Genomic DNA, 72,089 nt, shown 5'->3' on the forward strand with positions numbered 1-72,089 from the left:
GAATTACTATGAGGGATGAATTACTATATGGGGGATGTATTTTCAGTTTTAAAAATGTGGCTCTCAAAATAAATTTCAATCGTGGTTTTGGCGAGATTTGGCTCAGTTGAAAAAAAAGGTTGCCCACCACTGCCTTTGGGTATATATTTACAAAAATCCCCCTGCGCTCCACAGAACCTAGTGACAAAAAGTTAGCTGCTACCACCTATTCTTTATACCTCAAGATATGTGCAAACAAATTATATTAATGGTGAAGCGCTCAACTTGTATAAAAGTGAAAATTATCTCCTACCTAAATAATAAATTATTCCAAATATACAAATTGAATAATCAATCCAAACGAAATATCTAGTGCAACATCCCCACATATAAATTATACGCCCCCTAGTGGTATAGTGATAATCAACTAATGCCTCTTAAACTGTGCCAAGTGATACATATATCCAATTAAATAAAAAATATATATAAGAAAAATCAATTCAAAATAATTTGTGATGCCACACTGTGCAAAATAATAAAAGTGTTCAATGACTTCACTCCATGCTGCAATTGTGCTCTTTGTGATAATCTTGATGTGACTCCCCTCAATAATAGCCAAAGTGCCTCCTCACCTTCCACATTCGACCCTTGCGGGTCACAAAGCTTTATATATATTATATATCTCTGCCAGGTTTTTCTCCTCCACTGCCTCTACCGACTTAATCAAGATCCTCCTCCAGGCAATGAGTTCCACTCAAATAACTCCCATCACAATACGGACTCAGACACAGGGTGCATATGCAAGAAAAAGCAGACCTCCATAGTGCAAAACTGTTTTAATGCACTCAGAGATATATAGCAAAAATTGCACTCACATATCCTCCAACAGAGAGAAGCAGTTCCCCATGTGCTATGGGTATATTCAGGTGTACAGGTGTACCAAGATGGCGTCCGAACCCGGAACCGGAAGTACGTCACCCCTATGACCGGAAATACGTTGACGCGTTGCGCCACGATTACGTGGCTTCTTCAGCATCCTGAAGAAGCCACGTGATCGTGGCGCAATGCGTTGACGTATTTCCGGGTCATAGGGGTGACGTACTTCCGGTTCCGGGTTCGGACGCCATCTTGGTACACCTGTACACCTGAATATACCCATAGCACATGGGGAACTGCTTCTCTCTGTTGGAGGATATGTGAGTGCAATTTTTGCTATATATCTCTGAGTGCATTAAAACAGTGTTGCACTATGGAGGTCTGCTTTTTCTTGCATATGCACCCTGTGTCTGAGTCCGTATTGTGAGGGGAGTTATTTGAGTGGAACTCATTGCCTGGAGGAGGATCTTGATTAAGTCGGTGGAGGCAGTGGAGGAGAAAAACCTGGCAGAGATATATAATATATATAAAGCTTTGTGACCCGCAAGGGTCGAATGTGGAAGGTGAGGAGGCACTTTGGGTATATGTTGACTTATTTAGTTGGTGTAACATACTGTTTTATCTTGCTTTACCGGCCATTTGGCCATTTTTTGTTATTGCAAATAAAGATGACTATTGGTCTTTTAACATATTGTATGTTTTATACTTTTCTGCCCTCAAAGTCCCATGGAGTTTCTCTGACATTCCAGTCGTATCTCTCTGTATTATTGACCCTCAAAGTTCGTTCAAATTTCAAATGTTGGTATAGTAACTCTTCCGCTTTAGTAACTCTGTTTTTTCATTTTCATTGCAGCTAAATAATGGATTCCAAGCAGAAGAAATGTGCTGTCATTGAGTTCTTGGTGAAGGAGGGGCGCAGGTTATTCAACATCCGCAGTAGGGTACAGAATTGATGAAGAATAATAACAGGTATAGTTGGAAATTTCAGTCACCACATCCCTAAATTATATGTGAAAAAACAGTCAAAATCCCACTTTCTTTTCCCTTTTTTAACGGTGCTGCTACCTTCTCTCAGAACAAATTCAACAACTCTTCTTATTCATAATTAACAGCACAGCCCCCCAGAAAGCACCAACCCCTCCTTGTATAATTCATTACATGATGGCATTAGAAATATTAAGACAGATCACAAAATATAACATTCTTTGGAAGCGGGTGCAAGGTCCTGATGCATTTTGCACTTTAGTTTCTTCAGGGGTTCAAGGGTGCAGTTGACAATGGCTACTAAAGATACAAAACAATGGCACATAATATATAGTAAAAAAAACCCATACTATTACATGTATAGCACACATGAAGAATGATACATATTAATTCACTTAGAAATCCAAATGGGGGACAGAGACCAAGTCCAATAAATTAATTTCAGGCACGTCAGTGAGTGAGGAGGGCAACAGATGGTACCACAATTTAGAAGACATCCAAGAAACGACCCAAAGATCCAAGGGCCACGCACAGGGAGATAAAGCAATCCTCCTAAGTAGTTAAATAGTAAGATTCCATATAAACCTGTATAGAATAAAGAAAACCAAGGAACCATGAGAACACTATTACCACTATACTGTATATATTTGGTCTAACCTATCTAGCAACCACATGCCCAAGCAAATACCTGTAGGACTATGGGGCAGCCAAGAGGCTTAACCATATGATAGTTTCAGATTTCAAATGGGTACCTCTTCCAGTAGTAACACCTAGGTATAAAGGATTGCATTAAGACCCCCATCAAACATAGACCATAGAACAGTCCTACAAGGCAGCATAGCATATGGACAGAACAAATATATTTCCCCCCGTTTATAAGGCATTAAGGCCCATGGGCCGCAACATCTATCAGAAGTAAAAGAAAGATTATGTACACCTCTCCATGTTGCAAACGTGCTTCACTCTGACCGCCATTCAAAATGTGACCCCTCCATGCACGCTGTGCTGGCGATTATATAGAGGAGCCACGTGCCCTCCCTCTCCTGTGTAGATGCCCATGGCATCAAAGAGGGGCGACCCACATGAATGTGTCACTACACATGCGCCGCTCAGCCGTTCCGCATGGGCAGTGATAGCGAGACGGTGGAACAGCGGCTCATGGTCTGCACACCCACGGTAATGGCGGGACAGCGGTGAACCAGTTTTTCAGGTGGATCTGATCAGATAGTCCATGCATCCCTATGGACTGGCAGGAGTACACAGACTTTTGTCCATTTACACCCACCTTCCTCCAATCTGATCTGATTCATTAAAAAAAAAAAAAAAAAAAAAGAGAAGGGGATCCATCCCCCTTTGTCTAGGTGAAACAGATCGGTGAGTAGTCGGGTGTAAACAGAGCAGCGGGCTCTGTCCGTTTCTGCTCAGAGTAAACTGAGGGTACTTGGACCTGTCATCCACCCGCTCTGCAGATAGATCTCCTGCTGAGCAACCTGGATTCCACCCTGTGTAAAGGGGCCTTATTCTTATACAGAATTTATATAGTGCAGATAGTTTGTGCAGCGCTTTGCAATTTGCAGTAAGACAATACAATTCAAGGCAAGAGGGTTAGGAGGCCCAACCACAATTCCCCAATGTTCTATCCCTATAAAAATTCTGCATGTACAGAAAAATTGCTGTTGATCTATCAGGAATCCAGTGAGCTCCTAACTTCCTGTTTTAGCTGTCAACTCTGTGCCTTTGATGGAGTGAAATCCGAACTAGCATTGTCAGCCTTACTTACTGGGCTTCAGGACTCCCATCTCCCAGCACTTTCTGTATCTCTTTACATCTATACATTCAGTTCTTACTTTCTTTATGTCTTCCAAGAGCCTGCCCATATACGGTATGCAGGGGAAGGGCTCTTAGAAGATGTAGTTCTGGGAGTGTGCCTGGTGATGACAGGGAGTAATAGAAGTTGTTAAAAAAAAAATAAGTTAAAGAAAAAAAATGCTGGGACATGAGTCTGGTAGAGGGAAGGTTGGAGGTAAATTTGGGTAAAGCCTTGATGAACACTTTAGTGAGCGTCTTTTCTTTTCAGCAATATCTTCATACACCAAAGAACAACAGTTTTGCTCTTGTTGGCAGCACTTTAATACATGTTACCTACTGGATAATATCAATAGACTTTTCTACAAATTGTGCTACTCTGATGATTAGGATGAACAGAAATTGGGCGTTTTTTTTAACCCTAAATTCTGGGGAAATATAAGACAAACATTCACATTTTCGTTTTTAAAAATAATTTAGCTTATTTCTGTTCATAATAAAAATCAGACATTTATGAGGGACTGCTTGTCTCTTTGTGGGTCTCTTGTTTGTCCCATATAAGTGTAAATATTAAGTTGAAATGGTCAGAATCACCCATAAATCTTTGTCTTAGATGGGTGCCTCAAGGGTACATATGATCCAGATGAAAGTGTAAGAATGTTTGAAAGGAAAAATTATTCCTGCAGAGCACCAGTGAAGTGTGGCTGGATATTATTGGATAATGTCCTTTGATCTCTACCCTTTGATCCCTGCTGCTCAAAGTGGATTTAAACCTTAAAAATCAAAAATTACATTTTTTTAAAATAAGAATTCCAGGTATGGCAGTTTTTACACACTGTAGGTACATTGACCCAGAATGCCCCAATGTACGTATGCATGTGCCATACCTGTGTGATCCCTGTGGAAGCTGGAAATCACTGTAGTAGACACCGGTACGTCAGTGAATGCCACTAGCTTCCAAATCCCATGGTGGGCGGTTGCCCTGTATGTCGGTAGGGAAGAAGGTAGGACCTTCCTCCATGTTCCCATGTGACCAAGTGTGGGTCACATGCAAGGACTACTCCTAGGGTGGGTTCTTCTGGGCTACGCTAGGCACCTGTGACAGTATCACTCTACTTCACACATATGGGGTGCCTTTACTGCCATGCCCAGGGACAAGGCTGAGGCCGGTGTGGAGGAAAACACAACCTTAAGGCGGGTCTACTTTCAGAGATGAACGTACACCATGCACACCTGCACCATAACTGTTCTTCAGTTAACTCTCAGGTCCCCATGTAAATGTACATCTTCCCACCTGTAGACTTGGAATTAGGAGGGACACGTTGAGCCTTACCCACAACCACCTGTCCAGCTTTTTCCACTACTGTTCCCAGTAGAAGAATGGAACCCCACCGTGCACCTAGCTCAGGCTCCAAAGTGCACTGGACTGTAACTCTTGAACTTACGTACCTCTGTACAGGATGAGGACCTCTGCAGTGCAGTTCTGCTTCAGTTACTAGGGGGAGACTGAATATGGTGTAGGGATCTCCCTATCCTATGGACAGGCTGCATTAACTGACTGTAGATTTCCATTGCCAATGACAACCACTTATAGCACTGCACCATGATGACTCTTTTCCGTGCTAACTCTTCATACCCCAATATGTTAGTGACCCAGAACTGTAGCATTTTTACGGGTACTTGCACTAAACTCCTTTAAATTAATTCAGACCAGGCAGAAGGTAAAGTTTCAACACTTTACTGCAGGGGCGGACTGACCATTTGGAAACTCGGGCACTGCCCGAGGGCCTGGGGTCAGTAGGGGGTCCCATGAGATGCCCCTGGTACCTTTTTTTTCATAGGCTTTTTTGAGTTTGGGCAAGGACACAGGAGCTCCATGATCCCCTATTGCCCGGGGGCCCCATGAGTTGTCAGTCCACCCCTGCTTTACTGATGAAATGGCAAAAGAGTACATAGTCCCCCAGATAAGAACAGTCTTTTTCCTAAAACCCAAATCCTAACTCAGGCTTGAGTGCTACCCCGCCATACATGCAAAGGTAGAGCACATGCATATAATCAGGTCCATCAGTGGCATTCCCCAGTGGCTGGTTTCTTTGGAGTGGACCCCAGGTTTCAGTGGCTTCCTACATCACGTCAGGCTTCCAGCCAGCAATGTAGCGAGGAGCTGCAGTTCTTAAAAACCAAAGGACCTTGGACTCCGGACCACTGTCCCTTTTTATACACACATGACTAGTGAGTCAGAAAACCCACCAAGCCAAAGTACTGGAAAAAACATTAACCATCACTCTCCCGCCTGGGGCTGCACCTAACTAGCTAATTTACAACCCGCTAACATGTTACTTACTAAACACAGAAGGTGACCTGCTTGGCACAGGGGCAATTCAGAGAACGCTTTGCATTTTCTCATTGAATGCAAAGTGTTTTTTGATTGGATAAAGTGTAGACTGCAGTGTCACTGCCCCACCTCATCAAATCAGAAGATGCTTTGAGTTTATTGAGAAAATGCAGAGTTCCCTGAATGGTGCCCATTGCCAACCTCCTATGTTCACAATGCAACAGAGCAAACACTCAGCAAAGGACCCAGAAGGTAGCGGAGATCACTTTAGTAGTGGTGCCTACTGCAACTATTTACTGCCACAAGGAATTTACAGGTACTGCACATGTATACTTATTTGACATACCTAAACTTCACTTTTAAATTTGTACATAGTGATCCTTTAAAAAACATTAAGTGTACCCTTTAAAAAGCTTTCTAAAGTGAACCCATGCTTGCTTTCAAAGGTGCTGCCTGAGAACAGTCACCATAAGATGCCTTCTGTTACTTATTTTACCCAGAAAGGTTTAGTGCCTCTCTCATTTAGTTTGGCTTTGCTAATGGGGACTGACTACCCATGATTTCCTGGCTAAGCCCTACAAATTTCTATCCCAGACTGTCTCAGTGGCTAGGAAAGGCACTCTCACTGGAGGAAGGGTGGTAGTTGATGGAGCTTATCCATGAACTTGGTGGAGCTTATCCATGAACTTTGTGCAGTTTATCCATGAACTTGGTGGAACTTATCCATGAACTTGATGGAACTTATCCATGAACTTGGTGGAGCTTATCCATTAACTTGGTGAAGTTTATCCATGAGCACAAGGCAAATCAGGTATCAAAATGAACTAACCCAGAGAGGGGCATATTTTGGACAAATAAAGGTAATATCAGGTATCTTGTGGGGTCTGCGCTTAGGCAGCTCATTTTAAAAGTTTAAAATTGAGTCAGGGCACATATAAAATACATTTGTTCCATAAAATGAGAAGTTTTTGTTGCTAAATAAAAATGTTCCTAGCTTCTTTAAAGTTTATCTGCAGCCTCTGACGAAGAAGACAAATGCTCTCACTGGCTGATGATGCTGGTGATAAGATACACTGTTGAGTCTCGAGGACATTGTTTTCTGATATATAGAGATCTGAAAGGAGAAATATTTTTGCTTATTATCATATCTAGTGCTACTACTTTTACGTCATCAGAGTAAAGCAAGATTACAAAAAAAATGAGGAACCGCGATGACCTTGATAGCTACAGTAAACATGGTTGGTGAAATAGATATAATGCACCACATTTCTGCTAAATACATCGGTCTGTATTTAATTACATATATTATAAACTTTTACAAACTTCCATCAAATGTGCAGAAAATGTGAACAACTTATACTAAAGATGTGCTATATTGAAAAGCATGTTTTAGAAACAATTGCTTTTTGCTTTAGAAACATTTTGCCCTAAGCTTTCAATATTAATATGTACATTTTTGAGGAACTTCAGGCATGAAAGAAAAAATTGTATATTGAACAATTTATAAAATCCCCTGACAACCTTCAGAAATCTTATAATGGGTAGTCAGACCTTATTTCTGCCAATGCTCCACATGCTTTATCTTAAAGCCTATGTTTAGCTAAAGTAAAAAACATAAAAAAATTAGCACAAGGGACATAACTTACAATTAGCATGATGTGTCCCTTGTGCTCATTCTTCTTTTAGGATAAATATTGCTCTCTAATTTTCCTCTCCACCCCTTCATCCTTGCCTCCGTAATTATTTGGTGCTGCAGGAGTTGATACAACTAAAGGGCTGACAGGAGCACTTATCAAGAGAGCTTGACTATACCCACCCTTTCCTGCCACATCCCTCATTCAGAGAAGGTAGGACCTTCCTCCATATTCTCAATTAACTTGTTGGGCACCAAGTGTGGGTCACATGCAAGGACTACTCCTGGGGTGGGTTCTTCTGGGCTACGCTAGGCACCTGTAACATGATCATTCTACTTCACACATATGGGGTACCTTTACTGCCGTGCCGTTTTCACCAATGCTCAGGGACAAGGCTGAGGCCACCATGGGGGAATACACAACCTTAAGGCGGGTCTACTTTCAGAGATGAAACACCATGCACACCTGCACCATAACTGTTCTTCAGTTAATTCTCAGGCCCCTGTGTAACATCTTCCCACTGTAGATATGCAGTTAGGAGGGACACGTTGAGCGCCCACAGGCCTTGTGTTTGATCTTCTATGAATGACACAGGATCTATGAATGCAGGGGTTTGAGCTATCAATCATCCACCCCATTCATAGATCATGTGTCATTCATAGAAGCTGTAGTACAACTTCTATGAATGGTGGCTCCGGGAGGGAAGGGCTAGCATAGTCAAGCTCCCTTGATTAGAGCTCCTGACAGCCTCTTAACTGTATTAACCCGCATTGCACTGGAAGATTACAGCAGCGGGGGGCTTAGGAAAGAGGACATTTTCTTCCAAAAGAAGAATCAGCGCAAGGAACACATCATGCCAATTGTAAGTTATGTCCTTTGTGCTGATTTTTACGTTTTTGATTTTAGCTAAACTTAGGCTACGTAGTACACTGCAGGCTTTTAAAGAAAAAAAACTTGCAAGACAATGGCATAATGTGCTAGTAATCATCGCATACTAACACATTATGAAGTACTTACCTTAGAGTGAAGCACTCTAGCGGACCACTGTCACCGCTGACAGGGCTTCCATCTTCACTTGGTCTTCCTTCCTGGTTCACGTGCTCCGGCCAATTTGACTGGCTGAGCCACAGTGACGTGACTCCTGTGCATGTACATTGGAGTTTCGTCCGCGGCACAGAGCTCTGAAGGGACGGCACAGGTATGCCGTCCCTTCAGAGTGGATGTGCCCTTGACGTCACCGGCAGAACGCAGTGTGAATTTGCCGTGAAAGTTCAGGAGATATTCACTGTACCAATAGGCAAGCATTATTGTAGGCTTACCTGTAGATACAGGTTAAAAAAAGACTTTACTTCTACTTTAAGGGTTAGCTTCAGTCAGATATAAAATACACAAATTCAAATGGTATTAAACCCAAAAACCCTTTCCCTCTGTTTTCAGCTGGTGATCTGGCCAGTAACACACCTCCTGTATTAGAGTGCCCCCACTCAGGATGAATGAGCACAGGGGGCACATTTGGAAAGCAGCCATGTCAGTCTGGGGGGGGGGGGAAGTGTTAGCTGTACTAGCAGATTTAAATCTACTAACCAATTGAAGCCAAACTTCAACTAATACTTTACAATTAGTTACAGCAATTTTTTTTCCTTTTGTGATAAAGGTTTATATAAATAAAATAAAGCTAATAATTTAAAGCACCCCTGTCAGTGAGAAATGATTTGTCTCTTCCCTGTAACTTCAAGAGATCCTGTTCTTTTGAAAAGCAACAGACTTCCTGGATCATAAGGTGAAAATAGAAGAAAGAAGCCTAAAAATGAAACAAATACAGCCATCACATCTAAGAATTGGCAAGCTGCAGTATATTAATTGTTTGCTTTTGGGTTTAATCACTTGATTGCAGCTCTGTATTTGTGCACACATCTTTAAATGTATTTTTAAATGCAAGCAGTTTAAGTATCTGAAATAGTTTGGTATTTTTCTCTTGCAGTCAGAGATCATCACAAGGAGCTGTTCAACAACTGCTGTCAAGTTGTTCCTCCATGAGGAGAGTTTAATACTGGTTCTAATATAGATCTGTAAAGTCACTGTTTTCTCATCCAAGTCCACCCAAGTTTTATCCTGTGTTAAGCCTTGATGAAGGGGGGTGGTGTTGCCCTTGAAATGTATTGGCTATTTTTATATGAATTTTCACCAACAATTAAAATGATCTAGAACTCTTATTAGGCTTTGGCCTGGCATTCCTTTCTGTATTTCTGTGCTTTCAGCTACCATTGGATGCTCATTCAGGGAATCCTTGCTGTTTGGGAGATGCTTTGCTAGAGCTATTGAGTTTGCTTGATGTTTTCTTTCATCTGACTACAAATACAAGTCTAAATGTTCCCAGTGCCTCTTTGAGCATGTTGTTCTGGAGGCTATTGTATTCTGACAGCCGGCAAATGACATGCATAACCAGGCGGGCTTCAATGTTGGTACAGGCGATTGATTTTATTGTTCAAGAGGGCCTCCTAGGGATCCATCATTAGGGGACAGCCTAGCAGAGTTGACATAATGTGGTATATCCCACATGGAAGAAAAAAATATTTGAAATATATTTTAAAAATATTCTTCCAAAATATATTGCCATATATTTGAGATGCTACATTTTTGGCCATATTCAATATATTTCAAAGTATATTTCAATACATATATGTATATATACTGCATGTTAAAATGCCTTTTAATTTCAAAATAGATGAAAAATATTTTTAAAAATACATTTCAAGTATGTCTTTAAAAATACAAATCTACAATTTTGGAATGCATTTACAAATATATGTAAACATATACAGTGAAGGAAATAAGTATTTGATCCCCTGCTGATTTGGAATGTGTGCCCACTCACAAAGAAATGATCATTCTAAAAATCAAATGGTAGGTGTATTGTAACACTGAGACAGAATAGCAACACAAATTTCACAAGAAATGCAAGTTTAACAAATAATGCACTGATTTGCATGTTCATGAGGGAAATAAGTATTTGATCCCCTATCATTCAGCAGGATTTCTGGCTACCAGGTGTCTTTCATACAGGTAACAAGCTGAGATTAGAAGCAGTCTCTGAAAGGGAGTGCTGCTAATCTCATTGTGTTACCTGTATAAAAGACACCTGTCCACAGGAGCAATCAAACAATCAGATTCCAAACTCTCCACCATAGCAAAAACCAAAGAGCTGTCCAAGGATGTCAGGGGCAAGACTGGACTGGGCTACTAAACTATCGCCAAGCAGCTTGGTGAGAAGGTGACAACAGTTGGTGCAATCATTCACAAATGGAAGAAACACAAAACAACTGTCAGTCTCCCTAGGTCTGGTGCACCATGCAAGATCTCACCTCGTGGAGTGTCAATGATCATGAGAACAGTGAGGAATCATCCCAGAACTATACATGAGGATCTTGTCAATGATTTCCAGGCAGCTGGGACCACAGTCACCAAGAAAACAATTGGTAACACACTACGCCGACAAGGATTGAAATCCTGCAATGCCCGCAAGGTCCCTCTGCTTAAGAAAGCACATGTCCAGGCCCGTCTGAAGTTTGCCACTGAACATCTGAATGATGCAGAGGAGGACTGGTTGAAAGTGTTGTGGTCAGATGAAACCAAAATTGAGCTCATCAACTTGCCGTGTTTGGAGGAGGAGGAATGCTGCCTAACACCATCCCAACTATCAAACAAGGTGGTGGAAAAATTCTGCTTTGGAGGTGTTTTTCTGCTAAGGGGACAGGACAACTGCACCGCATCAAAGAGACGATGGACGGGTCAATGTACCCTCAAATCTTGGGTGAGAACCTTCTTCCCTCAGCCAGGGCATTGAAAATGGGTCATGGATGGGTGTTCCAGCATGACAATGACCCAAAACACACGGCCAAGGCAGCAAAGGAGTGGCTCAAGAAGAAGCACATTAAGGTCCTAGAGTGGCTTAACCAGGCTCCAGACCTCAATCCGATTGAAAATCTGTGGAGGGAGCTGGAAGTTCGAGTTGCCAAATGTCAGCCACCAAACCTTAATGACTTGGAAAGGATCTGCCAAGAGGAGTGGGCCAAAATTACTCCTGAGATGTGTGCAAACTACAGGAAACGTCTGACCTCTGTGATTGCCAACAAGGGATTTGCCACCAAGTACTAAGTCATTTTTTGTGAAGGGGATCAAATACTTATTTCCCTCATGAACATGCAAATCAGTGCATCATTTGTTAGAAATGCATTTCTTTTGAATTTTTTGTTGCTATTCTGTCTCTCAGTGTTACAATACACCTACCATTCGATTTTTAGACTGATCATTTCTTTGTGAGTGGGCAAACATTCAAAATCAGCAGGGGATCAAATATTTATTTCCTTCACTGTATGTTAAAATTGACTTTTTTATATGTTAAAAAAAAAATCTGAAGAATATATTTGAAATATATATATATTTTTAAAAATATATATTTTTAAAATATATTCTTCAGATTTTTTTTAACATATAAAAACTCACTTTAACATATATGTTTACATATATTTGTAAGTGCATTCCAAAAATCTAGATTTGTATTTTTAAAGACATACAGTATATTTGAAATGTATTTTTAAAAGTATTTTTCATATATTTTGTAATAAAAACGCATTTCAACATGCAGCATATATACATATATTTATTGAAATATATTTTGAAATATATTGAATATTATTATTATTATACAGTATTTATAATGCGCCAACAGTTCACTCAGCGCTGTACATTACAAAGGGAGACAGAACATGCGACAGTACAATAACAATACAATGTGATACACGAGGGGTTCGAGGGCCCTGCTCCTTCGAGCTTACAATCTAGGAGGGAGGGGATAGTGGTACAGGAGGAGATAGCTGTGGGGGATGGAGTGGTAGGAAGAGTGGAGGAGATCGGCAATTAGCAGGGGGTGGGGTAGGCTTCCCTGAAGAGGTGGGTTTTCAGGGTGTGCCTAAATGAGAGGAGAGTAGGTGATAGTCTGATGGATTGGGGTAGTGAGTTCCAGAGGATGGATGACGCCCTGGAGAAATCCTGGAGGCGGGCATGGGAGGAGGAGACCAGGGAACTAGAGAGAAGGAGGTCTTGAGAGGAGCGAAGTGTGCGTGATGGGTGGAACTTGGATATTAGGTCGGAGATATAATTTGGGGCAGTATGATGGACAGCTTTGTACGGCCAAAATTGTAGCATTTCAAATATATGGCAATATATGTGGGAAGAATATTTTTAAAATATATTTCAAATATATTCTTCTTCCATGTGGGATATGCCACCAAAATAATTTGCTTATGGGGAAATTGCACCATATATGTCTATCTTGGCTTGATTTTTGCAATTATTTCAATACATTATCAATTACATTGTTACTGAAAAAAGGTCACAAGTGGCCCACATTATAAAAAGATATCATCTTAAAAGAACAGTTTGGAAAGTTCTGTTCCCTAAACCGTTTGTGGATTTGTTGGTATCTTTTACAACACCCATTTATCTTCAATCCAGATTCATCATGTAGCCTTCTCATAATAATTAAATATTGCTACTGTTTCCCTCTGGCCTCTTGCATGTTATTTAGACGGAGTACAAATAATTGTACACATAGAACTGAAGTCACTTCTAATTTGTACTAATCTCAGGATTGTGTGCTGGGTGCTGATCGGAATTTTATCTCACTTCATCTAGAAGAGCTCCATTCTCTGTGTTCCAGCAGACCACACACACCTCTGTAACCAAAAGGATGTTTGTATCAATAACTTTCCAGTCTATTTGAATCCTCACTTTCAGATTGCCAAAACAAACCTCTTTTCTGCTCTGCAACTGACTCAGCATTAAATCTTCCTTAGAGCTATTCAGCAAGACCCACATAACTGCAAAACACTTTCTAACAGAGCCTCTTCTTCATGGGACTGGAGATTTTAGAGGAGAAATAGTTTAGAAGGACCTCATCACTTCAATGGAAGAATAAGGGTGTGATAAGCTGATGTATTAGTTCTAGTCGCTATTACTTTATGTGTAAAACTGTGAGTGTTGGTGGTGGCTACTATTGGTTTAGTGTTTTAGGGATCGTTTTGATGTTAAATTTACTTATTAAATCTTCCAATTGTGTTAGCCTGACATAAACAAGATAAAGTGCACATGCTTAACAGAAATAACTCTTATATAATGCGAATAAATAAATGGCATAAATAAATAAATGAATAAATCAATTAACTATAAAAAAGTCCCTTGTGTAAGTCCAATCAAAAAGTTTATATACAGGTGAAACTCAAAAAATTAGAATATCGTGCAAAAGTTCATTTATTTCCGTAATGCAACTTAAAAGGTGAAACTAATATATGAGATAGACTCTTTACATGCAAAGCAAGATAGTTCAAGCCGTGATTTGTCATAATTGTGATGATTATGGCTTACAGCTCATGAAAACCCCAAATCCACAATCTCAGGAAATTAGAATATTGTGAAAAGGTGCAATATTCTAGGCTCAAAGTGTCCCACTCTAATCAGCTAATTAAGCCATAACACCTGAAAAGGGTTCCTGAGCCTTTAAATGGTCCCTCAGTCTGGTTCAGTAGGAATCACAATCATGGGAAAGACTGTTGACCTGACAGTTGTGCAGAAAACCATCATTGACACCCTCCATAAGGAGAGAAAGCCTCAAAAGGTAATTGCAAAAGAAGTTGGATGTTCCCAAAGTGCTGTATCAAAGCACATTAATAGAAAGTTATGTGGAAGGGAAAAGTGTGGAAGAAAAAGGTGCACAAACAGCAGGGATGACCGCAGCCTGGAGAGGATTGTCAGGAAAAGGCCATTCAAAAGTGTTGGGGACTTTCACAAGGAGTGGACTGAGGCTGGAGTCAGTGCATCAAGAGCCACCACACACAGACGGATTCTAGACACGGGCTTCAAATGTCGTATTCCTCTTGTCAAGCCGCTCCTGAACAACAAACATCAGAAGCGTCTTACCTGGGCTAAAGAAAAACAGACCTGGTCTGTTGCTCAGTGGTCCAAAGTCCTCTTTTCTGATGAGAGCAACTTTTGCATCTCATTTGGAAACCAAGGACCCAGAGTATGGAGGAAGAATGGAGAGGCACATACTGCAAGATGCTTGAAGTCCAGTGTGAAGTTTCCACAGTCTGTGTTGCTTTGGGGAGCCATGTCATCTGCTGGTGTTGGTCCACTGTGCTTCATTAAGTCCAGGGTCAACGCAGCCGTCTACCAGGAGATTTTGGAGCACTACATGCTTCCTTCCACAGACGAGCTTTATGGGGATGCTGACTTCATTTTCCAGCAGGACTTGGCACCTGCCCACACTGCCAAAAGCACCAAAACCTGGTTCAATGACCGTGGGATTACTGTGCTTGATTGGCCAGCAAACTCGCCTGACCTGAACCCCATAGAGAATCTATGGGGCATTGCCAAGAGAAAAATGAGAGACATGAGACCGAACAATGCAGAAGAGCTGAAGGCCGCTATTGAAGCATCCTGGTCTTTCATAACACCTCAGCAGTGCCACAGGCTGATAGCTTCCATGCCACACCGCACTGAGGCAGTCATTGCTGCAAAAGGGGCCCAAACCAAGTACTGAGTACATATGCAAGCTTATACTTTTCAGAGGTCCAATATTGTTCTATGTACAATCCTTGTTTTATTGATTGCATGTAATATTCTAATTTTCTGAGATTGTGGATTTGGGGTTTTCATGAGCTGTAAGCCATAATCATCACAATTATGACAAATCACGGCTTGAACTATCTTGCTTTGCATGTAATGAGTCTATCTCATATATTAGTTTCACTTTTTAAGTTGCATTACTGAAATAAATTAACTTTTGCAAGATATTCTAATTTTTTGAGTTTCACCTGTATGTGCAGATAAAGTGATGGAGCAAAATCTGAGTGAAGAAAGTGAATACATTCATAAACTATAAAAAAGTCCCAAAATCATGTGTAAGTTCAATGAAAAAGTTCATATGCATATGCAGATAAAGTGCTGAAGCAAAATCCAAGTGAAGAAAGTGCATTCATATACCAAGGAAGTGAATCAAGTGATCCTATAAATCAGCAGACTTTTCACCATTGAAATCATTGGACCTTTCACCATTGTGAGCACCAACACATAATCTAGGGCAGCTTACCAGACCTTCAAACCTCAAAGTATAGGAGGTCTGACCGCATTTTAGGCTGAAATTCCAAAGTGGATGGATGATCGCTTTATGATCTAAGAACTAAGAACTCTATGAACTAAGTGCTCACTGAAGGAATGGCTAGATGGATAAAAAGTAACGCTTCGACTGGGTGGATGGATGAATGGAAAGTGTGCCTCCGCTATTTTCATCCCTGAATGCCACTTACACTGCCATCAACACCGATTCACCACAGATCAAGCCAGCCATTGGTCACATCAGAATAAAACATGCAAGGAAGGAGAACTCCCATGGTGTAGTAAAAAAGTAAAGATTTATTAAAAACTAGACATCTACTCACATAAAAGGAAAATATCACAGCATATCAAACATGTCACGTTCAACACCCTGGCGGTCGTGATGACCTCACTGATGTAGCTCCACCCAGCGCGTTTTGTCTGAATGGACGTCATCACTGGGGCTATGGAGAAAGTTTATTTATTGTCAGAGTTCTAGGGGAGTTATTTTAAAGCCCAACTTAAGACAAATTTTTAAAAAACAGTCCCTTTGTAGGGCTTTAAAAGAAACTGGCTGCATTGCTCACCTCCTCTCCAACGTTGTCCTCTGCACAAACCTGTTTCTGCCACTAGATGTCCCTAGTTAAATGATGCCCTAGCTCCCATCCCACAAACCTCCTGTAGGGCCATGCATTGTCCTCTGATGGCTGTGGTCTACTGCACGGTCTGCAACCTGGAGGGTGAAAACCTTGTGGTCTGCCTACGCCTGTGCACTAATGTCTCATAGGCTTGAATGGGCCGTACCCATACTGCAGGAGCAATGTCCTGTTGCATGAAAATCTCCCAAGTGGGACATGAGTGGCAAAAAATAACTTGAGCCACATTGGGCCCAGCAAATAGACTCGAATATATTTTTCTCCAAGATGAACGCTTGTCTGTTATTGTGCTGCCAGTCCTGATATTCTGTTATTTCAACTAAGATGTATCTGATTCTGAGCTGTTTTATCATGTATACCATTTGTACCTTGGTACATTGAAAATAAAAATAAAGAACTGGAAACAATAACTAGATAGATGTTTAACCCCTCTAAACTCTTTCTAAAACAAACTAATAACAGTTTGGGCTTTGTCTATATTTTACCTAAGGTGTTGCAGGCTTTACATCCAGAACTGCTTATAGCACAGATACCAACTAAAATGCAGAACCATTTTCCAATTTGGATGCAGCTGGTTTTTAAATCTTCTTGCTTTCATTAGTGGAGGCATCATTTTGTCTATGGGACACCTTGTGAAACAGACACATATTGAAGAACCTTAGGTATAGGTCTTGCCATATGTAATGTAGGTCCTACTAAGCAACTTTACATACCTACATGATAGTATATTTTCCAAATGGTCCAAAATTTCATATATCTACTGAGGTAAAGTTTCAGGTGATTTGGAAGTGGTTTGACCCAAATATTGGCATATCGGGTAGATTGGTGTGGGGTTTTCCTCACTCTTGAATGAATCTTAGCAGATATTGGGGACAGGTTGGACACTCACTGAGCATGACTGATTAGTCCTTGATGATTGGTTGGACAACGCTGAGTGGAACTCATTTGTCTTCAATAATTAGTTGGACAGGAGTATAAACTGTCCTACATGGGGCTCAGTTGTCCTTGAGTATGGGTTGGGTGGCCCTGAGTGGGCTTGGTTAGTCCTGGGGCGGTAAATGGTCAGCCATGAGAGGGGCTGAGTAGTCCTTGAGGATTAATAGGACAGCTCTGAGTAATGCTGGGTGCACACTATAATTTGTTTTTCGTTCAACCCAAAAAAACTCAGGAAGAGCTTGCTGTACCAACTGTCCATATTAGTACAGCAATCTCCCCACTGAGCTATTCTGTTCTGACATGGGGACAGCACCGCCCCCTACCAGAACACATCAGTTAGCGCTCGCAGCCATTGACTGCCAACACTGATTGAATGCCGATTAGATGCTGGTTTTCCAGTATGCCTGTTTGTCAAAAGCCAGCCATTCATCCGGCTTCTGTTGGACAGGCTGGTGTACACATGGGCCGAATGTCGTCTGGTTTCTATCAAACCAGGCAATACCAGCCCATATTCATCCCATGTGTACAGAGCTTAATGCAGGCCATAGCCGGGTCGTTTATCGACCAAATTTTCATCCGACCGAAATATCGGCCAATATTCACACTGTTAGTGGGGCAATGCGGATCTTCTTGTTTCTTTTTATCGGTAATGCTGGAAAATCCATGAAAAATGGACGTTTTTCGTAAGCATTGCTGGCAGCATCCATGGCAGCAACGACCGATTTTTAGTTTATCGGCTGACAATTCAGCCGATAAACGGCCCGTCTATGGCCAGCCTAAGGCTGATTAGTCCTTCAGACTTGGTTGGACAGCCTTAAGTATGGCTGATTAGTCCTTGAGGATTGGTTAGACATCCCTGAGTGGAGCTGATTGGTCCTTGGGGACTGGTTGAACAGCCCTGTGTAAGGCTGATTAGTCTTTGAGGATTGGTTGGACAGCCTTGAGTGGAGCTGATACGGCTTTGCAGACTGGCTGGACTGGCCTGAATGGGTAAACCTTGAGGACTGATTGGACAGTCCTGACATGGCAGATTATAAACTTGCTTTAACACTTGAACAACAATATAAATGTGCCTATACTAATAAACTGATCTATATAACTAAGCGTTCAGATTTAGATGAACGTTTTAGTGAATTTCATGCTATAAACATTTGTTATAGGTTAATTTAAAAAATACTTTTACATTACTAAGCATAGTTACTATTTTTTCACGATTCTCTGTTAGCAAACATAATATATGCAATGTAATGTTTGGCATTGACTATATTTATGATTACATTACTGGAAAGGAGGGTAATTTTATTGTATTTTTGGTATAATATATAAAATGTTTTATTAGGTTCTTGTGTGATGAACTCTGGTGCACAGTCACACAAAGGTCTTTCATGGTCCGTTGAAGACCCTGGTGGGATGTAGATTGTAAGAAGAGTTTAACTTGTTTCACATTCCAAACCGTGGTTTCCCTTAATTTTGAGAATTCTAAAGTGGCGACATTTCTCCTGCTGTGCTAACTGGACGTCTGGTGCCGCAGACATTTCAGATAACTGATGCCACTCAAGAATGTTCAAAGGCATTTATATTATTAGAAGTATAGCTTTATAGAATGTGTACCTCCTGAGGCTATTGTGAATACTTGCACTCGAAATTAACTAAGGTGTCGCAGGGAAACTCCTACCCCACTGAACAAAAGTCTCTACAGGTTTGGAAGTATCCACATTGAATGTACATTAAATGAAATCCAATGATCGAATATATACTGCATATATACATATATATATATATATATATATATATATATATATATATATATCTGATACACATTTCAAAATCAATAGATTTAATTTGAAACAGTTAACCAGTGTTTTTTTTAAAAGATTACAAGATTTGTTTTAAATAATACAGGAGTTAGACCAAAAACATGGAAACACTAACATCATTTGTAGGTGTGAAAGTGATGACATGTTTTGCATTGAAAACGGAAGTGATGTAAGATTAGCAGCTATTGCCTTGTGGTTTACAATGAACTACCACAGTGTTGTGGAGCCCTGTGGTAGTTCATTGAATCTTCCTGTCAGTATATCTGCTTGTCCGCACACCCAGGGGAGGACTGACAACTCATGGGGCCCCTGGGCAATAGGGGATCGTGGGGCTCCTGTATCCTTGCCCAAACTCAAAAAAGCCTATGAAAAAGGTACCAGGGGCATCTCATGGGGCCCCCTAATGACCACGGGCCCTCGGACAGTGCCCGAGTTTCCAAATGGTCAGTCCGCCCCTGCGCACACCCTATATAGGCAAGTAGATATACTTTCAGGTCTGCCAGACCTGGTGCAATGCTTTACAGGCTCCTGCAACCAAAAACAATAAATGCACATTTTTTTACCTGCAAAAAATGTGCATTTATTATTTTTGGTCAAAATGTGAACTTATCCTATAAGTCAAAATCTGAATTAATAGGGAATGACATTCTACAGGTGTGTCTGAAATTCAACATTAAATGGTTGATTTTGTCTAGGGGAGTGGATCAAATCTTTAATCACTTATTCAACAACAATTACATGTATAGGCTGCATGACTCAAAAGCTCTACTTTCCACTACAAGTCTCCATCCCTTTCATCCAATAATTGTTATCCCAACAATGAAAGGGAGCAATATTATAAACACCTGGGAGCCCATGCACAGCTTAATGAAAATGATCCCCACTGAGAGTCAATGCTCAGAAAGGAAGGTGGGGGAGGGGGGCTTGCAGATTTCATTTAAAAGTGGAAGGCCCCTTTAAATATCAATATATCAATAGACAGCAAGCCATGACCTGACTAAACAAGAGTCACTAATGAGGTTGGGATGTATGAGGACACTATAGTGGTGACAGGCTGCACTTAATGACCAGGAATGTCAAACATTTGTTAAGTGCTCTTCTGGTCTATGTACACTTATCATTGTCTCCTTCTCTCTTCTAGTATCCTGAGCACAACAGAACATGCAGTAATAAGGGAACCCGATGACCTAACAGTTGTTACTGCAGATGTCTCAAGTCTTTAAAACTCTGTTCATAATATAGAGAAACCCAATCCTGCATCATCAGACGCTCTGAACTTATAAAGGATTTAAAGACCTCTACAACTGATGGGTGGACAACCAAGTTGTAATAATGATGATATTAATCATCATCAACATAGCATGTACAAAATGTGCATCTTCAGTTGGGGTTCAATTTTTACTGTGTTAGGCACAAAGACATTATTAGTATTATCATTATTATTATTATTATTATTATTTTAGTAACAGCAGAATTAATATTATTAATGTCTATAATAAACAATAGTGCTATATTTTTTACTTGTTATGCTTAACTAGTAAAAAATGTGCATCTTTAATTGGGGAATGATTTTTACTGTGTTATGCACAAAGACCTAAGAGTAATAATAACAGCAATAATACTAATAATAATAATAATAACAATAATATTATTAATATTAAAGTGATTCTAAAGGTTCCATTTTTTTAAAAACTAACAAACATGTTATACTTACCTGCTCTGTGTAATGGTTTTGCACAGAGAAACCCCAATCCTTCTTTTCTCTGGGCCCCCACCAGTGCTTCTGGCTCCTTTTGCTTGCCAAGTGCCCCCAGAGCAAGCTGCTTGCTCTGGGGACACTCGTGCGTGCTTGCTCCTGAGCTGCCTCTGTGTGTCTATGGGGTGCACAGAGCGTGGCTCAGTCCTGTTTCCCACTCCCTCCTCACTGGCTGTGGTTGATAGCAGTGGGAGGCAATGGCTCCTGCTGGTGTGTCTCAGCCTATGAGGAGGAAGAGACCTGGGAGAGCCATGGATCCCATGCACAGTGTTTTTATTTGTTATGCAACATAAGAATTAAAAAATGTGCATCTTTAATTTGAGTTTAATTTTTACTGTGTTATGCCCAATGGCATAATATTAATAAAAAAATAAACGTTTGGCTGTCACTCAGTGTGCCAGTATCCAATTTTCTTCAAAATATTTTGGACTTAAAAAATACAGTGTCAATGTTTTCATACATTTTTTTTTAAATCAGGTGAGTATGCAATATGTAGAATGTAAAGGGGTGAATACCACAATAAAATGATTTTTATGTAAACCTCAAAATAAGCTGAAGTATGTGCAGACTGAACATATAATGTAGTTTCCTTTGAAGGCACAGATAACTATTGCCTTGAAGTTTTAATTGTCCTCTAAAGGTGACATCATTGCACTATACAGTACATGTATGTACATTGATGATAGGATTTGATGAATTATGCTATGTGTCTTCCTTCCACTAGGAGGCAGAATACTCACAAAAACCTTTCCCATACAGTAAATGGTAGAATTCCTTCACTCCATTGACTCGCATGGACTTGTATACACTGCAGCTGTTAATGAGGATAATTGGTAGGTTTAGTTATTAAAGAGTCCCCAGCCAAAAGTTTACTGGTGCCTAGATTCTCCTTCAACAAAGGCATGTTCAATTAATGGTACATGGGATAAGAAAGCTGATGGAGGTTGGGGGTTTCTCTGCATGGCTGCTGCTATATCCTAAGAAAAAAGATCAATCTGGGGCTTATTCACACCAGGAGAAGAGGTGTGAATTGGAGCCATGAGACATAGGGCCAGCTGCTTTGTTCTTGCATTAGGACTGCACACATTCCTGTGAATAAGTCCCAAATCCAGCTTTTTATGATAAATCAGAGTACAAATTTGGAATAAAAAAGCAAGCACTACTACGCTTTATAACAATGCATTACAGTACATATTCACAACATACACCGCGACAGGTGTGCAGCTGGGTATACACGTAGAGGTTTTTTTTTTTTCTGATCAACCAAAAGGTTGAATGTAGAAGAAAAACCTTGCAGATCCCCGCATCCACACAAATGATGTAGATGCAGGGATCTCTCCTGATATGCTACTGGATTCTGATAGAGGGGGCTGCCCAACAGAAAAAAGAGATCAGCGCTGCAGCCATTGGCTGGATGCACTGACTGAATGCTGGTTTTCCAGCAGGACTGTTTGATCGAAGCCATTCTAACGACTGAACCGGCCGAATTTCAATGCATGTATACCCAGCACACATTAGCTGCTGGAAGATTCTACTTTAAACAATACATTTAGCCACATAAAGCATGCTGTGTCTACACCCCCATCATGCAGTGTCTACACCCCCAACATGCAGTGTCTACACCCTCATCATGCAGTGTGTACACCCCCGACATGCAGTGTCTACACCCCCGACATGCAGTGTCTACACCCTCATCATGCAGTGTGTACACCCCCGACATGCAGAGTCTACACCCCCATCATGCAGTGTTTACACCCCCGACATGCAGTGTCTACAGGACAGTCATGCAGTGTCTACACCCTCATCATGCAGTACCTACAGCATGGTCATGCAGTGTCTACACCCCCATCATGCAGTGTCTACAGTACGGTCATGCAGTGTCTACGCTCTCAACATGCAGTGTCTACACCCCCATCATGCAGTGTCTATACCCCCAATATGCAGTGTCTACACCCTCATCTGCAGTGTCTACACCCCTGACATACAGTGTTTACACCCCCGACATGCAGTGTCTACACCCCCATCATGCAGCATCTACAGCACGGTCATGCAGTGTCTACACCCCCGACATGCAGTGTCTACACCCCCATCATGCAGTGTCTACAGCACGGTCTTGCAGTGTCTACACTCTCAACATGCAGTGTCTACACCCCCAACATGCAGTGTCTACACCTTCATCATGCAGTGTCTACACCCCCATCAAGCAGTGTCTACATCCTCTTCATGCAGTGTCTACAGCATGGTCATGCAGTGTCTACACCCCCATCATGCAGTGTCTACACCCTCATCATGCAGTGTCTACAGCACGGTCATGCAGTGTCTACACCCTGACATGCTGTGTCTACACTACCATCATGCAGTGTTTACACACCCCATCATGCACTGCCTACACTCCCATCATTCAGTGTCTACACCCCTACCATGCAGTGTCTACACCCCTCGACATGCAATGTCCACACCTCCTGAAATGCACTATATACACTCCCTGACAGGCACTGTCACACCTCCCAACATGCACTGTCTTCACCTCCAAACATGCATTGTCTACACCCCCATCATGCAGTGTCTACACCCCCTCTCCATTTTTCAACATGCAGTATTTACACTCCCCCCTGAAATACAGTTTTTTTCACCCCACACATGCACACATGTGGCATCCACATTCCACATTCTACACAGCCCCACATGCAGTGTCTACACCTCCAGACATGCAGTGTTTCTACCTCCCCCCACATGCAGTGTCTGCACTCCCCGATATGCAATAATTCTACCATATGCAGTATCTACACCCCCCCAACATGCAATGTCTACACTCCCCGATATGCAGTATTTCTACCTCCCCCCACATGTAGTGTCTACACCCCAGGGGCGGACTGACAATTCATGGGGCCCCCGGGCAATAGGGGATTATGGGGCCCCTGTGTCCTTGCCCAAACTAAAAAAAGCCTATGAAAAAGGTACCAGGGGCATCTCATGGGGCCCCCTACTGACCCCAGGCCCTCGGGCAGTGCCCGAGTTTCCAAATGGTCAGTCCGCCCCTGCTATACCCTCCACATGTAGTGTCTCCACCTCCCCCCATATGCAGTGTCTACCCCTCCCACATGTAGTGTCTCCACCTCCTCCCATATGCAGTGTCTACCCCTCCCACATGTAGTGTCTCCACCTCCCCCCATATGCAGTGTCTACCCCTCCCACATGTAGTGTCTCCACCTCCTCCCATATGCAGTGTCTCTCCCTCCACATGAAGTTTCTATCAGCCCTCAGCCCCCCCCCCCCAGTATGCAGTGCTTCCACCTCCTCCCATATGCAGTGTTTCCACCTCCCCCCCATGTGCAGTGTTTATCCCCCATATGCAGTGTCCATATCCCCTCTGCATGCAGTATCCGTGTTCCTTCCAGAGAATTCCTCATTGCACAATCTGCTGGGCACTAATGACCCCGCCCCCTCCTGGGCACTATTGCCTCCACTTTGCACTATTGTCCTGTCCCACCCCCTCTCAACACTGTTGTCCTCCCCTGCTGGGCACTAGTGTTCCCGCCACCTTCAACTGTGGACTATTGCTCTCCCCACTGACATAAGGGCATTCTTATTCACACCAGACACTACACCAGGCATTTTTTCCCATGGCCACCAACGCTGGCCATTTTGTTCTTCCACTGATATATATTTTCTTTCCAGCAACCACTGGCTCCAGGGGATTCCCCCCTCTCTATTTTTCCCCACATATGACATGGGTATTTTTTGCTTCCGCTGACCAACAATGTAAGGTCTTCTAATTTATCGGCTTCAGTGGATGGAGGGCCCAGAAATTTCCATGTACACAGAAGCACACTTTTTTCTTGCTACTTATGTTCAACCAATGAGAACACTTCTGCTAGTCTAATGCCCTCTGTTTCCAATGTGTAGTAAAAGGATTCATTAGATTGCAACATTCTGTTTGACGGCTGAAGGATCCTCCTGCGTTTCCACTTTGGTCCTATTGCCATAAGCTAACTGGTGTTCAGGTTTCATTTTTTGCAGTTTTTTTTAAATAGTTCTCATTCACTGAATGGGCACACTATTCCTATATCTCTATGAACTGTATACTCTGTATCAGGGGCGGACTGACCATTTGGAAACTCGGGCACTGCCCGAGGGCCCGGGGTCAGTAGGGGGCCCCATGAGATGCCCCTGGTAGCTTTTTCATAGGCTTTTTTGAGTTTCGGCAAGGATACAGGGGCCCCATGATCTCCTATTGCCCGGGGGCCCCATGAGTTGTCAGTCCCCTGCTCTGTACAGTATTTAGCTCAGTGTACCCACAGAAGACAGTCCTGATGAAGAACTTGTGGAACGTGTGTGTTGAAACACGTTGGATGCATGGAGGAAGTTTAGTTTTTATAAGTGATTGTGTCACCAGAGAAAAAGAAAACACATAGTGAATGTTTGCTTTAAAGTAGAAGTAAAGGAAAAAACTTTTTTTCATTTTGGATTGAGAATAAGGTAGGGTTAATACCGTCATTTTTTGCCATCTGTTTCCTATTGGGGATATTTCCCTTCACTTCCTGTCCCATAGACTAATAAAAAGTAAACGTAAATCCCTCCAAAGTGCTTTAATTCCTGGTTGTCACCAGAGCTAATGTCCCCATGGGGGAAAATTACCTTCACCTCCTGTTTTAGTGACAACTAAATTTTGGATTTTCCTTTATCTTCATTCTTGGCGATAATAGTCACTGGGACAAATAGAGAAGGTCAATCTCCCTAACAGGGACAGGTGTTCCAATCCCTCCGTACTCAATCTAAAACTAAAAACTAAGTTTTGCCTTTAGTTATACTTCAAAGAAAATAAAATGTGACTGCAACAAAGATCATATGTACAGTGTCTGAACGGTGTGGACCATGTGATCTGTGATACGTGCCAAACCAGAAGTAGTATGGAGCAGAATGGGAAGGGGTACAGTGAGGGAAGAACAGATAAGGACTGTGTGTAAACCCCATGAGGAAATACATAGAGAAAATGCCCAGACATAGGATTAAAATGATTTGGAAATTGTCCTGGCGGGACATCATGACATGTGAGTGCTACTGTCATATAGATGTTTAGAGCACAGTTGTGACTTGAAGTTTTGTGGATTATATTGTAATAACAATATTGTTTAGAAATTGCTGAATGTACAGAATATAACTGACTATTAAGATTTCCAAGTAATAACACCAGAGATTGTTGATCCAGGGGCCATGTTGATTGCCATGGGGCCTTGGGATAATTTTTTCCCTTGGTGGAGCAAATTGGTTCATTCTTTAATTTTTTTTTTTGCCTTCTTCTGGATCAACTGTTGGTATAGGGTTCTGTATATGGAGGTTTTCAATGTACGTATTCATTTTTTTTATTGTTTGAACTAGATGAACTTGTGACTAACTATGAACTATCAGCCGCTGTTCAGGTATTTTGACAGCTGCGGGTGCCGTGTGTATACTCTTTGAAATTTATATTCATAAATTTTTACTTGAATATTTATTTTTATACTTATGACTTTTACTGTTTTTGTATATTTAAAACCTTTATAATTGCACTTGTTTTGTACCCCTGATGATGTGGGGGTCTATGTGGCCCCGAAAATGCATTAGATTGTTTCTGCTATGAACCAATTTTATCATTAAACACTTTGGACTCTTGAACATTTGTTTTAGTGCTCTCAGTGGTCTGTATGTTAGTTTATTCTCAACTCTGTTTTCTTCACCTCTTTCTAAGGGGAGTTCTCTGTTTTGTGCAGTGCTGCTAAACTAGTGCCCAGTGATAGTGCCCCGTTTTTACCTATGTTTAGAATACAATAGCTGGAAGGGGAGATTCATGGACCCAGTGATCTCCATAGTCAGTTCTCAGTAACAGAGCTGGCTTGACAGGAAGCAGCATTTTCAATAACAGAAGAAGGTATTTTCAAAGCTCAATTCTGTGCTAAATCTCTATTTAATAGTCGCTGGGCAGTTAAAATAGAGCAACTCTGGCTTCAATCCAGCACTGTCCCACACAAAACCTCTTCTTGGTTTGGCTTCTGGGTTGAATGATGGCTAACATCACCCAGTCTGGAAGACTGATGACTCTACTGTGAATGCAGGGTATCATGGACCTGCCTCCTGAAGAGTTGTCACCAGGGTGCCCTTCATTCACAGTGTACTGGTGCAGAGAGTGGTGCTGATCTCATCATGTCAGCTATGTTCTGCATCAACAAGGACCCACCAGCCTGGAGGGGAAGGAAGCCATGTGGCATCACATGACTGGCCTAAAGACTTTGTAAATAGTAACTATAAAAAAAACAGCCTTTAAGGTGGAGAGCGAGAAGTCTGGAGGGGACTTAATGCAAATTAAGCATTTCCAAGAAAAAATTAGACACAAATAATGATATCCAAGCTACAGGTCCATGAAGTTATAATAAGGAGCGAAACTTCAATTTTGCTATAAATACATCAAATTTACATGACAAAAAAGCAGACACCAAATTATTCCTGTTGATACCTTTCTTCATGAACAGGGGAAAACCCTGATTTCAGGAATACTTTACTCATATAGTTTGTCATATATGCTATTGTTAAGCTCTGCCTTCTGCAATTCAACACTCTAGTGTCAGAGAATCTCCTGATTGCAGAATCTGTGGCACTAAACTACCAATTGGTCGGCAATAGGACTTAGCTCTGTTGGTGGGGCAGGGATTTGCTTTGAGACAGAGCACAAGTTAATGTCCATGTGGAGAGAGCTTAGGGCATAATCACATCAAACACAAGGCTCGAGGGTAAAATCCAGCCCACCAGGCCATTTTATGTGGCCCTCTCACTTCCCCTGCAGCTGCGGTACCCTCTTGTCTCTTCCCCCACCTTGTCTCAGAAGTTTGCAGCAGAGAAAAGGACAGAACTCCTCCTACATATCCTGTACCCCTTTGTGCAGCCGCACCACCCCCTCATCTCTGCCTCCCCTGGCCTCAGCATTCGGCAAACTCCGGCAGCTGACTCCAGCCCTCATCTGGTGCTCCACCAAGCCCTGCACTTTCTGCTTCCCAGTTCTGCCCCAGCTTCTTCCCGGAAGCAACACAAGGTAAGGGGGGGTGCATTGTGATGTAGGGGAGGGCGGGGGAACCTTGACTTCTGATGGTGGAGGGGCTCTTGACATCTTATAATTAATATGTTATACTATTAGTTCCATGCCAGTTTAAAAGGAGGCTCACAGACTGCTGGTATCATCCATAAGAAACTTTAATGGAGACTGCTTAGTGCAGGTTCATATATATGAGGATTGGATGCAGTTTGAACCGCATCCAATCCGCATGACATGTGAAAAAACATTGCTTCCTATGGTGCCTGTTCACATATGTCCAGTGCACTAGCGGTGCAGATTCAGTGCGGTTTGAAAAAGAGTCATGTATGATTTCTGAGCAGTGCCTTCAGGTTCAGGAGCGGATTACAGGTTATTGACTTCTATGTGAACCGTTTCTAAACTGCATATGTGTGAACAGGATATTCCTGAGAGCTAATTCCATCCTGAACCTGACATGAACTGGTGAACAAATACTGTATCAATTAGCTGTGAAACCCGAGTTTCAATCCATACCGCACATGTGTGAATCAGAACACTGTGGAAGAACCATGTTCTGTTTGAACAGTCTCCAATAAAGTTTTCTGTGGTTGACACCAACAGTATGCAACCCTCCTTTTCAGCCTTGCATCATCTGCTACAGAAGTATCAATGGTCTCCTAGCCGATCTGTACCTGCCCTGCGCAGCGTAAGTCTTTGGTTATTACTTAAACTAGTACTATTTGAATGCAGAAGCAACTATTTAATATAATAAAGTAGATACATTTATTTAGTCCAGTGTTTCTCAAACTTTTTTCAGTCAAGGCACCCTTTAAAATTATGGATACTCTCAAGGCACCCTTTAAAATTTCGCACAAGCTCAAGGCACCCCAATCTAAAAAACTATTCTACACACATCCAGTACACCAAACAGTAGAGGTGATTTATCCTTCCAAAGCAAATACACCTTTGCACACTGGTACCGACTAGTATTCCTGTGTCTCTCTCAGTTTCTCTCCCTCACTCTGCTAATGTTACCCCAGTGCTGACAGAGAGGGGCAGGGGAGGGGCAAACAAGGATGATGTGCATTCACCCGATGTCCTCCTGATCAATTGATGATGTCATTGGTTGTTAGGATTCTGGCAGCTGGCAGGTCCTAAAATGAAAACCCAGGACTTTGTTTACTAAAAGGCAGGATTGATGCTGGCTTGTATACATTTTTGGCCGTTTTGCCAGGGCACCCCTGAAGAAACCTGATGGCACCCCAGGGTGCCTTGGCAGCCTGGTTGAAAAAGGCTGATTTAGTCTTACAGATACAGCCAGCCCTTTGAGGGCAACCATGATGTTGATACGATGCTCAATGAAATAGAGTTTTACACCCATGGCTTAGGGTATTATCTGGGTGCACTGAAAAATATTTGGAGCATTTGAAAAGTACTCTTAAGCACATTTTGGTGTTTGAAATTGCATCATACTTTTAAACATACATGTGCAGGCTTCTTTAAGCCCTTCAAAATGTTTAACCTAAATCTATAAAGTGTAGAAATAGCTGAATTTAGAACTTCCTGCAACCCCTCTCCCCAACATTTTTTTATGAAACTGGGGCCAGTTTTCAGTGACCCTGGAACCTAAAACAGCAGGGTTTCTGCAACATTTATCCACTTTAGTCTTTTATACTGTCCATGGTATAATACAATGTAATGTTTCTAATATTGCATGGTACACCCAATCTTAGCGTAGTATTCCAGAAAGAGAAAACATACTCTGGGAGTGGTCCATGGGTGGGTTTGGGAACTCAGTTGAAGAAATCTCTTGGGTCTCCTAGAGATGAGTGATTAATGTGAGCCTGACCTAACAAGGGTTGGAATCTGGCTTGTGTTTTATTGCCCTGGTGAGTAGAGGTTAAATTTGCTGCCAATGTTATTAAAAGAACAAATATCATAAGGCCAGTATTTTTCCCCAGAAAAGATGGCAATCTATCTAACAGCATTGCTGAAACAGTGGTACAGTATATGCGTGGTTGCCTTTGTTGGTCTTCAAACTGATCCCCCTGGTGCCTTTTTGGATCCATAGCCCAGACTGTACATGGACTCTTGACTTCTCTCAAAACCAAGATTAAGCTTGAGGTGATTGCAGCCATATTGGTGCACTTGCAACATAACTATTGAGTACTGTCCATGATACTTTTTTTTAATTTGCACTAACATCCAAATTTTCAGAACAAGCTTACGGGGTATAACCCCTTCTTCAAGGTCCAAACAGCACTGCTTGGATCTTGAAGATGGGGTTACACTTTGAAAGCTTTTTCTGAAAATTTGGATGTTAGTGCAAATATAAAAAGTATCACGGACAGTACTCAATTGTTTTTGAAAGCCAAGATTAAAACAGAACAAAACCCAGTGATTTAACTGTTTCCCAAAACAGCTACATTCAAAGCATTGTGTGATGATAACTGTCATGGTTGCTTGTGACCTCAAAAGAAATGTCAAGCCATCAAATGTTCGGTTGTCATAACTGATCGCCTGTACAGTACCATGGTAACTGTAGATAAACAGGGGCTAAGATGGCAGCTTTCTTGGCTGTAAGGGATAGGTGGCTTTAGTTCTGCTTTAAGACCCAACACCTGCTGGCACTAAGCCCCCTTCCCCTCCCTGAATATTTAGCTGTCAAATGCCAGAACTTCCTTCCTTCCTGAAACGAACTAAAGAGAACAATGGAGGCTTTGACATTTGACAGTTGAATGACAGGGGTGGGGTGTTTCACCAAGAAGGGGTGGGATTTTTTCTGGTAATAGGTAAAAGCCAAGGTCCTAAGTACAGCCTTGGTCCAGAAACCAAGGGGATTCCTCAGGGAGTGGTTTGAAGATTAACAGAGGAGGATGGTGACTGCATTTCAACACTGGTGAACTGCAGGGCCAAGTCATGTTCACTTTAAGCTCCAAGATATGTATTAATTGCTGAAATATCAGTTCTGGGTAGACCGACCCTTAATAAGGTCATTGGAAAGGAAAATTTGCAAACAGTTTTTCCCAGCCCTGTCCAGAACAGTAGCTTCTACATTTCAGTGAGCTGAACAGCACATACATTGCTGCATATGTCAGGGGTTGACCAAGGGTTACCGGATTGGCCGTGTAAATCCAGGCAAATCCTGCCAAATCAGCGCATATTTTCTAATCAAGATTTTGGTTCTGTTCCAGGTAAAGTCATATTTCTGTAGTGCATTCATAAAGCACAGCAACACAAGCCGCTGTTATAGTCCTAAATTCCTGGTATATGAAATAAAATAAGTTTCACTATGATTCAGTACTAAGATGACTGAACTATTCATCTAGGCAGCTAGGCCTGTGTGATGGTTACAGATATGGCTGCGATAATCAGGTTTTTCAAGTCTGCTCTTTTCTGGAATGTTGCATGATCTGTTTTCATAATCAAATAATCAAAGGATCATACATGATCAAATACAGGTCACATAAGTAATACAAATATCTCTAGTGCTAAAATAAAGGTCTAATGATGGTTGAAAAAGGGCAGTTATCAGTCAATTTCAACCACTTTTGATCTATTCACAGTCACAATTAGGACTGAAACAAATCTACAGAAACTAAGCAATCTACCACCCATGAGTATGATCAACAATCAGAATTGGGTTGATTGTGAATAGAAATGAGCTTGGGCATCTTCCAAACTCTCACTAACCTGAACTCCAGGTCATTGGAGTACAAAAAAAAAGCAGTTGAAATTGGAGTTAGAGATGAGTTTGGAGGACGCCCAAGCTCATCTCTTACTTTGAAGTCAATACTTGACTTAATTAAATGTGATTTCCATGCAACTGAACTGAAATGAAATCTAAATGAGAAAAAAAACAGTGCAATTTTTTTAAAGGGATCAGATTTTTCAGCCTATTCGGATTTTGCTTCCATAATTTTACTTCCATGTCCTTAAGTTTGATTGAAACCATCATTTTATGTACAGTACTGAATTTGAATCAGAGTGATGTCTGTATGGCCAGTTTATGGGGCTAAGGCCTAGTTGAAAATAACAGACTTTGTAAAGGGGTCAGTAATTACCAACGTCCCAGATTTAGGGCCATTTCTTCTTACCTAGGTGGAAATACAGCATGCCTACTGATATGAAAATAATTGTTAATGGAATAGGAAAATCTCAGTGAACACAAATGACTCTTAGATATGGCAGCACTGCTTGCTTTATTGGATAAGCTTAGAATATATGCTTTCTAAAAATATACTAATGTTTTCATTAAAATGTATACAAAGATAAAGCTTTTTTCAATGTTGGATAGAGTAGGGAATGCTAGGGTATGTTCATACCATACGTGGTGGAACTCTGTTGGGCTCCTATTCCACCGCATGACAAGGCAAAATTCCTTGTCTCCTATGTGCCCGGTTCATACCACTGTGTGCAGGCACAATGCTATGAAAAAATGTACTGCATCAAGTACGTTTTTTCATTGCAGCACACTGCGAGGACGTCCACTGCCTCGCAGAGCGCAGCCAGCAATTTAACATTATGAAATGTCTGTGAGACAACTCAATAAATTTTGTTTTAAAAAAAAGAAACAGTGTGATGTGCCGAGATCAGGGTATCATCATTGAGCTTTTTTTTTCCTGTCGCAGAGACACAGCAGAAAGTAGGAAAAGGTCCCTTAAAAAAAGAGGGATATCCCCTCCTAAGCAGTTGTTATCATTGGAAGATTTAACCTCTATTCCTGTGGCAGCTCAAAAATTCGGCATTTTCTATTACTTTTTGTATTCAAGCTCCTTGAGAACGCCCTGTGAGTGGGGCGAAACGCGTTGACGCACTTCCGGTCTGCCGTCATCTTGGCCTACGTCACTTCCGGTATTTGGAACGCACTTTTGCGGTTCAAGCGGCCATCTTAGAGGTGGAAAGCTGGTCATCCTCTACAGTGATTCTTAAAGCGTGAGATCCCTATATTTACAATTTGGAAACTTGTTCTCTTGAAGCCTTTGAGGCTATTAAACAAGGCCTGTTATTTTATTGAAACATGTGAGTGTCCTTATTCTATGGATTTATATGGTATTGAGTGGCAGTATTACACTATGTAGCCTTTCTTTCCTTGCACATTATTGAGGATTCCGTGGAGAAGTAGAGTGGAGTCGATTGCTATATCTAAGCAGGGTGAAGAAGGAGATTTGAGTTCCTCTTGAGGGGCTATAGGATCCCTTATATCCTATGAGGCTTATTGCTCACCTCCATCTGGTGAGTGCGGTCAATATTATTTGTCACGTGGTGATTAGGTGGAAGCACATTTTGGAACATTGTCTTGAAAATCCTTTTGGGAATTGGGAATAAGGACTTATGTTTGAAATATTATATGTATATATATATATATATTTTTGCACGGACATTTATTTATTTGTGATTATTCTTTATTTATTTAATTTTTGTGCTGTTTTTTGTGTTATTCATTATTGGTGGTTTTCACTGGTGCACAGCTGCATAATTGTATACTTTCTTTGATTGGCGCTGGGATTTTTTAGTTTGTTCATAGCCTTTATTGACTGTTACTAGAAGCTCTGAAATATTTTTGGGTACCCTATACCCTAACCCTCTATGTTTCATCATTATTCCTTTTGCGCTTCCCACTTTCTCACAAATGTCAATGGCCACCGCATAGCCCTCATATTAAAAAAAAATTGTCAATTCAAGTTTACAATGTAAATCTCCACAAAGCATTATTAGAAGTAGGCAAGTAAAATGGAACTATTGGGAGAGGTAAAAGGCACAAATGAATGCAGCTTTGTAATCATTACTACATCGATAAATGTGTTATTGAAATGCATGCAGTGTACACATCTGACTTGGCATCAACCTCGTGCAGTCTACTGTGTAGTCTATACAACAGAGCTCAGAGAGGAGGAAAAAGAAGCAGAATCAGAAGCCAACCAGCTGTGTTGCAGTCAGTGCTGGGACAAGGTCATCCGGCACCCAGGGCAAAGATGCCAAACTGCGCCCCCCGCCACCCCTTCCCAGTTTATGAAGTGTAAGCCTTGGGGGATCCTATGTCCAGCAGTCACTTGCTTGACAAAACCACTGCCACTATCACTATTCCTGTCAGCCTTGTAACAGAAGGGAGGTGTCCCCATCCCTACAGCAAACCATTGCACCCAGGGTAGCCGTCCCTTCCGCCCACCCCTTGTCCCAGCCCTGGTTGTAGTGCAAAAAGCAAGAGGATAGAAGACAACAGAATGATAGAGAGATGTTCTGCTTCTCTTTTTAATGACCAGTCCTAGGTTTAAGGTGAAGAGGGGGCTCAAAGTGAAAGTGCAGCAGAGAAAGTTCAGGTCCCCTTCCCTGTTAGACATGGCTGTGCTTCAGGGCAGAGCTGGGCAAATCTCAGGAATGAATGGAAAGAACTCTAAATCATTTGACAGGTAAAACAAATTCCCTGTATGTATTTCTTGTACATACAGTATTTAGTGATTTGTTTGGAGTTCAACTCAGATCTTTAAGTTTATCATTTCCCAGGTTCCCATTCCAAAAGAACCAGTTCTGCGTGATGTACTGAAATCAAAACAAACGTCACAAATCCTGCATGCTTACAGATTGAGATACAAGACTGCAGATGTATTGATATGACACCTTGTAGATGATAAGTGAAGAATCTAATACTGAGCACATTCCCCACCATTGTTATCCTGGACAGTGAACACTAATCATTTCTACTTTTCTTGCTTTCAGTTGGTGGTGAAATTGTTTGACGGAGGTGCATGTGGATTTTACGGGTGAGTCCAATGGCTGGAAATCCCAAATTAAAGAGGACCCAAAATGTGAAAGCTGTGCCAAAACAAAGGCAGACAGAGGAAAAAGACACCACCAGCATTGCCTGCGGTCTCCCTGCAGCTTGTCTTTTCCCTATTAATGCTTTGCTCCACACTGTGCTCGGTTGAGGCAGGGCTCTGCTTCCTCGTGTCAGAGCTGTCCTTCTGATGACTAGTGATCTGTTGAGTGATAGAGAAATAATCAAGCAGCAGCAGAAGTGGTTCAGAAAGTACAGATACACAGAATAAAGCAGAAGCTGGGGGATTCTTACATAGAGGCCCCCAGATACAGTTTTCTTTCCAGCAAGGAGAACAGTGGAAACATAATAGTAACATCACCAAATCTCACTCCAAATCTTTTGTTACTAGTTAGAAGCAGGGGTGCCTTAGATCAGGGGTGACCAAGCTGTCGACCACAGGGAGCCAACAGGTGGACCGTGACCATGGCTCTGCCCCCCCCCCCCCCAGCCTCCGCCACTCTCATGTCTCTGCAGAGCGGAGAGAGTGGGAGGCACCATAGTGCTGGATGGAGGGTGGGGGCAGGAGCTGCTCAGTGATTGGTTGGTGGCAAATCTAGCAACCAATCACCAGCTTGTTAAGAACTCGGGCAGCTCCTGCCTTCAACCCACCACTGTGCTGCCTTCTGATCATCGCTCTGCTGTACACATGCTGGCAGGTAGGTGAGTGCTACCTACACAGTGCTGTGGGAGGGGGGTAGGAGGATGTGAAGAGAACAGAAGAGACACTGTTGAAGGTAGGACAGAGGACACCAGGGTGGGGGTGGGGGTGGGGGGTTGTGATGAGAAATCAACAGAGCACACTGCTTTGGTGGATGGGGAGGCAGAGGACACTGCTTTCAGGGGGCAGAGGATACTTTGTGGGGGGCAGAGGACAGTGCTAAGGGGGTTGGGGATGCAGAGAACACTACAGTGGAGAGAAGGGGTTATGTGAAGGAGGCAGAGGACACTACAGTGTGGGGGGGGGGGGGTGATGAGAAGGCAGCAGAGGACACAGCATTGGGGAGAGAGGACACTACTGTGGGGGGAGATGGCAAAGGACACTAAAGTTGGGGGTGGAATGATGTGAAGGGGACAGAGGACACTTGGGGGGCAGAGGAGACTATAGTGGCAGGGGGGGGGTGATGTGAAGGCATTAGAGAACACAGCATTGGGGGGGACAGAAGACACTTCAATGGGGGGTGATGTAAAGGCAGCAGAGAACACAGCATTGGGGGGGACAGAAGACACTACAGTGGGGGGGTGGTGATGTAAAGGCAGCAGATAACACAGCATTGGGGGGGACAGAAGACACTACAATGGGGGGTGATGTGAAGGGGCAAAGGTCACTGCGTTGGGGGGTACAGGACATTACTGTTGGGGGAGGAGGCAGACAACACTACAGGGGGGTGATGTGAAGGGGGCAAAGGACACTGAATTGGAGGGTACAGAATACTACTGTTTGGGGGGGGGGACACACTACTGTGGGATGATGATGCGAAGGAGGCAGAGGACACTACTGTGACACACTATATGTTATTCACACCGTATTTTTATTGGGAGCTTGATTTTTTTTTTTTTCTATGAAAGGGCGGCACCTGGAATTCCCCCGCCCTCCTCCCCAGGGATCTTTGCTTTCCTCCATGTTGTCCAGGTAGACCTCAACCTCTGAAAGGTTGCCTAGCCCTGCCTTAGATCATCTTCTACTTGGGATACACTGCTATGAGGCTGAAGGCACAGGAGGGCCTAGGCCCATGGAGTGCACTATTGATTCAGGAGGAATTCCAGGCAGGAGGTAAATTGTTTAGGGTACTGCTTGAGCACAATTAACATTTTAAGATGTTTGCTCTAACATAGAGCAGTTTCACTTTTTGAGTTTATATCCTTTTTAACTCCTCAACATCTGAAATACAATCTCTTTAGAAAAAAGAAAAGAATACACGCCTTTCAGGAATTTCCTCAGTGGATTTACCCTCCAGCAAGCTCCCTTTCCTGGGTTGAGATCTGCCAGGGGAAAGCACCACTGTGTTGGGACTCATTCGCCACTGATCTGAGTATAGTGTTAGGTTTACCCACCCAGAAAGCACAGGTGATCACTGCAACCGCGTGCATCCAGCCTGGTAAATTCAATGACAGGTAAATGACTGCAGATCTTCCCTATGTGTACATCGGTGCTGGACTATGCTATAAACAGAGACTGTCTACATTCTGAGCCATGCATCAGTCCACACAAATGTACACTCATGGATGTGCATGAAGAACAATGCAGCCATCCAGTTGTTATTGATTTGAACCGGCTTACTGCACATACCACCTATGCCTCCCAGACAGGTAAACATGGCCCTCTGCACAGGTATACTGATCACTGAGCTAAACATGTTTATGGATTTGGTACAGACACGCTGGCAGTCTTCAGCTGCTTGCGCATGCCTGGGTTTCTGGTAAGTTGCTATACCTTGAAGGAGATGGGGATATTCCTGCTCTCAATTTATTCAGTAATATAGCTGTACCCAGGTGCTGGCTATATTATTATGCCATTCAGAGACATTTACAGGTGAGACTATGGTTAATCATTTTTCCCCCTAGTGCCCAGTACTGGGACTGCTACATCTCTTCCTGTTAGCAGAGTGGATCCAGTTCTTCTGACAGCAGAGGATCCTGGGACCTGTAGTCCTACAGCCAATACATACTGTATTTCTGAGTGCTGATTGAAGTACAGCCACCAGAGAGTTGGGGAACCAGAAGGTTTCTGGGAGAGCAGATATATTGTACAGCAAGGAACTGGCTCACTCTCTTGGTGCTGGATTCAGAGCTGAACACAGGGGGACTGCTGTTTTCCTCCAGAAACAGATTGCTGGCTACTACTGTGGGACACAGGAATCTCATCTGCTTCTCTGCATCAGGACTGTCACTATCCAGTCTTGAGCCAGTCATCTCTGCTTGCTGACAGGTGATAACTCTGCCTGAGCAAGAACCCTGATCCTAGGAGACCGTGCTATCCATGGGATTGGTGAGCAGACGGAAGCCCAACCTCTTTCTGACAGCACTCTAGAGACACTGCATGCAGACACGTTTATACTTCAATACCAAGATCTTTGTTTTAGCATTTACCACAACCTGTTATTTTCATTGAATTACCATTACTGTACATGTACAGCGCTGAGCGAACTATTGGCGCTTTATAAATACTGTATAATAATAATAATAATTACTCACTACTGTATATGGGCCCCACCATTGCTAGCGGAAGACAATGGCTACTATCACATCAGGAACTTTAAACATCCCAACTTCAATTTCAACATCCCAACTTCAGGTTGCTATTTCTAGTTAAAGGGACCTCTTCACATCTAAGCCATTGCTATTCAAACTAGGGTGTCTATATCCATTTATACCAGAATATACAGCATATATATTTACCAGAGGGAGCTGATAAGTCAACAAGCCTTTTCTTCCCCCTCCCCCTCTCCTGCTGCTGGTGTTGCAGTTACATAGTTACAATTTACCATTTGCGACCATATAATCTGTTAACCTATTTGGTTATTTCCATGTTATCAGTGTTTTGTTTTCATGCGTTAACTGGGGATGTACTTCCTAACCCTTCATTCTGTGGTCTACTTTTTTGACCGAGACTAATATAGAGGTGTTACTAAAGAATTGTGTCTCCTGAATTATTATTTTATACTGCTAAAATATGTCTGAACCCAGAGGGTCACAGGTGTCGGAAAGGCTTGCACGGTCAGGGCAACCAATTGGGGACAAGCATTATCAAGTGGCCCCTGCGGGGGTAGTGACATAGTATCTGTGACTGCTTGTACACTGCTTTTATAATTATGAATGAAAAAGCAACACTGATTAATTCATCAGTGACAGATTACTCAGTTTAGAGAGGGTGTGGGACTCTGTGCTGGCTGTACCTCCCCTAACAGGAACACCCATAATTTGGGCTTCAAAACAGGTGGAACTTAAGTCAAAATTAAAGGTGTGTTCAGGGGACAACTAGACCATCAGCTGGAATGGCACTTGGTCCCCTGGGGAGTTAAAGTGGAGTTCCACGCATGCTGTAAAAAAATAAATGTCAGCAGCTACAAAAACTGTAACTGCTGACTTTTAAAAAACAGCCACTCCCCTGCCCCGTGATCCTGCGGTGCCGCCACCACAGCCCGTTTTACCATCCGTCCTGTATTCCAGGTGCCGGGATCTTCAGTGTGAGCACCCGGCTGTGACAACTTGCGGCTTCACAGCTGGGTGCCCACTGCGCATGCGTGAGTAGCGCTGTGCTTCCTGAATGGCCTGATGTTCCTGATGTGATAAGTAGCCGTTGTCTTCTGGGACCTGTCACGTGCCCCACAAGACTTTGGGGAGGGAGGGTAGGAGGACAACTTCCGCTTTCGAACGCATAGGCGATCGCAGCGGAAGTGGGAGCGGGTACCTGTCAATTTCGGGTACTCGCTCCCCAAAGGTGCTAATCCTTAAGTGGAGGACCAATCTTTAAAGCAGAACTTACCCTTTTGGGTGGAACTCCGCTTTAAATAAAATAAAAATTGAACAATAGTTTTCTTTAATCTTTCAATATAATCAGAATCTTAAGCTAGAAACCTGTTCTTAGAGATAGGTTGTCTGCCACATAAGGACACTAGCAAAAAACTGAAGATTGCTGGGTGTGCAAAGCATTATATGGGCAGTCTTACCAACTTTACTGGTGTGCTCACCTGAAGGTGGCAGCATGGTCAAGATTTATAGGTACTTTTATAAAGTGGTCAAGATCAAGCAAAGTGGCCAAGATCAAGCATGGTCAAAATTTAAAAGTACTTGTGTCCTGTACAAGTAAGAAATGTCTTCATGGCATCATACAGTATATGTATATGTCCTAGGTTGGGAGCTCAGACAGTTTATAGTCAGTACCACACTATGTAAAGACGCACCATGATAGTTTGTGATGCCATTCATTTTGAATGTCCCTTCAATGCACTAAGCAAACAGAGTTTCAAGACATCTACATTGCAGTGCACCTCAAAACATGCTGGCGCACTACCGTGCCTTATTATGCACTGCATTGGCAGAAATGGTGCAGGTGCACATCTGACTCCACAAGTGTGAATGGGTCCAAGTCTTCATTTGTGTATCTGCAGTGAAAACCACCAGATCAATAATTACAACAACAATCTTCCCATAAAATTACATGTGCATCCAAAAGCCCTAAACTACTGCTGGGTGCCAACATCTTATATGTTATGTCAGTAGCCCCAGCAGGCTCAGAGCTGTCACTCAAGTGAAACTCTATAGTATTCCCCTTTACTCCTACCTTGGCCGCTGGGTTATGTCAGGAGATGAGGGGAAGGGCAGAGGAGCTTGACCAGCACAGGAAGTAATTACACACTCCCAGAAAAGGGAGGACTATGAAATAGAAGAAGAGAGGTGGATGTGCTAAGGAATTAACACTTTCTGGAGTAGTTCAGAAACACACTGCAAGTCAATAAAAGTTGTTTATGGAAAAGGTAATTACTGTAAGTAAACATTTAAAAACGTCATGTTTCTGTGTTTTAACCTGCAATTGTATAAGTTGGTGGAAGTATCTTGTCACTGACAGTAAATTCATGGTTCCATAGCATCTCCAGAGGTTGCCCCTAGACATACAATCATCTTCTGTTCTTAATGACAAAAGCCAGGTTTGGAAAAGAAAAACAATGTGTATAGGTAGCCTAAACTTGGACATAGACAGCAGAAAGTGGTGGAATATGCAGGAACAGTCCAACCAACCACTCTCAGGCACCTGTGCCAGCTGCTGGATCCATAAACAAGTATGGTGACCTCAAACTGTAAATGTGTGTTTAGCCTATAGAACAAGGCGAGAAAGGTGCACTGTAGACACCTCAAGTGGAGGCTAGTCCGGGAGAAAACAATAGCAATTTGAACAAGGTTTTTCAGACCACAATTCTTCCTATTAAAGGGTCATTCCACTCAAAAGTAAAGTTTTTGTTATAGGTGGAGCCTAGGTGAACCGAGTCAGGCTTTGGCTTCATGTACAGTAACTTTGTGACGCCTTCCATGTTCACTGTTTAAAAAGCCAGTTATAGACCTGGGTAGGTGACCAGTTTTTTCTTTGTATGTTAATTTTGGAGGTTCAGTGGGTGCATTGGACACCCTGGCTGCCGTTGTGCTACATGCTGGGTGTCAGGTGCGCTCCCATGACCTTAATGAGGGGTGGGCTCCCTCAGGTTCACCTGCCCTTGTTTCTATCCATTTAAATGCATGTGCCTCCATTGTGAGGACTCTCAAGATTTATAGAGTTAGGACCACAGATACTCAGGGTGCCGTGATGTGGCTCTGTGGCTTACGTATGTATTTGCAAATGTGTGCTAACTAAACCTCTGTTTTTAAACGCATGTTCTTAGACAGGTTAATTTGGTTAAGTTATACTTATCCATGTTCCTTGCCGACAATAGCCATTATTAGACTGGGGTAGGCTGGCAAGTTGAACTGGATAGTCCTATTTTTTACTATGTGACGCCTTCCATGTTCACTGTTTAAAAAGCCAGTTTTAGACCTGGGTAGGTGAACAGTTTTTTCTTTTTTTTTCTTTTTCTTTTCATGTACAGTATAGCTTGGATGTTCCGAAGGGAAGACACTGGTACTCCGCAGCGAGATTCTCCCTGTGTTGCAGTACCTCGCCCAGGCCTGGCCCCCACGGGTCAACACCTGTAAGGCCATCACCAGGGCGGTGTTTCACTTCATCTGGGGCTCCAAGATGGACAGAGTGAAGCGGGCAGTCATGTTCAAGGAACCCCTCAAGGGCGGTAAGGGCGTGCCCGACATCGCCACCCAACTGAGGGTGTTCTTTGCTTGCAACTGCATCCGCAGAACTTTGCCCAAAAGGATTATGGACTCTGGCGGGAACGCAATGTCACGCTTCTTCCTGTTGCCTCTCTGGAGGTCCCTCGGGTGGGACACTTGGGACAGTTCCATCCCCTACAACTGGGACACCCCTTGGTACTACTTGGATACCTTCAAGTTCATCAGGGAGCAGGGGCTGCAGGGAGTCAAGCCTGACTTGTGGAAACCAAAGACCATTTACAAGCTCATCAGAGCAAGCGACATTTTGGAGTCGGTTCCAGGCCTGCCTTCAGACACCTGCAAGGTGGTCTGGAGGAATGTTTCTTCAAACATTCTCACCAACAGGCACAAAGACCTGGCATGGATGGCAATCCAAGGGGGGTTGCCTCTCAGGACATTTATGCATGCCAGGAACCTGAGCAGATACAGACACTGCCCTTTCTGCATCATCCATGAGGAAACGTCTCACCACGTTTTCTGGGAGTGCTCTTTTGCTCAGGCCCTGTTGGGGGCCCTGGAACCTGAACTCAAGGACTTTGTACCACAGACAGCCATCACTCACTTTGGGGTGTTCAATGGACTATTCTGTGGAACTTTTTCTCTGGAGGACATTGACGGCGCCTGGCGGGTGCTGTGTTGTTTTAAGGACGCTTTATGGTGCGCCAGGAAGCGCCTCATCCACCAGCGGGAGAGGATGTCCATTGAAGACTGCCGCAGACTGACTCTCAGTCTGCTCAGAGACTATACCTTGATGGACTTTAAGGAGGAAGAGGACGTCTGAAGATCTCCCCTTCCCCCTACTCCCCCTTGCGTGTCTTTGTCCCTTCAATAAAGCTTCGGGCCTGTGTCCCCTCCTTTCTCCCCTCCCCCCCCCATACACCCGATGCTTGTTGTATAGTGTAACATTTGGTTTTCGTTTTTGCATGACTTCGTGACATTAGGAAATGTACTCTGATGAAGTCACGACGCACGTGACGCTACGCGTCGGTTTGTCTACTTCCTGGTGACGTATGTCCGGACACAGTGGCCATATTGGATTCCCCCAGGTGCATGCATATCTACCCACAGGCTGGGAAAAACGCTTTTTTATGGAAAGGAGCATGTGAGTGGAAAACTTTGTAATTTTTAACTTTGCCTATTAAATTTACTACACTATGGAAGGCTTTCTTGTCTTTTTATGAGTTGCATAAGAGAGGAGGAGGAATAAGGAGTCTGCCAGAGGAATACACCACTGAGGTGGTAACTGCTTTGAGGCCCTGTGTGGGTCGAGGAAGGGAGGTGAGCAGGCATTGCTGCCATTTGAAGGAGAGTACTTGCACTTAGAAGTGGAGATCACGTGTGTGTTCCAGCTTAAAGCACAGTCACATGCATGGAATATTTTTTTCACCTTTGATATTGTCTTGTTCACCTATGGCATATATCATTTATGTATAATTTAGACACCATTGTATGTGGCCAATATTCTGTTTTCACGTATATATATATTCTGTTCATTATATTTGATTTATGCACTATATATTTAGTTTCCTAATGTGTGTTATTTAGCTATTTTGGTTGACACTATTTTTTCTTTTCACTAGAGGGAGTCAACACACATTTATTATATATAGTGGTCACTTTGATTTATAATTACACTATATGGAGATACATGATTGTATTCATGTGATACAAGCGCTTCACTAATTTTTAATTTTATTTTGCACTTATTGGTATCAGCTAAGTGACAGCAGCTGTATTTTGTCAATTATTCCCATGAGCGCAGGAGGATCCCTTATTATTTAGGAAATGTACTGTGTATTAGGATGCTATGGTTTCGGGGTAAGCGGCGTTATGCATGACGTGTTAGTCTGGGGATTCATCCTCCACGCACATCACGTCAGGCATCATACCGCTGAGCGAATGTATTTATTTCTGAATGTATTTATCGTATGCTTGGAACTGTATTGCAACGTGGTGCGCTGCGTCGCAGTATAGGGTGAGATGTACCCCGATTACAAGTATCATGTTGTTTTTTATACTTCTGTAATAAAAGTATCTTTTCAATCAAAAAATAGCTTGGATGTTCCAATGGCCATAATTTCTGACTGTTTCTGTCCACCTGGAAGTTTTGGGTGTGCTATACTCCACTGAGTATTCCAGCTACTCCTTTTGCAATCTATATAATATAAAATAAAATAATGGCATCTCAAGGGCAGAAATCTCACTCACAGAGTACCCCAGAGATTTAAGAAACTATAAACTTAGAAAACATAGATGAAACATAGGCCAAAATCAAGTGTTCCATCTGCCCCATTTCTTTAAACTTTCTATAGTGTATAGAGCAGCCTTTCTCAAACTTTTAAAATGGAGGAACCCTTGAAATAACATTTTAGCTTCAGGAAACCCTTGCTAATAAATATTATATGTACAGCTCACAGAACATTAGTGTGATGGTCAGTGGGAAGAATGTTCCTTACATATGTGGTCATTGGGAAGCATACCCCCCCAACTAAAAAGACCATTGGTGTCAGAGGTTACTCATCTGAGAGGCAGAAATTGCTTTTTGCTGAAGGAACCCTAGGGTTCCACGGAATCCTGGTATAGAGTATACATTTGTTTGTCCCAAGTATGTATGAATCCACTCACTGTTGACTGACTCACTACTCCTTCTGGAAGTCTATTCCAAGCATCAATTACTTTTTTGGGAAAATAATACTTTCTAAGATTAGTTTTGAACTTTCCTTCTTGCTAGTTTGAGGTCATGTCCCTGTGTTCTTGAAGTTAGCTTCCTATTGTAAAGTAAAGTGGAGCATTTACCAAAAAGGACTGATGGTGCCCCCTAGACATTAGATTGTCACCCAGACTGCTCTGGTCAAGAGATTATCTTATGTCAATGGGCACTTTATAACAGGTGTCTAAAAATATAACAAAGGTGTTCACGTGGTATTGCACAGTCACTGTCAGCCGTAATGTCTAGGTACTACAATCTAAAGCCAAGTCTTTTTAAAGAACTATCTGCTCAAAGGTCTACTAGGTTCACATCTGCCGGAGCACTTGTGCTTCAATGGAAGGTATCAGAGCTAACAAAGAATATGACTATTGTTAGGTGACAGAAAGTATAGTATTGCTCAGAGAGCAGACGCTGGGAGGACAAACTCAGCGGCAGAGAGAAGAGAGAGAGGCAAAGATCCCCCAGGGAAAATGCTCAAACTGGATAGGCAACAATTATTGTAATTGAAGGTAATGACGCTCAGGCGCCAGACCAAGAGATCTGCTTTGCATCATTCAATCCACAGGAAAAAAAAAAGGCTTCAAAAGACAGCTCCCTCCAGTCCATGACTGCCCTATGTAACAAGGCAAAAGGAAATCTACTTTTATGAGAATGGATCATGTGTCCATGTTCATGGGACTCTGAGCTGCTCAGAAAAGGGGGTGGGTGGAAAACAATAAAAGCATGTATTTACATGTCTTTTACTGAAACTCCAACTTTATACCCATACGATAAAATATCATTCTGTAGATACCTCCCATGTGATCATATGCCCCACTTAGCTATGGTGTACACCTCACTTTAAAATGACCACAGACCATTTGATTTTTCCTTTTTAGACTTTTCTATATTTATAATTTGTTATGGCTTTTATCTAGTTGTGTGGGATTAAAAAAAAACGTTTCCCTAAATTCACAGCTTCTTTCCCGAGGCTGCTATGAGCTGCATTTGTGCATTGGCTACAGTTATGTTTACATTTGGGAGGTGACAGGCCCCCCCCCCCAAAAAAAAAAACAACCACAGCTTACTATGCTTCAGTTATGAATTAAAACAGTGAGTGATTGGTACCAATCACCCAATGTGTTCATTCAGGGGAAAAAAAGGGCAGGTAAATGTGACATATATACCGGACTCTTCCCTCACTCTTCATCCTGAAGGATCCTATTATGTGCTTGCAGCTACCAAGGGGAAGGAGAGGATAGAGGCTGGCAGCACTGTAGGGGTGGAGGCACACAGGGGGGCCTGGACAGCAGGGGAAATGTATGGTGCACAGGGAGGGTGATAGGTGCACCGGGGATGGGGGGGATTTACTTGAACTGATCCCCTGTATGGTTCTCTCTTCAACAGCAAAAAGCCAGAGGGAGAGGAGAAGAAGCCAGCTTTTAGCTGCTGCCGAGAAAGTCATACAGGGGATTGGATCCAGTAACTGCCCCACCCACCATGCCGATCACCCTCCCTGCCCACGAATGATTCACCCAGCTGTCTGGACCCCCCTGCTGGCCTGGGCCCCCATACAGGACTGGTGGTACCCCCTTATCCACGGCCCTGCTCTAGTTGCTTGGGTGGTTTCCCATTATCCAGAAACATTTTGTTGCTTTAGGCAATTTTTCTCAATTGGTCCAAGAGAATGGGCTTGTATGCATTGTAGGATCATTGCACTGTAAGCATCATGATGTGACCAGTTAAATGCTCATAAGCATTCAGAATCATTTTGATGGTTAAGGCTACAAGATGCATTTATTGCAGGAGGTTCTTGAAGCAATGGCAGAGGCGTGTGTAAACCCCTATAAATGCAATTGAACAGATTTAAAGGAAACCTGCACTAAGGGAATTGGTGTTTGCCATTACTTCTTAAAATGCAATGCTGAATCAAGGGTCTTAGGACTTTCCAAGTCCCTGTAATGAAAAGTATGTTGATCAAAAATCAGACATTACAAATTCTCAACCTGCAAGCATGTTCCTGGACAGTGAAAGTATTGAAGCCAAAGGATCAAATTAAATCAGTGTTAAACCCAAACAATTGATATACTGCAGCGTACAAATTCTTAGATGTGATGTCTTCTTTTATAGGCTATCTTTCTTCTATTTTCATCTGGTGATCTGGCCACTAAGTCTGTTGTTTTTCAAAAGAACAAGCTCTCTTCCAGATGTATCAGTTTACAAAGATGGGACAAGCCATTTAACACTAGCAGGGGGGCTTACAATGATTAGCTTTTATTTATTTATATAAAACCTTTATCCAAAAAGGTAAAAAAAAATGCTTGTTCTAACTGATTATAAAGTGAGAACTGGAGTTTGGCTTCATATTGTTAGTATATTTAAAGTGGAACTTTAGTCAGAAAATTAAGTCTTGCTAGATCACTTTAGGCTGGCTCTTTTTGCAGGTATGTAAACCATTAAAAATACAGTAAGTGCCTATACTGCTGACAGCCTAAAGATTTACTGCTGCTCAGGGCTCTGGTCTTCAGAATGGCAGCCTCCAGCAAGAAGAAACAGGGCCAATGCTAGAGGCAATTTACAGCACACACTATTAATATGGAATGTATGTTCCTTGCTAAAGAACATTCTTTTTTTTATCAAGTTGTTATGGGTAAAGTTCTGCTTTAAATCTGCTAGTATATTTAACACTACCCTCCCCCCCAAGACCTACAATACTGCTGTCTGCTGTGTCCCCTGTGCTCATTCATTCAGAATGGAGGCACTCTAATACAGATAATGTGTTACAGGTGATCATCAGGTGAAAACAGAGAGTGAAAAAGCCTAAAAAATAAAAAACTGCGACCACATCTATTGATTTATAAGTTGCAATATACAGGTGTACCTCAGTTTACAAATGACAGCAAATTTTTTTTTACTTTTTTCTAACCTCCGGAACAAATTCATTGGTTGTCAATGCAATCCTATTGGAAACTACGTTTCGGTATACAAATTTTTCGCAACACGAAATGTCCCGGAGAACGCATTAAATTTGCAAACCGAGGTACACCTGTATTACTGTAGCCTGACGCCGGCTATATCATTATGCCATCTACAGTTGTGGCCAAAATTATTCAACCCCCACTGAAATTGAGTGTTTTGGCCAGTTTGACATTGCTTTTGATCATTCAGTCATCTTGCTTACATTTACATTAAAGAGGCACTTGTAGGTCAGACAAATATAACATAACAGTTATAATGAAATAACCACAAATGTCTTTTCTGTGCTCACAGCATTATCAGTTTTATTCAACCCCCAAGTGACATTCAATCTTAGTACTTAGTACAGCATCCTTTTACAGTTATAACAGCTTTTAAACGTGAAGCATAGCTTGACACAAGTGTCTTGCAGCGATCTACGGGTATCTTCGCCCATTCTTCATGGGCAAAGGCCTCCAGTTCAGTCACATTCTTAGGCTTGCGCACTGCAACTGCTTTCTTTAAGTCCCACCAGAGGTTCTCAATCGGATTTAAGTCTGGTGACTGCGATGGCCACTCCAAAATGTTCCAGCCTTTCCTCTGCAACCATGCTCTAGTGGACTTGGAGGTATGCTTGGGATCATTGTCCTGTTGAAAGGTCCAACGTCTCCCAAGCCTCAGGTGTGTGACGGACTGCATCACGTTTCCATCCAATATCTCCTGGTACTGAAGAGAATTCATGGTACCTTGCACACGCTGAAGCTTCCCTGTACCTGCAGAAGCAAAACAGCCCCAAAGCATGATTGACCCTCCACCATGCTTCACAGTAGGCAAGGTGTTCTTTTCATCATAGGCCTTGTTCTTCCTCCTCCAAACATAGCGTTGATCCATGGGCCCAAACAGTTCTAATTTTGTTTCATCAGTCCACAGAACACTATCCCACAACTTTTGTGGTTTGTCCACATGGCTTTTGGCATACTGCAGTCGACTCTTCTTATTCTTTGGAGACAGCAAGGGGGTACGCCTGGGAGTTCTGGCACGGAGGCCTTCATTACGCAGTGTGCGTCTTATTGTCTGGGCTGAAACTTCTGTACCCACATCTGACAAATCTTTTCTCAGTTCCTCAGCAGTCACACGGGGACTTCTCTCCACTCTACGCTTCAGGTAGCGCACAGCAGTCGAAGTCAGCATCTTCTTTCTGCCACGACCAGGTAGCGTTTCAACAGTGCCCTTTGCCTTGAATTTGCGAATGATGCTTCCTAAGGTGTCTCTTGGTATGTTTAACATCTTTGCAATCTTCTTATAGCCATTGCCCTTCCTGTGAAGAGAAATCACCTCTTCTCTTGTCTTCCTGGACCATTCTCTTGCCTTCACCATGTTTGTAACCACACCAGTAAATGTCTAGAAGGAGCTGAGTATCACAGTCATTTTAAAGCTGCCTAATTGGTGCTTATTATGCTTGATTGCTGCTCGGTGACATCCACAGGTGTTTTCAATACCTGATGGAAAGCACCTGTATGAACCTCTGTTCTTCAGAGTGGTAGTCTTTAAGGGGTTGAATAATTGTGGCAATGAAGAAACCACATAAGAACCATTTACTACTGTATTACATAAACAATTGATGTCATTTTAGTTGCATTTGGGTAGTTACAACGTCCTTGTAGGATTTGATTCTGAATACAATTCCAAATGTACACTATAGTCCCTAAACCCCTTTACAGCATTGGGGGTTGAATAATTTTGGCCACAACTGTAAGAACACTTACAAATGTGACTACAATTAATACTTTTTCCCCCTAGTGCCCATTACTGGGACTCCTACATCACTACCTGTTTGCAAAGCAGATACAGCTCTTGTACAGCTGAGGATCATGGGATGTGTAGTCCTATAGCCAGTACATGCTGTATCCCTGAGTGCCGATTGGACTACAACTACCAGAGAGAGCTGAATACAGAGGGATGCTGGGAAAGCTTATATAGTCTACAGCAAGGGACTGCCTAGCTCTCTTGGCCTGGAATTCAGAGCTGAGAATAGAGGTACTGCTGTTCTCCTCCAGATATATATTGCTGGCAACTACTGTGGGACTCTGCAAACCAGTTCAGCACAGCGGTGACACCAATCGCCATATCATGATCGTATCAGCTCTTCATCGGTACTGTCACTATCCAATCTTGAGCCAGGTGATCTCTGCGGTGATCTCTGCTTCCCGCACCAATAGGCTGTTAGGTGGTAAATCTGCACTTCTCTGCGAACAGCCTGTACAAGAACCATTTTCCTATGAGGTCATGCTATCCATGGGATTGGTTATTGGGCAGATGCCCAACCTCTTTCTGACAACACTCTAGAGATATTGCATGCAGACACCTCTACACCTCAAAACCAGATCTTTGCTTTGAGCATTTACCACAGCCTTACTGTTATGTTCATTGAATTACCATTACTCACTACTGTATATGGGCCCCACCATTGCTAGCAGAGGACAATGGCTACTATCACATTAGGAACTTTAAACATCTAAGGACTCAAGGACTTGCTATTTCTAGTTAAAGGGACCTCTTCATATATAATCCATTGTTATTCAAATTAGTGTGTCTATACCCATTTATGCCAGAATATATATATAATTACATAATTCTTTGCATTCCCTATTGTGACGTGGTGGCTCAGAGAGAGCTGATAAGTCAACAAGCCTTTTCTTCCCCCTCCGGCTACTGGTGTTGCAGTTACATAGTTACAATGTACCATTTGTGACCATATATTCTGTTAACCATTGCTATTTGGTTATTTCCATTTTATCAGTTTAGCTTTTATGCGCACTTGGGGACGTACCTCCTAATTCTGTGGCCTACTCTTTTGAACGAGCCTAATATAGAGGTGCAACAAAAGAATCACGTCTCTTGCATTAATTTTTCATACTGTTAATATGTCTGAACCCAGAGTGTCAGAGGTGTCAGGAGGCTTGCAAGGTCAGGGCAACCATTGGGGACAAGCATTATCAACCGGTCCCTGCGGAGTAGTGCTACATTCCATTTTTGATTTTGGGTTCAACAGCCAGCATTTTCAGTAAAAGATCAGCAATGGCCACTGTGACAGACCCAACCGGGGCAGGGGCTTTTGAAGGGAACTGCAGGCTAGCCTCTTGCCTACTGACCATGGGCCCTGGCCCGTTTGTGTCTCTCACAGTCACCTCCCTACATTTCTCAGTTCAGAAATCTGTTACATTGCTTGCATGTATGGGGGTCCATCAGGGGCGGACTGACAACTCATGGGGCCCCCGGGCAATAGGGGATCATGGGGCCCCTGTGTCCTTGCCCAAACTCAAAAAAGCCTATGAAAAAGGTACCAGAGGCATCTCATGGGGCCCCCTACTGACCCCGGGCCCTCGGGCAGTGCCCGAGTTTCAAAATGGTCAGTCCGCCCCTGGGGTCCGTGTATCCAGGACTCTGGTAATTGCTGCCCCAGTGATATATACTTGGTGTACTCAGTAAACGTGTTTTTAGTTGTGTGACAGTGATAGCCATGTAATGAATTGAAGTGAGCACTATGCTATGTGCTGCTTTTGAAGTTGCCTTGAGGCAAGTGAACATGAAAGACCCCAGATGTGGAGCTGACACACAAACATCTCATAAACAACACACCGGAGAGTACTTATCCTGCACTAATTCCAGTAGCTGGAATGCCAAGTCCTGATATAATGAACTCAGCTTCCACTTCAGGTCTGTTCAGGTTAGGGGGCTGAGATACACTCCCCCACAGATTTACCATGGAGTACAGTTCAGGAAAAAGCGAGAAGTATATCGAGTACAGAGTGGAGAGGATTATACACCATTATGTTATAACTGTGCTAAAATGAATGTTCACAACACCTCAAAAACGCAGATGTCATTATAGTCAATGGTAACGTACTATAAACACAGTAAGTGTGCCTTTTTAGTCACATGTCCATGATCTCATGATTTCAGCTTAGTGTACATTCTTGGCATGCCTTGATCTTGGGAAGAATTAACTCACACATGTGAGCTGAAGTTACGTCTATCTAGCCTGGACAATTAGGAGAGCCGAAGATGCAGAACGAGGAAGAAGACTGGAAAAAGATGTTGGCCCTGGTGAGCAGTCTCATCTCAAGGCTTCCTGGGAAATGCTGAATATCAGAAATCACAGAGGAAGATGTTCCAGTACAAGAGCATCCACTCACAAAATCTGAGGTCCTCAGCATTCCTTGAATCCCATTAGAAAGATTGTGACTTCTGATTACCAGGAATAAAACCCCATATTCACTTGCAAATGGGGCCATCTGCGATTACCAATTGGAACCTTAGCAGGGTTCCCTGTGATTAGCTGTTGGTGGGGAGCCCCACTGAAAGCAATGGGAGGATGGCAGTGCCCGCAGATATTCATGGCCGTTCACATGTAATCACTCATGCATGATCGGCCCTGAGCACATACTTTCTGCATCAGGTCCCTATCATCAGCAGGTAATCAATTACATGTGAACAGCCACGAATCACTACAAGTGCTGTCAGTCTTCTATTGCTTTCAGTAAGTCTTCCCACCAACAGCTAATCACAGGAAACCCCACTGAATCTCTTGCGAGTAACCACAAACAGCCCCGTACGCAAGTATGAAGAATATATTTACTACCTTTTTCCCACTGGTGTTTTGTTTTTATATCTTTAATGCAGATGTTTTAAATGGAGGTGGGAGGGGACCAAGAAACAGTAAATACAGGCATTTGAGCCACATTTTTACAGACCCTGACCACCTACAGAAGGGCATGCAGCCGCTCAGGACTGTACACATCCTGCGGCAAAATTAAACAGCGAATTGCATATAAAGTGGAACAGCAGCACAAACCTAAAATGCTATTTCATTAATTGTTAATATTCAGAACAAACTCACCCATCCCTCTATGTCTACATGCTTTATTTTGCTGAGAAATCACTTTGAAAAAATTTTCCTAGCACTTCTGGCAGTGGCCATCTTGAGTAAGGGCAGATGATTCATGTAGCATTTACTTCCTGGAATGCATATGCCCTAAGCTCAGGCATTGGCTGAGCTGAGAACCCTCCCTTCTCTCCTGAAGACTGCTGGGATGTATGACATCATTTGCCTAGGCATAGAAACCAAGAAGTAACTGAAGAAATGTCTAAAAAAAATGTAAAACAAGTAAATATGATATACCTTCTTAACCATTTACTGATGCTAGCAGCATACAGATTAAAAATAGTCCATATTGAGTGAGAGAGTGAAGTTCCACTTTAAGAGTATGGCGCAACCACAAAGGGCTACTAGAGCTGCTGTGCATATGAATGAGCCCTAAAGCTAGCCATATACTCATCAAAATTCAGCCGGTTCAGCAGGGACCACGATTTGTGATTAGTGTGTGGCTGTCCCCGCTCAAAAAAAGTTGATACTTTGATTGACTTCTGTTGAAGGGACATGCTGGAAAACATTTGTTGATCAGCAGCTGTCAGAATACAATTACTATTATACAGGATTTATCTAACGCCAACAGTTTGCTCAGCGCTTTACAATATAATGGGAGACAATACAGCAACAATACAGTTCAATACAAGAGGGATAGGAGGGCCCTGCTCCTTGGAGCTTACAATCGAAGAGAATACAATGTCCTGGTGTGGAGGGGGGACACACAATAAAGGTGGATGGGGGGATCTGTTATTTTTTTTTCTTGTTTAGCCCACTGGATGAATGAAAATAAAAATTAACAGCGACTGGCCAACGTAACATTGATATTGATTTTCATTCAGGAAATGGCATTCACTCCAAAGTCGAATGTTAATAGCAAACAAAATTTTGAAGTACTTTCAAACGACATTTGTTGGGTCATGAGTGTACCGATGAACGCTCATTCAAAAATCTGCTAGTGTATGGCCTGCTTTAGCTTGCACAGATGTGCCTGGTGCTTGTAGATAACTATTATTTTGGAGGAGTTCAGGCCTGTACGTTGTAGGCAGCTGAGTCACAGCTGTGTCATGTAGAAGGAACTGCCGGCTTTGATACAAAGCCTTGTAAAGCGGGGAATAGAGTCAATTATATGTCTGAATGGCGATTAGGTGTCACTCGTGTGCAAAGTGAAATTCTTCCAGTAAGCAGAACTCGTTGCCTCCTCCATTGCACAACTGCACATGATTACTATTATTCCATCTGCAATAGACATCATTTATAAAGGCACCAGTTGGAATACTCTGATATTGTGATAAATTATCGAGGTACAGCAGACACAGATCCATGGCAGAGAACCAAAGTCATTTAAAAGGGTGATTTCATGCACAACATTTCCACACCTATAACAGTGTACAATCAGGCAGAATTACAGAGCTTTCTACATGTCGCCATAGAGGTGCGATAGGCATCATTTAATCTGGGTGTTTTTTCAGTCAGAGCAGATGACTATAGCATATACTGTACAATCTTTCCTTTGAGTCTGTAGGCTGTGTAGTGCACCCCTAAAGAGAAGCTGAATTTGATCCTAGTTCCCCCTTACAGCACATGCAGCCAGGCACACAGCATTTCCTGCAATCTTATACCAGCTTCAAAGAACAGTCTAGAGGTTTCTTTTTGTTTGTTTTTTTAATTGTGAATAGTGAACTTGGACAGGGATAGGAAGCATGGGATACCCTGGTAAACTGTAGAACAGAACAACTGGCTGCACTGTACCAAACAAAGAATGTCCCACAGGATCCCTATACTGATGGTGACCTGTACTCCTTCCAGAGTTAACAGCGACACACAATCACTACTCTACGTTGCTAGGGTCATCTAGCCACAGGATCATCAGTTGCCTCCTGCCGATATCCACCAGGCTCTTCCTAGTGAGGGAGCTTTAGACTCAAACCACCATAGGACAGCTGGACTCTTTCCCTCTAACTTCCTCCTGGCTCTCGCAAGTGAACTTGTTCAGACCCAACTTGATCCCCAGACTTGAACTTGCAAAGAGACCCCCCCCCCAGCCAAGTCTAGCTGGGACCTCAGTGTCTACCTAATAACTTCTTATAAGGCCCTCCAACAGGGGCAGAGCCCCTGCACAGGCATTTCCCCCTGTAGGACTGGACCCAGGAACACTGCAACCTGCTTCTCAGGCCTCAAGACTATGTATAGGTTCTCTCACCACCTACTTGGTACACCTCCCCAGGGATTGGCTGGAGTTCCATAACTATTCAGGCTGCATGCCCTGTTCTTTCCCTCCAACTATTAGTTAAATCCAAAACACTCTCCAAATAAACTATACCACTACAATACCCCACAACATCAACCAAAACACCTTTACCCCAAAAGATGTGCAAAAATTAAGAAACAGAAGATGCTATGACATAAATCCTCAAAGAAAAAAATGTGTAGTCCAAACCCTATCAGTTCAATAAAAATAAAATAAAAAAACAAAATAAATTAAAAACAATTTAAAAAAATCCTCTAGAAGGCAGGGGGAAGCAACAGAGCAGCAGCCTGTGAAACATTAAGCAGCACTAATCAACCCCTTGCTCCTCTGATTAAATTGGAGCTAACTAAATTGACCTAGCAGCCTACTCTACACTAGAAGGGTACTACAGCTGACACCAAAATCTGAAGATTCCTCCATCCATGCCACACACTGCAGATGGACAAATCTTCTACTGTGGCTGTTGTAGTTTGGCAGCCAGCCCTTCCAGCAGTCCAAATACCTGGACAGTGGCTGCATCCATGGCTGGGCCTTTTGTCAGTTTCTGCAGTGCTTTTTGTGGTGCATTCTGTGTTTTTGCACACTCGTTTTTGATGCGTTTTGCATCTTTTATGCTTTTTTGGCTAACTTGTAGCCGGGTAGATTAAAAACCCCAAACGTATAAAAAATGCATCAAAAATGCACCATCTACATTGAAATCCATTGAACCAAAAACACACCGTTTTGTGTTTAAAAAAGTCCCTGACCCCTTCCAGAAGCGCAACAGTTAAACAACGTATAGATGTGAACCTTATATGGACCATGTTATATGGACTGTAGTGCATTTCTGCAAAAAGCACTAAAAATGCATTGGTGTGAATCAGGCCTAAAATCATTATTAGCGGACACAAACATAACATCATTTACAAAATTCCTGCTAAATCTAAACCATAAAACTGCATTAATAAATAAAGTTCTGTGTGTAACTGAGGTCTTGGGCCTCATTCACAGAGGTGCTGTGGCCGGTACAGTGTGAATCAGGGTTTTTTTTTAATGAGGCTGTGGCTGTGTGTAGGCAGCCTATGTCACACTATGGGGATGCATCAGCTGTACGAACACAGCCGCAGGTCCTAATTTGACAGATGTGTGTATGCAGTTGTAGGGCCCTGTGTGGGCCAGAGAACCCGGGTGAATGAGCCCTTCATTTTTTATTATTTTTTTTTACAGTTTTCAAAAACAAGTTTTGAAAATTATGTTTTTTAAATTTTTTTAAATTATGTTGTTTACAATTTTTCATTATTCTTTACATGTTTTAAATTATTTTTTACTTTTTTTTTTACAACGCTGTTGGGGGGGGAGGGGTTGGGAGGGAGGCATGGGTGAGATATCAGTGGAGTAAACAGACCCCTGACATCTCACCTTTGAGACATAGAAAGGAACTGAGGAAACAGATTCTCCATTTTCTTTCTCTGTATCCTCAGCTGCACTGAAGATGAATGAATATGAGACAAAGGCTCCTATTCATTCATAAACTGAAGCATAGTAAACACAGTTGATCAGTACTAATCACTCACTGTGTCTGTTCAGAAAAAAAAGGATCAGGATAGAGAGCGGTGAAAGGGGCCGGTAAATACCGTATGCAATTTACCAGTCCCTTCCACCACTCTCCATCCTGACACATCCCCCTGTGTGCCCGCAGCAGCTGGATAGAAAGGAAAGCTGACAGCTGCGGAAGGGGGGCTTGGACACACAGGGGGGCAGACACTGGAATCAGGACAGGGCAGGACAGGGAGGGAGATTGGTGCAGCGGGTTGGAGAGGGGCAATTACAAGATGATGCCTTCTGTGTTTCTCCCTTCAGCAGCTGAAAACCGGTGGGAGGGAGAGGGGGAGAGACCAGCTTTTAGCTGCTCCAAATAGCCACGCAGGACATTGTTCCTGAAATTCCCCCTCCCCCCCCCCCCGCCTGCCACACTGCTCCCCCTGTCATTTGGACTCCCTTGTGTGCCTGGAAGATCGGTGGTACCCCCCTATTGGCGGCCTTGGCTGCAACTGATTGGATGCTGGTATTGTTCAGCCAAAAATTTTCTATGCTGGTCCCTCAATTTTTCAAACCAGAGCAGGGGGGACTGACAACTCATGGGGCCCCCGGACAATAGGGGATCATGGGGCCCGTGTCCTTGCCCAAACTCAAACAAGCCTATGAAAAAGGTACCAGGGGCATCTCATGGGGCCCCCTACTGACCTCGGGCCCACGGGCAGTGCCCGAGTTTTCAAATGGTCAGTCCGCCCCTGAACCAGAGATGTCCGGCAGGACGGGCTGAAATGGCCACCCAATGAGCATATTTTGTGTGGTTCATCAGGAACCAGCTAAAATGTGCTGTGTGTATGGCCATCTACTACAGTATATCTGTCTAGCAACACACAGACCTAAACAAAGACATAGGGGATGAGACGAAAGGTCAGGTTTAAAACACAGAATATGCCATGTAGGTTGCTTTTAGTACAAGACAAATGTGGTATCTACTATGCCTTTGCCCAGATATTCACTTTATAATTAATCCCTATGGGGAACAAAGTAAAGAAAATACATTTTTAGCTCATTTAAGCAATCCATGCAGATTTCCCTTGTTTTGTCACTGTAAAAAAGCTGTAGGTAAAGAATAGTACCTGTTGATCTTCCAGAGATAACAGAAATGTCTGTGTTTTATGTACTGTATTTTAAGTTGTCATTGGGCACATTACTTATGCTCCGGAATATTGTAACCCCTTCATGACCAAGCCCTTTTTTTGCTTTATGGTACTGCTCTACCTTACCTGGTAACTGCGCTGTCATACAACATTGTACCCAAACAAAATTTATATAAATTTTTTAACACAAATATAGCTTTCTTTTAGTGGTATTTGATCTCTACTCAGTTCAAATTTTTTGCAATATAATAAAAAAAAGAACAAATATCTTGCTACATGCCTTTGATTAAAAAAAAAACAATAGGTGCATATTAATTGGTTTGTGCGAAAGTTAAAGCGTCTACAAATTATTCTATATATACTGGAATTTTTACTTATTGACTTTTTTATACTACTATTGGTGGTGATCAGCTACTTATAACTGGACTGCGATAGTGCAGAAGGCTTTCTGACACTAACTGCGGCTGGGGAAGAGAGTGCCTAACTGCCACTGACATCATCAGTGACACAAATACAGAGATCAGTGATAATATTATACACTGTCAATGTACTAATGACACTGGCTGGGAAGGTGTTAACAAGGGGTTAAATGTGTGTACTATGTGCTGCTTTTACTAAGAAATCTTTGTTTCTTTGTGCAAAGCAGGGATGAGAAACAGTGAGCTGCATCACTTTGTACAGAGCACTGTCAACACAGTGGGCTGTGATTGGACACAGCTGATCAGCAGGTCCCTAACATGAATTATTGGCCAGGACTGATGCTTGTAAAGGTGTATAACACGTTTGGCTGCATTTTCCTGCGTCAAGCATTTGGCAATTAATTTCATTGCCCTGAATAAATAATTTATTCTGGTTATTGAAATGAAAACGCTCAAGTGCTAAATGCGTCTGGCATTAACGCGGGTTTACACGTGTTAAAACACAGAAAGTGTTTTTTCTGCCAAAACACAGCTGATACCTGGACTCACTGGCAGTTCGGTTTTTTTTTTGTCTAACTTTATTCATAGAGTGATATCCTGAGATGTCAGACACCATTTTTACCAGCAGTACTCCTCCTCTTATCAGTTGGTGTTGGTGAAATGTGTTAGGGATTTCATTTCTTGTTTCCTATTTTTTATTATATCCTAGTATTTGTTTTGTTCATATATCTCAGGGACAAGTTGAATGTGCACTCAAGAATAAAACACCTTTGCAGGCAAGGGTGGACTGGCTTGGAACAGTAATATTTACTTGTTTGATCATTATATGGACAGTAAGGGCTCATGTACACGGGGCGTTTGGAAAACTCTTCTGACCGCTGGAAACTGACTGCTAGAAAACGTAAAAAATGCTAGTTTAGCTGCGTTTGCATACCATGTTTATGAATGTTTGCATTTATTTATTTCAGGTACTTATATAGCACTGTCAATTTATGCAGTGCTTTACACATATATATATATTGAACATTCACATCAGTCCCTAACTCTCAAGGGGTGTACAATCTAAGGTCCCTAACTCACATTCATACATACACATATTAGAGCCAATTTAGACAGGATCCAATTAACCTACCAGCATGTCTTTGGAGTGTGGGAGGAAACCAGAGCACCCGGAGGAAACCCACACAAGCACAGGGAGAACATGCAAGCTCCATGCAGGAGGAGCCATGGTCGGGAATCGAACCCATGACCTATTTACTGCAAGGCAGATGTGCTAACCACTAAGCCACTCTGCTGCCCCGTAAAGTTTAGAAGCATTTTTAAAAGATAACCTCAGGAGACCCTCCCAAATGCCCAGAATGCACTGAAAAATAGTAAATAACTATTTCAGACATTTTGAGAGGAATAGAGAGAGCAGAAGCAGAGACAGCAGTATGTGTTGAGATTACCTGTCTTTTCTGGTTGTAGGCACTATGGATCCCATCATGAGCATAATGCGGCATGTTCTACCATTTTTTCCATCATGCGAAACCTGGAACTGACTGCGCTGGTGTACTAGGTCCATTGGAATACAGGGGAAACGCTTGTGAAGAAGAAAAAAGGCTCTGGAAAGCATCTGGATATGGCCCTGTCAAAAAATGCGTCTAAACGCAAACGCTTGTAAATGCGGTTAACCGTGTTTACAAGCATTTTGTGTTTGAAACACCTGTAAAATCTACTCCTGAACGCAATTTTGGTGCATTCAAGAAAACGACTGTAAACGCAACTGCCTGTAAATGACTGTAAACGACTATGTGTACATGGACACATAGGAAAACATAAAGGAGAGTTCAGGGGCTGCTGAAAAAAAACTCAACGGCTCCTGAAAGTCAGTTTAGCAGCTGCAGTGTAAATGAGCTCTAAACCTAAAACGAATAACTTTTTTTTAAAGCTGAAGTTTAGTCTGCTTTTTTTGCCTTCACTGATTCTTTCTTTCCCTCTCACTAACGAGCTAATAAACTGCCTATATAAAACCTTTTCATGACATACCTTTATTTAAAAGATGGGAGCACCACACTAGTTTGTACAGTCCATAAAAGATTTTATTCAACAAATGCATTTCGAGGGCTCAACACTCCCCCTTCATCAGGGCTAAACCAAAAGAATAAAGAGAGTAAAGAATATAAAAAAAAAAACTATATATCCACTTGAAGACCCACCAATGTACATATACAGTACGTTACAGCTTTCAAGTGGTATACTGAGATGATGCCTGCAGCTGTAGGCATCATCCCTGTATCGTTTTTTTCTGCTGACGGACCGCTTTTTTGTAAAAGCCATCTGAGCAGCTACTTAGCCGCTGGATTGCTTTTACAGGCCTCTCCAGGATTTCCGTCCCACCAAAGAACCCAGAAATAAAGTCAGCATTTCTGTCAGCTTACTATAGAGCCCATGAAGGACCGGAAGGTCTCCAATGAGCTTTATGATATAGGAAATCAGACGTGACGAGTAGTGTCATCGCTTCTGATTTCCGCAGAAGTAAACAGCACCATTTTTGAATCTTGAAAGCATTTGATCACATTGATCTTAGTGTAATCAGATGCTTTTAGGGCAGAGGAAAGGTTTGGGGTCTAATAGACCCCAGATCTCTCCATAGGGAGTACCTGTCACTGTCTATTGCTTTCACAAGTGATGTTTACACAAAATAAAAGTGCTAAAAAATGCACGCATTGGTCCTGCATGCATACGTAAACGGCGATTGCACCACACATGTGAGGTATTGCCATAAAAATCAGAGCAAAAGCAATAATTGTAGCACCAGACCTTTTCTGTAACTCTAAACTGGTATCCTGTAAAGGCTTTTAAAGCTTTGGCCATGGATATTTTTAAACACTGTAGTTTGACGCCATTCCACAAGCGTACACAATTTTAAAGCATGACATGTTTGGTATCTATTTACTCGACATAACATCATATTTTATATTTTACCCAAAAAAGTTTATTATAATGTGCTTGTGTGCATTAAAATTCATTAAAGTGCAGTTTTTCCCAAAAAATTGCATTAAAAAAACCACTGTGCAAATACCGTGTGGCATAAAAAATTGCAAATCCCACCATTTTGCTCTCTAGGGCCTCTGCTAAATATATATATATATATATTTTTTTTTTTTAGGGTTCTAAGTTATCTTCTAGTAAAAAATTACAGATTTTTAATTGTAAACAAAGAAATGTCAGAAAGATGGGTCTTTAAGTGGATATATAAAACTTTATCTATATACAGATATACATACCCCAATGTACTCTTTTGTAAGCTAAAAATTTGAATTAAGGAATATTAATATACACCAATCAGCCATAACTTTATTCCCACTTACAGGTAAAGTGAACAACATTGATTATCTCGTTACAATGGCGTCTGAAAAAGGTGGGATATATTAGGCAGCAAGTGAACATGTTTTCATATAGTCATGACCAAAAATATTGCCATCCCTGCATTTCTGTCAGATATTCCACCACTTCACCCAGAAAATTGGTGCAATTACAAATGTTTAGGCAGTATGTTTATTTCTTTTGTCTGTATTGGTATGACACAAAACGCTGGAGTAACAAAAAGCCAAATCTTATACATTCCAAGCAAAACTCCAAAAACAGACTGGACAACATTGTCAAGAAGTTTACAGCCAATGGCACTGTAGCTAATCTTCCTGAACATGGACGAAAGAGAGAAACATGGTCAAAGATTGTAGCGAAGAATTGTTCGAATGGTGGATAAAGAACCTCGATCAACTTCTAGGAGAAATTCAAGCTGACCTTCAGGTACCGGGCACAACTGTGTTGCACTATACATCGCCGTCTGAATGAAAAGGGAAGCTATGGTAGGAGACCCAGGAGGACCCCACTGCTGACACAGAAACATAAGAAAAACAGACTGGAGTGTGCAAAACTTACCTGAGGAAGCCAAAATCCTTTTGGGAGAATGTGCTGTGGAGAGACAAAACAAAATTACAGATTTTTGGTAAAGCCTATCATTCTGTTTTCAGAAAAAGAAATGAGGCCTTAAATGAAAAGAATACAGTCCCTACAGTCAAACATGGTGGAGATTGACATGTTTTGAGGTTGCTTTGCTGCTTCAGTCACTGTCTTGTGTGCATGGTGTTATAAAATCTGAAGACTACCAAAGAATTCTGGGGTGCAATGTAGGGCCCAGTGTCAGGAAGCTGGGTCTCTGTCAGAAGTCATGGGTCTCACTGCAGGGCAATGACCCAAAGCACACGTCAAAAAGCACCCAGAAATGGTTTCAGACAAAGCTATGGAGAGTACTGAACTGGCCAGCAATGAGTCCAGATCTCCATCCCATAGAGCACCTGTGGAGAGATCTCAAAACAGCAGTTGGGAAAAGGAACCCTTCCAATCTGAGAGACCTGGAGCATTTGATGAAAGAAGAGTGGTCCAAAATTCCAATAGAGAGGTGTAAGAAACTCATTGATGGTTACAGGAAGCGATTGATTTCAGTTATTTTTTCCAAGGGGTGTGCTACCAAATATTAAATTGAGGGTGCCAATAATTCTGTCCAATCCATTTTTCGGGTTTTGCGTGGAATATGTCAGATTTTTGTTTCTCCACTTTTTTGTGTCATATTAATACACACAAAATAAATAAACATATGGATGCCTGAACATTTGTAATTGCAACAATTTTCTAGGCAAAGTGGTGCATTATCTGACAGAAACTCGGGGGGTACCAATATTTTTTGGCCATGACTGTAGATGAACATGGGGAGTGAAGGCTGTTGTCTTATCCAATAGAAGAGCTACGGTAGCTCAAATTGCTGATATAGTTTAATGCTGGTTCTAATAGAAAGGTGTCAGCACACAGTGTATCACAGTTTGTTGTGTACGGGGCTGTGTATTCGCTGATTGGTCAGGGTGCCCATGCTGACCCATGTCCACAGCCAAAAGCACCTACAAAGGTCATGTGAGCATCAGAACTAGACCATAGGAGTGATGGAAGATGATGGCCTGCTCTGATGAATTCAACAATGGCTTGAAGAACACATGAGTTTGAGGTGTTGACTTGGCCTCTAATTTCTCCAGATCTCGATCCAATCAAGCCTCTGTGGGATGTGCTAGAAAAGCAATCTGATTCAGCTTACCACGGCACCATCTGCCTGGGTTTTGCATGTTCTCCCTGTGCCTGTGTGGGTTTTCTCTGGGTACTCTGGTTTCTTCTCACACTCCAAAGACATGCTGGTAGGTTGCTTGACTCCTGTTTAAATTGGCCCTAGTATGTGTATGTATGTAACCAGAGGCGGACTGACAACTCATGGGGCCCCCAGGCAATAGGGGATCATGGGGCCCCTGTGTCCTTGTCCAAACTCAAAAAAGCCTATGAAAAAGGTACCAGGGGCATCTCATGCATCCCTACTGACCCCAGTGCCCGAGTTTCCAAGTGGTCCGCCCCTGTATGTAACTGATGTGAATATACACTATATGTGTAAAGTGCTGTGTAAATTGCCGGCACTATATGAGTACCTGTAATAAATAAACTTACAGAACTTAAAGTGTTATTAAACCCATGACCCTGCATTCACTATATCCGGCCTCCTACAGTACACACTACATGCAAATGCAATTATTTTTGGAAGTATAAACTGCTAAATACCTTTTCTCATCAGCAGTTTATGGCAGTCTTGTGACTTCTATCAGTGTCAAGCTGAGCACTGGTTAAAGCTTGTAGGAGTGGTTTTCATTCTCCTCTGACTGTCCTACGAGGCTGCCTGACCCTCTGGACAGTGCTGATTGGCCCTGTGCTGATCACATGCACCCCCCCCCCATGGAAAAAAAAAAATAACTATCTAGCAATACACTCTAAACTGAGCATATGCAAAGTGACTCCTAGAGCTCTGTACTATCAGCATATGGATTGGGGACAGTGGAAGGAGACTCTCAGAGAAGACAGGATCAAACAACCTTTTTACATAATGCAGAGGATTAACCCCTTAGGTTCCACAGTGTGTATCTGCAGCAAAGCATGCTTGTTATACTGAGTGATTTTACTGTTGTGGGTTTAGTAACACTCTATAGGATCTGCTACTAACAGCTTGGTGCCAGATACCACAGTGTACCTTCAGAGGTCTAGTGGAGTTTATTATTATTATTACACAGTATTTATATAGCACCAACAGTTTGCTCAGCGCTGTACATTACAATGGGAGACAGTACAGTAACAATACAATAAAATACACGAGGGGTTCGAGGGCCCTGCTCCTTGGAGCTTACAATCTAGGAGGGAGGGGATAGTGGTACAGGACGAAATAGCTGTGGGGGATGGAGTGGGGGGGAGAGCGGAGGAGATCGGCAGTTATTTGAGGGGTAGACTTCTCTGAAGAGATGGGTTTTCAGGATGCGCCTAAAGGTGAGGGTAGGTGACAGTCTGATGGATTTGGGTAGTGAGTTCCAGAGGATGGGGGAAGTCCTGGAGAAGTCCTGGAGACGGGCATGGGAAGAGGAGACCAGGGAACTGGAGAGTAGGAGTTTTTGTGAGGAGCAGAGAGTGCGCTTTGGGTGGTAGATGGATATCAGGTCGGTGATGTAGTTTGGGGCAGTGTTATGAACAGCTTTGTACGTTAATGTTAGTATTTTGAATTTTATGCGTTGGGCAATCGGAAGCCAGTGGAGGGATTGGCAGAGGGGGGGATACAGAGTGGTTAGTAAGGTGGATGAGTCTGGCCACAGAATTCAGGATAGACTGAAGCGGGGATAGCCTGTGTTGGGGTAGGCCGGTGAGGAGGGAGTTACAGTAGTTAAGTTGTGATATGATGAGGGAGTGAATGAGTTGCTTTGTAGTTTCTGGAGTTAGGAACGTGCGTATTTCGGAGATGTTGCGGAGGTGGAGTCTGCATGAATTTGTCAGTGATTGGATCTGGGGCTTGAAAGACAGATTGGAGTCTAGAATGATACCTAGTACTCTGGCTTGTGGGGTGGGGCTGATGGTGGCGTTGTTGGTCGTGATGGAGAGGTGGGGGGGGGGCGCGGGCTGGGGGGAAAACTAGGAGCTCAGTTTTGGAAAGGTTTAATTCGAGGAAGTGGAGTGACATCCAGTCTGATATGTCGTTCAGAAGTCTAGTGATTTGGGCGGAGACTAAAGGTTATTTAGGTCATAATGGTGTGACTGATCGGTGTACATAAATCTTCGTTCAAACATCTACTAGTGTATGGCCAGCTTAAGATCTCCAAGATATATAAATGACTAAACCCACCACTTTCCACCTCTAAATGAAATACAACATTTTGGTGGACTGACACTTACGCCTATCAGAGTGGATGACAATACGGCCTCCACGCCTGGCCCCGCAGCCTTGAATCATACTAATGACAGTGATTCACATATAAATATCAAGGCATACTCCGCAGCACTTTGATACTTTTATTGTGTGTTCCAGTTACCATCCCTTCATCATAATAAATCTAACGATCCCTGCTTTGTGGAGCTGAGTGTATAATTTTCTGTCTGGCAGAGAATTAATTTTAGGGCAGTTTAATGTAGGCAAACGTTCAGACCCTCCAGTACAAAAATAATATGTTTCAGTTCCATAGTTACACGTTGGAGGAAAATGAGTATCAGTAGCGAAAATCACATGGTGTGCACAGTGGAGACAGTCCCTGCATTCACAGGCAGAGCCCGGGGCTGTCTATTGTGGACAGAACAGACACTAACAATCTGACATGGGAGGACAGATACAGGATTTTCTTCACATGAAAGGGTTGTAAATTTCATTTTTGTGTCCTTATACAGGTAGGTGACAAGCATATCAGCCGGCTGAGTGAGTGTATAAAAAAAAACAAAAAAAAACAAAACAAGTGTATTTATATGCAGTAACATACTGTATATCCCCCAATTTTTGGGAGAACAGTAAAGCCCCTTACACCAACAAATGTACATGGGCAATTTGTAAGTGGAAGACAATTGCAAAACTCCAGTCAAAACTTTTTTGTAGTTTCAGGACCCATTCAGATATCGTGTTGAGGGTACACGCCTGTGATGTTAAAATCGTGATTTACAGTACATGCATTTCTGCATATTTCACATTAAGGCATCCTATTCACTTCAATGGGCTGTCCTATGGGCGTTTGTTGACCCAAAAGAAGCTCCTACCCCTTTTTAGGCAACAAGCTTAGCGTGATTTTTTTAAAGCGCGTTTTGGCGGGATTGACGTGTGACAACCTTGGCAGAATCAGAACGCGTTTGGGGTGCCATTAAGAATCATGGCATACAAATGTGCATTGTGCATTTTGCCGTGATTTGGAATCGCTGTCAGAATTGTGGCAATTCTGCCTGCGATTCCAAATCGCCTAATATTAGATACATAGGCGTTAGGGTGATATACATTTTTTTTTATGGTTGAACTGGATGAACTTTTGTCTGTTTTTAGCCAGGCTAACTATGTAACTATGTAACTAGATGGAGGGGAACGTTAAGTTCGCCATACACTAGTAGAATTTTCCTTTTTGGAACATTGGTTTGATGTTCTAATGGTTATTGGACTTAAATCAACAATCGTTTTCTATCATAGTGGGGAAGAAATTTGAAGGAGTAGGATAGAAAGTTTTTGTCAAACTAACAAGATTCTAACTGGGAATGTGGTTGCCATTTAGGAAAAATCATACATATTGCAAAGTTTACCACAAGAGAGGACTGTGTGTGTGGACTGTCTTCTAGCAACAGCAATGGACCAATCAGCATTAAGGAGGAGAGAAACAGAGTTTCTCATCAGGCAGTGCTACCCGGGCAGAGTGTGACAGGAGAGTGATGTGACAGGACCGTGCTGAGGAGCTCCATTTAAGAGAGAAAGAGCCTGTGTCAGCGGAAGCTCACTGTTGTGTGAGGACAACCAGAGGCTACAGAGTGTGACCAGATTTAGTGGAGGGAGGAAGCTGCCACCAGAGTCTTCACCAGCAACCCAGAGTGAGTGGATACCCGATTTGAGAGATCACTGCTGCTGTGTCGATGAGAGGGCCTTGTAGCCACTACTGGCTACTGCTGTTAGAAACAGATCCATTAGGAATTACTGGGCTACTTGTTACCACCATTAGAGACTGAGCCATTAGGAACTATAACCTACCTTATAGCAGGGCCTGACGTGTAGAGTAACAGCCCCGGCTCAAGGGCCACTGATAGTGGGACAGGGGCTGCAGGAGCACGTTGAGGTATGAGTGCCTGTAGAATGTCCAGCTGACCGCACAGGTAAGTAGCAGGTGCTAATGGATCAGGTGGCTAACAAAGCTGATGGCAGCAGAAGCAGTAGGCACAGAACTTGGCAGACCACAGGCTGGCAGTTGCTTGGCTAGCAGATGGTTGGTGGCACATGGTGGACGACCAGTAAAGACCAGGTGAGTAACTTGCAGAGCTGGGCAGATGGATAACAGGATGCATGGTCAGACGAGCCAGGTCAGCAACAGACGATCAGATTCAGGCATAGACAGCAGGCAAGAGAATGGCCTGGATACAGGCAAAAGTCAGCAACATTGAAGCAGGCAGGTGAGCAGAGAGCAAGCAGAGTCCAGCGACAAGCCAAGGTCAGGGCAGGTAACCTTAAAGCGTAGCCAGGACAAGTCGGGTCAATCACAAGAATCAGATACAGGATCAGGCACAGGAGCAAAGGGAGAGCTGTAAATTAGACAGCAACTCACTAGTACAGCTGCTGCACTTATATAGTCCACTTGGTGCCAGTATCAATGACAAATGCATGCACGCCTGCACATAGCAAGACAAGCCCCCGCAGGCCCACGCCTGCATATCTGTGGGCTGGGCAGACGGATAACAAGATGCATGGTCAGACGAGCCATGGTTGAAACTTTGCCATGCCTGGTCTGAGATTTTTCTAAAGGGGTGTATGTAAGCAACCAGCACACACAAACATGGTTTCCAGCCTGGGTCAGTAAGCACATTGGGGTATGAAGACACAAGTGCTTTCCAAGGGTAACAAAGGTTTCACAAGCAGCCTGTCATGAAGCATGTACCTGTGAGAGGTGGGACATCCTCTTGTAGCGAGGGAGTTGTTGTTGGCATTATTTCCCTTGGCGGAACGTCTCCCCTAGCAACTGGAGCAGTGCAGCACTTAGAAATCCCCAGCCTGTGCACAGGAACAAAAGAAAAAGAGTTAAGTGAATGCATGCATGGAGTCAGCGCTAGGTGCACGGTGGGAGTGAGGTAGTGGAGATACGCTGGACAGGTGAAGAAGGCATATGTTCTGAGTTCCCCTCCTAAATGCAAGTGAGAGTAGTGGTGTACATTGACATAGGGCTCAGAAGAATTAACCAAACCTCAGTCATCTGTTTGAGTGTACATGGTGTACGGCCATCTTTGATTAAGAGGTCCACCTTAAGGTCGAGTATTCTCTGAAAGCGACCACCACCCTGTCCCAAGGCATTGGTGAGCGTGGCACAAGTAAAGGTACGCTTTTTGCAAGGCAGTGACCCATCCTAATCAAAATAAAGCAAGGTGCAGCGCTAAAATGTTGTGTTACGAGTAACAGGAACGTGTGGAGGAGAAAGTGAACCGGACCGGAGGAAGGCAGGAGAGGGACGGATCACCGGCGCTGCCCCGGCTGCGGGACTTGGAGAACGCGTGATCTTCTCGCTCCGGTGGAAGCCATTTACATCTGCAGAGTGGCTTTTTCCAAACGTGGCAACACTATCAAGCAGTGAGGGGCATTTGACCAGATCTGACCAGATCCATATAAGGATCCTTGATGTCCTGAGAGTATCTGCTTTAAATGCGCATTGAGATTGCGTATCTGGTGAGTGCGCAATCCTTATATATCTATCACCTCATCCACGGATCCAGCCATTGGATTTTTTGAAGATCATTTGGGATCTTTTCTGCTCACGCTATAGACTGTATTTTGGTCTAGTGTCCAATCACCTATAGTCACCATTAGGTGACACTTTTACTTGCACCTTAATATTGTTTTATTATGCTGTTTTATTCTACTGTATTTTTGCATAAAGATGTCTATATGTCCTAAACACAACATTTTAGCGCTGCATCTTGCTTTATTTTGATTACTTTGGAGGTTTATATGGTGCCTTTTTGGTGTTCAGCTGCTATTTTCTCCTTCTATTTATTTATCATGTTACCTTAAGCGCTCACTTACCCTGTGATTTAGTGACCCATCCTAGGTGCCCAGCATATCCCACAAGAACCCGTCCCAGGGATAGGCCTCTTATGTGACCCACACTTGGCGCCCAATGAGCAGGGGAACATAGAGGAAGTACCACCCACCTACTCCACCAGCCTTACAAGTTTTTCTCAACTATTTTACCAGAGAGGAACCCTTGAAATTTTCAAGGATCAGGGAACCCATCATAAAATGAATTAATTTGGGGTCAATGAGAAAAATTCACCTTGCATTGGTGGCTAGTGGGCAGAATACAACCCTTACAGATAGGTAAAGAGAACCTTGGTATCAGCAGCTGGCTCTGTCCAGTGGTATTGGCCCTGTAACTATGCAAGCACCATCAAAAAGGAGGTCAATTAGCTACAGTTCAGAAGTTGCAGAAGAATAAGGGGAACTTGTGATGGTAACAGACCAGCTAGAACATTGCAGAAAAAAGATACATATAGGGTGTTTTGTATATACAAATAAATTATTCTGGGGAGGTTTAGAGAAGGGATGAATTTGTGGTTTTTGTGCAGAGGCCAAAACCTGGGGTTCTACTTTAACAGTTAAGGGAAAGGCTTAAGGGAAAGTTATATACTTAAAGTGTAACCAGCTTTCATTTTTTAACACATTTTTACAAGCTTCAGTTGGGCTTTAAAATATAGTGGAAAGGTGTGGGAGGAAGATTACCGAAAAACTAGGTTAAACGTGCACTGTTTGCAGGACAGAGATTGGAAACAGGCCCCACCATGTGTGTGCCCCAAAATGCCAATACTGGTTGCTAAAAGGAACCTATAAAGGATAGACCATTGTTTCTAACTGTCCTGTCCCTCATTGAGAAGGACTGTCCTGTCCCTGAGATCTGTAAAAATAAATTTTCTAGTTAATTATAATACTAAAGTTTTCAACCATACTTCAGATAATTATACTGGTTAGTTTAAGTGCTAATATACACGAAATGTAGTGATGAAAGAAGTCCATGTGGGTTTAAGTGATCATTATTACATTTAATTTGTCATGGTTCACTTAATTGGAGGGTGTGGCAAGGAGAGACAGATTAAGACAGTGGGGTCCTAGGCAAGGTAGCATCTTTGATCCCCCATTTATTAGATTCAATTGATAAGGACTGCAGTAGGCACAGAGAAACTCCCCCACCCCCATTTTCATTATAATGATATAGACACCAACGGGGAGATTTACTAAAGGTGGTTCACTCAGAACCTTGTGCATCTGTGCATGGTAGCCAATCAGATTCTAACCTCAGCTTGTTCAATTAAGCTTTAGCAATAATACCCGGAGGCTGATTGATTTCCATGCAGAAATTCACAAGATTGTGAGTGAACCAACTTTAGTAAATAAACCCCCAACTGTCTACAAGTGCAACCTTCCTTGTGAAGTGACAGACAGGTGCACATCTTTATCAATTGCACTAGCTGCCTATTTTACTGCAGGAAATTGTAGCTAAGCCCTCTGGGACATCCACCAGACACTAGGCTTTTGCCAATTTTTCCTTACGGATGGATGATCTAGCTCTGATAGCAAGGGTGTGCCCATTTCCAAAATGTTCTGTACTAATATTGGCCCTCTTTTCACCATCTCAGAAAGTTGAGGGCATGAAAGACTTATGTAGAGTTGGCAGTGTTGATTTGTTTTTCAAGGTGATAGATCGGAACAGTCATAACCATCTTGGCTTTAGCACTTAGTGGGTCACTGACCTTTTACAAACATGCAGCCAGTGAGTATTTTTCATAAATAGTAAAGGTGGCCATACACTATGGTTTCTGATTAACCATCCTAGAAAAGGTTCTTGGGTAGCCCTGTTGGCTCCCTTCCACCTGACGTCCTTTGATTGAGGGAGCTGGGCAGAAAATTGTCAGCCAAACAGTGGCTGCATTAAACTAGATGCATTCAGTGTTTGTGTATTCTGCCAGAATATAATAGCCCAGCAGGTGGATTAAACCATCCACACTGTATAATGTCAGTGTATGGCGAGCCTAACTCTCTAAGCCAGCCTTTCTCAACCAGGGTGCCCAGGCACCCTGGGATGCCTTGAGGTTTCTTCAGGGGTGCTTTGGCAAAATCTCTAAAAATTGCCCAAAACTTGTATATAAGCCAGCGCGTGGAACAAGCCTGCCCTTTAGTTACACAAAGCCACATGTTTTCATTGTACACCATTACCGCCTTCTAGCCGCCTGCGTCCTGACAACCAATGACATCATCAGTTGATAAGGAGGATGTCAGCTGCCTGCAAAGCATCCTAGTTTGACCCTCCCCTGCCCCTCTCCGTAAGTGCTGGGGTCACATTAGCTCAGTAATGGAAAAAAACTGAGGGAGAAGAGAAACACTGGAATACTAGTCAGTACCAATGTGCAGAAGTTTTTTTGCTTTTGGAAGAATAAATCCCCTCTAATGTTGGGTGTCCTACATGTGTGGATGTTGCTGCATTATATAAAACTATTAGAATAGTTTTTCACATTTTAGAATGGGGTGCCTCAAGACTGTTCATAATTTAAAAGGGTATCTCGGGACAGTCCATAATTTTAAAGGCCGCCTTAACTGACAAAAGGTTGCAAAATACTGCTCTAAGCAGTGAGGCAGGAATACCCATGACTGCCATAAAGCCTTCAAACAAGTTAGCCAAGGCTGCTCTTGTACTTCTACCTGGACAAATTCCCTTTAAAGCAGTAATAGTGCTTATGACCTATGGCGGGCTTTAAAGCCTATTAGCTCATTTCCATTAGTGAAAGCTAAAACATTTTTAGACTTTAATACTCCTTTAAATTCTTTTCTCTTTTACATCCATTAGCCCCATTCTTCTGATTCAGAGACAGATGGTTAATACAATAATCCCAAAAATAGGCTTCTTGCTGTAGAACTTGACATTGTCATTACAAGTGGGAGCTTCCACGCCTTCAGCATTATCCATCTGCCTACATGCCTTCAGTGAAAATCACCTAATGCGAGCTCTCAGTCCTTCATACTCAGTGCCAGCGTTCTTTAGATGTCGCTAATTAGAACCACTAAAAAGACTCTTCCACTTTAACTGGGTTTTCTGGTGACACAACTCCACCACTGGAACACTTTGATGGAACAGCTAATTATGATTGTGTTATTTTGTTCTTTCTTGCTTGGCTTTTGTTATTTTAATCTCAAGTGGGGAGCAGCCCAGGAAGCCTTCATTAGCTTTGTGTTTACGACAATGTTTTATAGCCTCCTAAAGCGGTTTGCTTCATACAAATTATTTTTATTACATGGCATCATGAGTCAGGCCAGTGGAGTGTGTCATTTCTGAAATATGAAGGCATATGTTCAGTACATGCAGCAGCTGGCACTAGACCCAGATCAGTGCTATTAAAGCTTGTACAACACATCTTGGGTAAGCTGAACTTGATGAAACCTAGGTGTGGAAAAAAGATTAAGATTCAGAATTGATACAATAC

General features: G+C 42.6%; 1 long non-coding RNA gene across 1 annotated transcript; it reads left to right on the forward strand.

The window, feature by feature from the left end:
* Positions 1 to 1,614: 1,614 nt before the first annotated feature.
* LOC149449154 (uncharacterized) lies at positions 1,615 to 9,827 on the forward strand. Its single transcript, XR_016315452.1, has 2 exons — positions 1,615 to 1,824; positions 9,596 to 9,827. It is a non-coding gene; the product is annotated as an uncharacterized LOC149449154 (long non-coding RNA).
* Positions 9,828 to 72,089: the final 62,262 nt, after the last annotated feature.

Source organism: Staurois parvus, unplaced genomic scaffold (assembly GCF_062004578.1).
Source record: "Staurois parvus isolate SC_StPar_1 unplaced genomic scaffold, SC_StPar_1.0 ptg000636l, whole genome shotgun sequence".
Taxonomy (NCBI): domain Eukaryota; kingdom Metazoa; phylum Chordata; class Amphibia; order Anura; family Ranidae; genus Staurois; species Staurois parvus.